At 33.6% G+C, this 72,089-nt stretch overlaps 2 protein-coding genes and 1 pseudogene across 2 annotated transcripts; 2 read left to right on the forward strand and 1 right to left on the reverse strand.

The window, feature by feature from the left end:
• The first annotated feature begins 12,181 nt into the window (after nt 1-12,181).
• Nucleotides 12,182-14,119, forward strand: LOC139871253 (putative ubiquitin-conjugating enzyme E2 38; annotated as a pseudogene).
• A 2,623-nt stretch (nt 14,120-16,742) lies between these two features.
• LOC139872283 (uncharacterized) lies at nt 16,743-20,509 on the forward strand. Its single transcript, XM_071860122.1, has 13 exons — nt 16,743-17,179; nt 17,395-17,507; nt 17,596-17,652; nt 17,843-17,938; nt 18,178-18,248; nt 18,336-18,378; nt 18,451-18,531; nt 18,611-18,670; nt 18,889-18,939; nt 19,064-19,161; nt 19,355-19,403; nt 19,603-19,647; nt 19,873-20,509. Exons 1-13 carry the CDS (start codon nt 16,816-16,818, stop codon nt 20,272-20,274), a joined length of 1,530 nt encoding a protein of 509 aa, XP_071716223.1. The 5' UTR covers nt 16,743-16,815; the 3' UTR covers nt 20,275-20,509.
• Nucleotides 20,510-21,621: 1,112 nt separating this feature from the next.
• On the reverse strand, nt 21,622-26,318 carry LOC139871787 (MLO-like protein 14). The gene is made up of 15 exons (XM_071859515.1): nt 25,649-26,318; nt 25,174-25,231; nt 24,850-25,070; nt 24,639-24,755; nt 24,453-24,513; nt 24,288-24,382; nt 23,916-23,990; nt 23,655-23,740; nt 23,506-23,555; nt 23,378-23,418; nt 23,106-23,276; nt 22,986-23,021; nt 22,826-22,893; nt 22,539-22,599; nt 21,622-22,235 (listed from the first exon to the last, which is right to left on the reverse strand). The coding sequence occupies exons 1-15, from the start codon at nt 25,778-25,780 to the stop codon at nt 21,822-21,824; spliced, it is 1,686 nt and encodes a 561-aa protein (XP_071715616.1). The 5' UTR covers nt 25,781-26,318; the 3' UTR covers nt 21,622-21,821.
• Nucleotides 26,319-72,089: the final 45,771 nt, after the last annotated feature.

The following is a 72,089-nucleotide window of genomic DNA, read 5'->3' on the forward strand; positions in this document are numbered from 1 at the left end:
TCAACCAATCATAGAGCCGATTATTAAAGAAGAAGAAGAAATGGCTGATACAAATCAAACGATGGAAGCATTAATGAAGGCCACAAGAAAAGGTCAAGGCCACGCAATCATCCAACCCACGATGAGTGATGGCTTTGAAATAAAAGGTCAATTTTTACACATGGTAACTAATACATGTCAATTCGGTGGAGCCCCAAATGAGGATGCTAACGAGCATCTTCGTAAGTTTGTAAGCATTTGCAAGCTTTTCAAAATCAAAGATGTCACCGATGAAGTTGCATGTTTAAAAATCTTTCCATGGTCATTAAAAGATGAAGCTAGAGATTGGCTAGACTCATTACCCGAAGGCTATATTGAAGACTGGAATGATATGATGGACAAATTTTTGTCAGAATTCTTTCCTGCTTCAAAAGCAGCAAAATTACAAAGTGATATAAATCACTTTAAACAAAAACCTAATGAAACTCTTTATGAAGCTTGGACTCGATTCAATAAAATGCTTCGAATATGTCCTCAACACGGGTTGAGTACATTCCAAAAAGTCTGTGTGTTTTATAAAGGAGTCAATGTTGCAACTCGAAAAGATATAGATGTTGCAGCCGGAGGTTCGGTTATGAAGAAAACACCTGAAGATGCTCATACAATCATTGCTGATTTAGCGTCCCATTCTCATAACTGGCATCAAGAAATAGAATTTTCTAGATCATCAAATGTTGCTAGTATTGAAAGCAATGATGAAATTGCTTCTTTAAAAGTTCAAATAGCAAATCAAGCAAGGCAAATCGAGAAAGTAACCAAGGAAATGCATGCTATCAGAATAGGATGTGAACTGTGCCAAGGTCCCCATCTTACTAGAGATTGTGATCAAAGTACAATGGAAGAGCAAGCAAATTTCTTAGGATACTTACGAAAAGGTGAAATGAACTTCAGTGATTTTCCAGCTATAGAAGCAAACAACCGAAAATATCCTCCTATAAACAGCTATCAAGTAGGAGGACCTTCAGGATCTAATAATAATAACTATCAGAATAATAACTATCAAGGAGGAAATCCAGGTTACCAAAATAACCGGAATTTCCCAAATCAAAACCAAAGAAATCTGCCACCAGGTTATAATAACCGAAATCAACCTCAACAAAATTACCAAAATAATTTCCAACAAAATCAACCACAACCACTAGTACTTATGCAACCACAACCATTAGCAATTATGCAACCTCAACCCGAGAGGAAATCTGGTTTAGAAGATCTCTTAAGAGATTTTATGGTTAAGCATGAGAAAAATGCAGAGCTCCAAACTCAGCAAATTCGAAATCAACAAGCCACGATTCAGATTTTAGAAAGAGATGTTGGAAGGATCTCACAGTTACTAGCAGAGAGACCACCAATTGCAAGTAATCCTCCGGTTATACTAAAGAAGAAGGATCCTCAAGCTCCAGCATATTCACAAGTGAATGCTATTTATAGTTTCTGTGAGGATGAAGCAAGTTTCAAAACACCGGAGCATAGTCCTATTTTTACTCTTGGGTGTGAAGATGATGATGAAGAGTGTGATGAGTTTATATTTTCTGATTTATCCAATATGGCAGATTACACTCCTTATCAAGAGATTGATGGTACCCGAGTTGAAAGTATGAAAAGTATAACATGTGAAAATGAAGAGATCCGAGTTGGTGACATAACTCCCGAGTATGCTGATTATTTGATGAGGCTGATGTCGGGAAATCATGCAGAAGTGCAGAAAATAGAAACCACCAAGCCTTCCGAATTTAGGGTTGATGATGATTTGAAGGTGATCAAGGAAGAAGCGGAAGATACGGTGAAGCAAGCACCTAAAGTGGAAGACTATAAAGAACCTATTCCATACCCACAAGCACTTGCATCCGAAAAACCAAAGGAGAATCATTGTAAGCCTTTAAATACGGATAATATCTGTGTAAATGTACCTTTGGTTGATGTTGTTGCAGGTATGCCAAACTATGGGAAATTATTGAATGATTTGATGGCAAAAGAAGGAGTGTGTGAGCAGGCATCATCTGCGTTTCTTAAAGCAGAATGTGCTGCTATTGTGAAAAAGAATGAATTGCCACCTAAGTTAGGTGATCCCGGACCATTCATAGTACCTTGTAAGCTTAATGATTCTAGAACTCTTAGATCATTAGCTGACTCGGGTGCAAGTATAAATCTCATGCCTTATTCCATTTACTCGCATTTGAACTTAGGCGAACTTAAACCGACCAATTCAGGCATTAGATTCATTGATCAGTCGGTTAATAAACCTATAGGGATTGCTGAAAACTTAGTAGTAAAAACAGGTGAACTTGAGTTTCTAGCTGACTTTGTAGTTGTAGACATGAAAGAAGATAAGTTTGTACCTATTATTTTAGGTAGACCATTCTTAGCAACTGCATGTGCTTTAACAGATTGGAAAACAGGAAAACTAGTTTTGAAGGATAGAGGCAAGAGTGCAACCTATCAAACTGAGTTTAGTATGAACCCACCACCCACACCGATAGTTTCAGTGAATATTGTTGACAATGTCAAACCCATTAGTCAACAAGCTAAGTGTGGGGAGGGTGATGAGGAGAAACTAGATAGTAAACCGCCCAATGATAGTGTTGTTGAGAAAACCATGAAGAAGTTATATGGTAGGATTAGAAATGCTATGTCAAAAAAAGATAAACATTTGAGAGAGAGATTGATTTCAAACCTATCAAAACTTGAGAAATATAAGTTGAAAAAACTGGTTGAAGAGTCAAGATTTTCGGACTCTTGGTTATTATCAAAAATTAGTGGTAAGAATGGTTGCAGTAATGGTTCTATTGGAGTAAAGAAGGGTGATGTTTATCACCCCGACGTTAGTTAAAATTGGGGTGGAGTCGCGTGAACGACTCGCTAATAAACTTCACACATTGTAAATAGTCCCATTCGTGTGTCTCGTTTTTATTTTAAATTCCTTTTTATTTGTATTTTTCATATACTTGTTTTAAAATTTAAAAATGTTAATCTTTTTAACACAAAAATAGAGTGTTTTTATTTTATTTTAAATTTGTTTTCGAAAAAAATTAAAAACTTTAACTTTTAATGGATTAAATTTTATAAATTGAATTTAAAAATTTATAAACGGATTAAGATCAGGTATAACAACCGAATTTCCGTTACAAATATAAATTTATAAAAGATATTTTAAATTTAATTGATTATAAGTTATATAAAAAAAATATAAAATGAAAAAAGTAAAAAATAAAAAATAAAAATAGTTTGTAATAACATAATTTTTTGGTGTGTATTGAAACTTATTATGTTTTTATTTTTTATATATTAGCAAGAAAATATAGTGTGGGGTAAAAATGTGTTGTACGATTGAAGTACAACCCCATATTTTGTGTGTTTTTAACATGGTTTTGACAGGTACAGAAGAAAATGCAATTAGAGGAAAAGAAATATCGAAATACATTGTGATACAAAAATTGGATACAATCATAGGTAAAACAATTTAAGAAAATCCAAATCGGTTAACAAAGGAAGTTTCAAATACTCTACACTTTTTGTCCTCTCAAATTTATACATTATTATCTGATTTTATGTAATGAGGGCATTACATAATCTTAAGTGTGGGGTGGGAATATATAAATTCTCGAGAACTAATAAGTTATTGGTTTTTATGAAAATTTGAAAATTTTTAAACAAATGTATCTAATCAATTTTTAAGGTAACTACGAGCAATTAAAGATCAGGTGTAAAAACCGAAATTGTTGTCTCCATACATTAAAAATACATTAGTTTATTTGTTTAAAACTTATAAAAGAAAACCATTTATAACAAGAATTTATAAATCCTTATATTGAAAACCATTTATCACATGTTTCTTTGAAGTTTATTGCAGATATCATTGCTACAGAATGTATAAACCTGAATATTCCATTATCACGAGTAATAGAGGATGAATCGGATCCATCCCGTAAGGAAGTAAAGTCTTCCGAAATGACACACTTGCTAACTTATGTTAGAAGATGTAGTCCAGAACAGCTGTAGGTTGACGAAAAATCTTGAAAAGTCATCTCTATCATCGGCTGGAAATCCACCTAACCTCAGCATCAAACAGGGTTTTTTTGTGGTCAGACTTATCCTAACCATGAGAAGGATATGTCCCGTACAATGGGGGGGCACAATGCAAATTAGCTTTTAAGACTAATGAATCTAATCCCCAGATGGATGATCTCCGTAAAGATCAACTGCATCTATGTTTGACCGCGGTCAACATACATATGCCATAACAAATTGAGGTGTGCAAACTCATGGTTCACCGATGATATTTGGACACGATATAATTTTGTTCTAAAACTTATGCTATTTTATGAATTATATTTGTGTAAAACCATTTTTTGGACATTCGGCTTCAAGTTCCATGATACTACAATCATGGGGGCGAATAGCTTGCTAATCGCCGACTGAGACTTCGGTTTTCAGTTACCCTCAACCGGAATTTGAGGTTAAAACCGGAAAACGTGTCTAGTGTAAAAATTAGCCTGACATTTTATAAAATCATAAAACGTTTTCACAAGGTCCAATTTTCCCTAAGGATCCAAATTTTTAAACCCTAATCACGAGTTTCATGTTTGTTTCTGTTGTCAGAATTTCGTTTCGTGTGCGTGTGATCCAATAAATACTGTGTTGTGTAATATATTTCATATAGTGTGTGTTTCATTTCGTGTAGTGTGTGTTGTGTGATCTAAATGTTCGATAAGAAAGATATATAATGTTCTAACTCTGTTAAAAGATGTAATTGCTTGAGGACAAGCAACGTTCTAGTGTGGGGTATTTTGATATTGCTCTAAACATACATATTATTCGACGCAATATCACTTATATTTCATAGGTTTTTATCATCTACAAAGACATTCAATTCGCATTTCACAAGAAAAACGACAAAAGTGGATAAGAGCTTGCTATTTGAAGAAACGACGATAAAACGATAGTTTTAACTAGATTTATATCAAGAAACGTTTATCCGAATGAAAGTACAAGATGAAAGAAGAAAAGAGTTCAAATGAGAAGTGCCAAATCAGTACACGTCAACACGGGATCAACAAAGAACAACTGAAGAAGAAAAATGAAGAAAACTGTTATTTGATCTTACACGAATCGTGTATGTCTACACGAAACGTGTAGAATATTTGTTCTCACACGAATCGTGTAGTGATACACGAATCGTGTAATGTTAGGCCGAATTTAATCATTCAGCAGATAAGGGGCGGCTGCTTTTGGAGTTAAAAATTACTTCTTTTTCTCTAGTGCTACAGCCATCAAGCCAGTTGAGTTCACCTACTACTACTTGGATCAGTTTAAATACAGAGTACTATCAAGAGTTGAAGACACATATTTTCATACAATTATTATACGCAAGTTATTATTCTGTAATTTTTATTACTCTATTAGTTCAAGGTTAAAAATAGTTGTAATATTAAGGGTGTATTGTTCGTGATAAAGGGTGTTATTGTACGCGTGAAAGGGGTGTTATTATTGTAATTTTTCTACCGTTTGAAGTTAATGCAAGTGAAGATATTTTAGTAAGTTTACTCTGTTAAAATTAGTGTTGTTATTATGTTTGCATATCTATATTTTTATGTCTACCTTAGTGTAATGAATAGCTAAATTTCCCTAGTGTTTGCTTAAATGTAGAGCCCCTAGTGAAATGGATTGTTACCATTAGTAAAAGTTAAAATGTAACTTTAGTATTTTTAATATTGAGCCTAGTTAAAAGAACCATTTTTATGTAATTAGGTATTTAACCCTTACCACTTAATTTATTAAATTTAAATAACGAAAGTTGTTTTTATTTACATAAATTGAGCTTCAACATTAAAAATGATCTAGACGAATTTATGGATAAGTTATTGACACCAATTTAGAAATAAACTTCGGTGGTTTGGGTGATATCAATAAGTTATATGAAGGTGAAATTATAAAAATGGAAACCGTTATAATTTAGGTTTTGGCGAAGGTCAAAACTAGGCTAGGTCTCAATTTAAATACTTAGGGAATAGTAGCTTTCTAAAAAGAATCCAATGAAAATTAGATTTTATTTAGTAAGTTGTAACTTTATATTTATTCGAGAGAAAAATGTAAAGTTTGATACTAGAACATTTTAAATAGGGCGTAAAACTTAAAACAATCCATGGACCTAGGGGTGACACAATTAAGTAAACACTCCCATTTATCTTATTTATATTTGTTGTAAAAGTATTATTATTATTATTTACGATTTACCATTTTAAAATATTAGAAAAATACATAAAAACAATTATTTTTCGTAACAGTAATCTGTCACATCTTTTTACTCATACACGAATCGTGTATTATCACACGAATCGTGTAAGGCTCTGACGCGGCTACAGTACAGCTAGGGTTAAATTTAGGGTTTTAATTATTTAATTATATTTATAATTAGGTTATTAGTTATTTTAATTATTATAATTAAGTTATTTAGTTTTAATTATTATAAAATACTTAAATACATGTTTTAATCCTAAAATTAGTGTTAATTATTATCACTTTATAAATTGTAACTAGTTTATAATTAGTAAATTAATTAATTTCCCTTTTAATTTATATTAGTTTTATTAAAAATGTCATTTAGTTAATTTAATTAAGTTTATATTATAATTGCTTAAAACAAAATTCTAAATATATAGTTTCATTAAAAAAATTACTATTTTACTAATTACCATTTAGTAACATAATTAATGCATCATAATTAGTTTATTTTCATTTAGTTCCTTTTTAAGTTAATTTTTGTAATCTTGTAATTTTATTTAGTAAATTAGTTTTAGTTATTTTCTTTTACTGTTATTTTACAATTGCCTAATCCAAAACCCCCTTTAATTAAGTTTGACATCAAAGACTATTAAAAACCATTAAACACTCCATCTCCCCGTGGAACGAATCGGATTTACCAACAAACTAAACTACACGGATAGGACTAGTTGCCTATATATATGTGTGAAATCAACCTAAAATCTATAAAATACCACATATACAATAAATCAATTCGTGTAACAAAACAACTCAAATCCGTTCATAAATAAAGGTCTCGATCGTACACATCAATAATTTACACCAACCTCCACTTGTGTCCAAAATATAAAATAAATTGCATGTATTCTCATCCCAAAAGATTTAAATAGAAAAATGGGACTATAACTCACCTTAATAGCAAACGAAGTAACCACACAAATAAGCGAACAGCAAATGAAGTAAAGTGATCAAGAATGATCACAACGCCGACCTAAAAATAAAGCAGGTCGATATAAATAACTAACTTAGGTCAAGTCTTAGTATGATAGCTATTGTACATGTTGCAAGTAGACATAGAACAACACTCAACATGTATCGGTTTGATCGGAACAACATACGTACACACACTTTTTATTTTTAGAAAGTTTTTATTTTTAGCAGGTTTCCATTTTTGAAAAATTTCTATTTTAGGAAAGTTTCTATTTTTGGAAAGTTTCTATTTTTGGAAAGTTTCTAAATTTAGAAAGAAAGTTGCTATTTTTAGAAAGTATATAAGTTAGGAAAGTTTCCTTAATTAGAAAGTCAACTGAAAGTCAAAGTCAACCAAAAGTCAACTCAAAAGTCAACCTTGGTCAAATATAGTCAACAATAATTTTAAAAGTATAAGTTATATTAATAATATAGGTTATAACGTTAATTAAATTCATATATGTATAATTATGTCATAACATAAGTTTTAATTAAATTAAATGAATTATTAAAGTTAACATAAGTTTAAATGATATAATTAATATAACATAAGTATTTAATTAATTAATTAAATATTAATCATAATATAAGTATTATTAATTAATAATAGATTTTAAATCATATCATAAGTATTATTAATTAATAATGAATTATTAATCATATCATAAGTTTCTAATTATAATTATTAAATCATAAGTATTTAATAATTAAATTATAATTAAATAATAACTAAGCCTTATAATAATTAAATGATTAATTAATCCTTATTATAAGTCTTATTATAATAATCTCATAACATAAGTTTAATACTTACCATAAGTATTTTCCATTAATAATAAAAGTATTATTAATTATAAGTTTAATTAAATGTTTGATTAAATCATAAGTAATTAATAAATGATATAATAAATATATATATCATAAGTCTTAAATTAAAATAATTGCTTTGTATATCATAAGTAATTTATTAATAATGAGAATCATTATTCATATCATAAGTCTTATTTTATAACCATAAGTTTTAATTAAAAGTTCGTCGGGTCATAACTTGAGCCCCGAGAATCAGTTTTCGGCGAGCCTTATATATATATATATATATATATATATATATATATATATATATATATATATATATATATATATATATGCCTAACCAACCCACCCGACATATTAGTGTGCTCAAGAACATCCCAAGAACAGCCACCAAGTAGTGACCTACAGCCATTATTCAACTTGGAGCTTTAATCCGTTCAAAAACATGTTTTAGTCATAACGGGTGATCCGTGGCACGGATTTCGATGACCCGAACATGAAAGTTCATCCAATCATCAATCTTAACACACCAGTACACCCTAAAGACTCTAAAAATGGTCACAAAGTCGGACCATACCTGTACCAATTCATTTTCACATTTTAATTTCAATTAAATACCATTTTGATCATAACTTATGTTCCGGAAATCGAAATAACATGAATCCGGAGTCTAAAATTAATGTCTTGATGAGAGGAACTCATCTAGATAATTTAATTTCACATTTACAACAGTCAAGTTTACAGAAATGGTTGAAAATGCTGCTGTCCCAAAACAATCAAACCGAAATCATGCTATAACAAGTGTTTCTATGCATACAATCAACAATACAACAATATACAATCATCATACTATCATAATAACATATAAAAATAGTAAAATTAAAGAAAAATCAAAAAGTTAGGGTTAGGGTTTATACCCTAATCAAGAATCAAGATATATCGTTGCGTAGAGATCGAAGAGTATAATCCGGAAATGATAAAAGCCCTATGATCCAAGCAATATTTGATGAAGAATGATGATGATGTTGGTGATGAAGGTGACAGCCACAAAAGAAAAAAAAAGGGAGAAAGCCTTGAGAGAAAACTAGGTTTAGAATTAGAAAGGTAAAAAAATGAAAATGATAAAAATGGATGTGGAAAAACAAATGAGCCAAACCTTCCCCCCTTTGATATTTTCGGCCAAAAACAAAAGGGTGGGCCCCTTTAGTGAGCCATCTTAATACAAGGACTAAAAGCTTTTAGCCCGAACGCCCGAACGAAGCCCGAAACGCGAAAACACGCCTACGCGATTGAAAATTCGGAGAGATAACAAACACGCGACGAAAAATATATATAAACCCTATATATAACCATATGACATTAAAATATCATATTTAAAATAATTAGGACTTAAAAATCCCAAAATCTTGACCGTTGGTTTGAAAACCGAAAATATTCGCTGGATAGAAATCCGCGACACGTAGAAACGTATAACTAGAAATATGAATACAAATATTCATATAACACATAATAATTAATATATTATTACTAAAATAATAATATAGATCATAGAAATGACGTGACACGAAAAACAATTAACGGTCGTTAAATAATTAACGGTAAAAGATAACGGAAAAAGTAGGGTCGTTACAGTATGTGATGGGGAGGAAGCAACGTTGTAAAAGACGCGAGTCGGGGACGCATCGGCCATGCCTAAAAAATGACGCGTCGAACGCAACGGTGACACAACGACGACGCAACGAGCGTTGACTAACGTTGACTTTTTAAGATAGTTTTATTAAATATTTATTTATATATAATATTATATAGATCAAATCTTTAAATATAAACTATATTTACAATAAACATGAACAATTAACAATTATTAACAATATTATAAAAAATAAAATTAAAAATTTGACCGACTCTGACTGACTTTGACCGACTCTGACCGACTCTGACTGACTTTGACCGACTTTTTTCGAATTAGACCGACTTTTTTTGACTTTGACCGACTTTTTACCTTTGATCGACTTTTTAGCAACGACGCGTCGGTCATGCCTAAAAAACGACGCGTCAGCCGACTGGCCGACTTTTGCAACACTGGGAGGAAGTATGTCATAGTTGGTAGTGGTGTGTGATGGGGAGGAAGTGAAAAATAAATGGAGAGAGAAAGCTGATGTGGCGGTGTGTCTTGGGGAGGAAGTGCGTCGGGAGTGATCTTAATAACCCATAACAAAAAATCACGAGGTGATCCGTTGTTTCTAAATCATCATCACAAAGGGGGCATCTACTACTATGTAGATAGATACCCCTTTTGTCCAATTCAATACGTACACGTACCGGTAGTCTTTTCTTCATGGAATCGGGTATAGCAATGGTGGGGTTTGGGTTCATTCACAAATTATAGTTTCGGTGAGATTTTAAGAGGCAACTTCGGGTCTCCAATGACATTGTTCGGGAAGAAGATTTGGCAAGCTATTGAATGGATAAGCGCATACTACATTTGGAAGAATCGAAACAACAAAACTTTCGTGGAATTTCATGGTGTGCTCCGGTTACTCTTAGTGAAATCCAAGTCAAGTCATTTGAATGGATTTGTCTTAGATCCAAGGGAAAAAAATTCGATTGACTTACTTGGTTGAGTAGCCCGCACATTTATCTTTCGAGTTAGATCTTATATATTTGCCTTCTTTGCAACTAATTCATGTACTTTTTCATTTTGTAACTATGTCGTGATTGTATGTATAAACATTGTAAATTATAATTCGTGATTAATAAAATCTTCTAGCTTTTCAAAAAAAAATTTTTTTTTTTTTTGATTTATCAGATTACATAAGCCCAATAATATCTAAAAATACAGCAATCCAAACACCCATATAAACAAATTCATTTTATTAAAATATATGCATACACACATGCATACAGTAAAACCATTCAACTAAAACCCTATCGTTAAGCCTTTTACAGTTGTTCTAATTCGCATTTCAAGTCGTATACGATAGCTACCGGAGTGCGTAAAAACCCTAGCAGTTAGGTTTTGTCGATATTTAATCATCGTAAATAGTTTTGATCGAATGGAATCATCACCATTTACAAGCGACACGTACCGCTCAGAATTCAAAGTAATGTTTACTGTTTCAATCGCTATTTATGACTATGTATGCGTGTTTAATTTGAATTCTTTTCTGTATCTATTTTGATTATTATTTATTTATTTAACATGTAGTAGGAAAAGAGTATTTTCGGGAAGTAGTATGATTGGTCCTCTATATTAATCATAATAATAATAAATTATGAATAGTAATAATTTTGATAATAATAATAATAATAATAATAATAATATTGTTTTTAATCATAAAAACAATACTGATAATAATGATATTATTTATTGATACGTAGTATATTGTTTAAAAAGGATATTAATAATAATAATATTAATATAACAAATTAATGCGTAATTATTTACAAGTAATTGTTCGTGAATCGTCGGAATCATATAAAAGTTAGGTTTAAATTTAGTCGGAAATTTTCGGGTTGTCACAATTTCCACCGTCATTCTTTTGAATTACAACATGTCCCTTATCGACATTAATTACAGGTTCATTATTCTTGTCACAATCAACATCATTGTTCTTTTATTTGTCTCCTGCAACTAGGTTTGAAACCACAAGATTTCAAGCAAATGAGTTGGATGGAGTCGGCCCTATTCTTTGCAAGCCCAGAAAATCCCCATAACTGCTATTAAGAAACAAAACCGGCCCTTACCTCTGCTACTTTAAGGCAAAATCCAATTTTGCAATAAAATTGTTAATCGTAGATTGTCTACCTAGATAACAAAATACCATGAAATCAAACCACCTCCATTATCAGTCGTGACCAATTAATCTAAAGTCGTGATTATGAATTTATCGATCATGACCGAAGTAGTTCACACGGTCACAAATCCTTGCAGCGAGGGCAATTCGATATATATATATATATATATATATATATATATATATATATATATATATATATATATATATATATATATATATATATATATATATATATATATATGTTGTGAATATTTTCACAAGTACCTTATAGTCAAAGTCAAAACATTCCTCATAATGAATTTATGGGAAATTCATCTGGCTTGGAAAGTCTTGATTGTGACGAGCTTCTGAAAAAGTATGAAAGTTTCAAGAATTTTGATACGGCTGTGGATTTTTCAGATCATCTTTATGCGAATCAGAATTCATCGATAACGCAGGCAAGTTTGCATATTCTTTGACTTATTTCTACTCTTCATCCCTTTATATATATACATTCGTCATTTCATAAACATAATATTCACATGTTTCAGCTGCCTAAAAATTGGGCTAAAAGGATACAGGAAGAGTGGAGGATTCTTGAGAAAGACTTGCCTGGTATGCCTCACGTACTATTGACCCATTCATGAAAAATACTAGTAAATAATTAATTTTGACTTTTTTTTGGTGTGTGTTTTTGGGTTAAAGAGACAATATTTGTGAGGGTGTACGAATCGAGGATGGATATATTACGAGCTGAATTATTGGAGCAGAGGGGACTCCGTATCACGATGGTCTCTTCTTTTTTGATGTGTGTTTCCCAAGTAACTACCCAAATAGCCCTCCTGTAAGTCTTAATCTTTTTTTATTTATCTATGTGATGTGATACACACGTTAACTTCATGAGATATTTATATTTTCAACTTTTTGCAGCGCGTGCTATATCACTCTCGTGGTCTTCATATAAATCCAAATCTGTATGAAGATGGCAAAGTTTGCCTCAGCCTTTTGAACACGTGGCATGGGAGTCAACAGGAGAACTGGATCCCTGGCACTTCGACAATGCTCCAAGTTTTGGTTTCTATATAGGGTTTGATTTTGAACACAAAGTCGTATTTTAACGAATCCGGATTAGCAAGTTCGATTGGCACTGTTAGTGGAGAACGAGAGTCCTTGCTATACAACGAGCATATCCTTCCTTTATCGCTCAAGACAATGATGTATACCATGAACAAACCACCCAAGGTAAGATTTGAAGGTGGCAAACTGGGTGGGTCAGGCAAGTTTGGTAATCGGTCAAACACGTAAATTTTGGTTACCGTTGTAATTCGAAACATGCAGGTCAGGTTAGGTTGAATTGAAACACTTCTGTTACAAATTTTTTAAATTGTTTCACGCGACCAGTTCGTCAATCTTTATAAAATCCTAATAGTTTTATTATTACCGAGGTAAAAGAGATAACCTGGGCTGAAATTGCTACTCCTAACTAGGGGCAAATATAGAGTAGGCCTGGGGGCGTCTACCGTGCCCCCAGTGGATCTGAAATTTTTAAGCTTAAAATTTTGGATTTTTTTATTTTGCCCCCAACCCAAAAGTCAATGACCCAAAAGCCCTCCGTCTTTTACATTGTTAGACTCTTTGAAGAAAAAAGGTTGTATTTTCCCAAACGCCTCCATATTTTGCCCCCAACCCAAAAGCCATGACCTAAAAAGATGTATTTTGCTCAAAAGTCTCCATATTTTGCCCCCAACCCAAAAGCCCATGACCCAAAAGGTTGTATTTTCATGGAAGAATGGAAGGACAAAATTTACACCGAATGTGAACGCTTTTAAAAAAAATTTCGCCCCCAGTGAAAAAAGTTCCTAGTTCCGTCACTGCTTCTAAGCATGTTTACATCTACACCCACAAAGTTATTTATCTCAAAGTTATTCCTGATGCAGAACTTTGAGGATTTGGTGGTTGGGCATTTCCGTAAGCGTGTTCGTGATATTCTAATGGCATGTAAAGCTTACACAGAAGGTGTGCAAGTTGGGTGTTTTGTGAGAGGAGGTGTACAACATGTTGATATGTGTAACAATATGGGTAAGAATATGGGTTACAATAGCTGCTCACAGAGTAGTCTCAAGATAGATGTGACATCATATCTAAACACCCTTATAAATGCATTTAAGAAAATTGGTGCTAAAGAAGCTGAAGAATTTCTTCCTGTATCTGAAGAGGTGATTCGTCCGTTACCTACATCTGGTTATAATCATTATTGGTAAAAAGTTGCCAATGTTGGTTGCAATGACGTTTTATCTTTTGAACCTCGTATGAGTATGATATGTAATTATGTATATATGGGTTAGAGGATATTTTGACTAACTCTTTTCTAATGTTTAGTTTGAACCTTTTTTTTTTTTTTTTTACTTTTTATATATCGCCTTCGGAACCATATGTACCCAAGTTATTTTACCTATGGTTACAAATGGCAATTGGTATTTTAGACTGTTTTAACAATTATGTAGCTAAAAAATGTGTTTGTGGCAATTGATGTTTTTTTTGCCATTTATGTAACAATGGACGACCATGATGTCCTTGTGAGTCACTAAAAATGTAAAGGTCCTGTGTGTAAGTTTGTTGGTAGACATGACGTACAATTTAGGGAACTTGATTTTAGTGATCCATCTTTAAACCACGTAGATCCTGTACATTCATGGAAAGTGATTATTACATTGTTCTTTATAGCATAAACTAAACAAAATTGTGAATTGACAACTTGTACCATGTGCATTTGTGGGCTGGAACTGTGACCTCGGCAATGTTGAAGACGCAAGACGAAAGCAAATCGATCAGGATTTTGAAGACGGAGAAGAAGGCGAATAGGCCAGGACCTTAAAAAGTCGAGTTGGTCGAGATGATGGTTAACCAACATTGACTTAAATATAATTATTATGTTAAATATAAATATTTTAAACATATATATTTTATAAATAAATTGTTACAAATAAGATGATATGATGTTAGTTTAAATGATATATAGGTTCTTTATAATTATAGTGTATTTATTAATTTATCTTTTAAAGTATAATATGTAAGTCCTGTTTTTTCCAACTACTTTTTAAATGGGTTTCAAAATTTCATTTACACTAGAACAAGACTAAACAAAAAGTCGACTTTGACCCGACTTATGACTGATGCCCGACTTATTGGACGTTTTTCTACTAATCGGAATGGGATAGTCACCAAATAGCCGCATCAACAGCCACAACAGTTGTCACAACTGTCGTTTGCCCCTATGCCCAAAAGAATGGGCGAGTTCAAGTTTAAGTGTTCACTGATCGGGTATCTTTTTGTCTCGTGAATGAGTAGTCCGTAAATGATATCAACGGCTACGTGTTTTCATTTTCTGTTGACTTATATAAAACTGTAAACTTAGGTTTTAAAATTACCAATTGAGTTGCGCGCCATTGGCCATTTCTCTTTTATTGTTATCCTAAATCCTAAAAACCCTCTAAATTAAAAATTAATAATCCTAAATAAAAGAATGTCTCTTTAGATAATTTAATCGTTACATTATTCAATAATCTAATCTATCATTTAAGAAATTGATTGATAAATTATTGCATCGTCAAATAGTAAAACTAACTTCAACACACTATTAATGTACAACATATTGTGATGCGGATAACATTTGATTTTAAATATTTTAAAACAAATAATTATCAACCATCTCCATTGAGCTGAGTGATTACCGTCATTTTGGGTGTCAATGAGGTCTCGAGTTCGAGTTTCACTCGGAGATTTTATAATGCAATTTGTTTTGCAGTTGGTTATGAAGTCCTCTAAAAGCATCGATGTATGTCATATGGTAGTTGTTCCGGGATGCTTCCCAATGGTGACTACACACATCCTTTTCTTGCAAACTTTCTGCAATTTTCGTGCACTTAGTTAAAGCGACTCTGAGTGCCAGAGTTCTTATGTCGATGTTCTCTCGGATGATTCCAGCGTTTGTAGCCTTTTTGTGTGGATATGGGTTGCTCGTTGGCTCCGAGGTGGTTTGTCAGTGTTGCCCCGCCGGATTCTGTTTTGTACGCCATAGCTCCTTTATTTTCAGGCCTCATTCCTTCTACTTTACCAGGCGGCAAATACTTTTCAAGTATTCTGGTTGTTGCAGCAGATTTTGTGGCTGGTTTTTTGAGCTTTTCGGCCATGTTCTTGTTCGAGAGGTGGCTAGGTGAGTGGTATGGTAGTTTCTCTCTTTCGGCCGTTTACTTTTTAGCCGGAGTTTCTGTTGGTTTTTCTTCATGGTTTGCTCCACGGGCAGTGTTCTCATTAGTGACGTTCTCTCGTTTGGGGTTTGGTCTTTGGTGGCTGTAAGATTTTCCGGCTATTCTTCAGCGACATCTCTGGTGGGTGACAACCTTTTTTTTTTTTGGTTGTATTGTGTTGGTGGTAGTTGGCGTTCTTCTGGATACCGCCGTTTGTTTGTTTGTTTTCATTTAACAGTGTGAGTATCTACTCTCCATATGTTATAATTTTAGCTTTGGTTTACATCCTAGTTAAACGGGTTTCACCATGTTGGTGAGACTGTAGGTTTGTTTTGTTAGGTTATGAGTTGTTTTAGTTTCTTTATATCGGTTATACTTGGTGATTTTCATATCCGTTCTAATATACGCTATTACGTTTTTCCGTAAAAAAGAAAAGAAAAAACCTAGTCAATTTGTTAACCTTGCAAGTCTCAAATAGTAATTTTCTTTTTCAAGGTAAAAATTACAAATGCCTTTCATCCATAAGTTTAGGGGGGTAAACTGCTAATTCTTAAATCTCATGAATGTATTCCCTCCTGGTCCTTTTTTGTCCATAAACCCTTGACCAACCGCTAACCCTATAATTCCTCCCATACACAATACATATACCTAACCTCCGCCGTACTATATCGCCGGAAAACTTTTAAACCGTGTTTCACATCCTCGGCGTCATGGAAATTCACGGTTTCCAATACGAAACCTTATGCCCATTATCAATTACCGAGGTCTCCACCCCGCCGGCCACACCACCGCCGGAGCTAGATTCTTCCGGAGATACCGAACCTTATCTCGTGCTACGTAATCATATACCTATAACTTCGAATTCAACGCCGTTACCGGAAACTTCTGCGCCTGAGTTTTTCTCGCTCGATGTCGATGCCGACGGCGACGGTTGGAGAACGCCGACACCGCCGTTAAAACGTTCTCGGTTGGCCACTCCGTTACCTGACGAAGAAGAACCGAAGAGAAGCCTTGAAGCTGGTTGGTTTCGTGCTAATTGTAGATTTAATAGCCCTATGCTTCAGCTCCATAAAGGTAACTTAATTAGGGTTACGTTTTTTAATACTTTTATTCTATTGTTAATGCAGCTGAGTTGTTTTAATTGTTTGTTACAAAAGAATAAATATAATTGCTAGGAATTAATACTCCGTAGTTTGTTAGAAAATTAACTGAGATATGCATTCCTTTGATATTACTTCGTATTATTTTATTATGAATAGTTATAAAATTAAAATTATTCATGTTTGTAGAAATACTGGACTTTTGTGATTTTTTATCGCCAACTGCTGAAGAGCAGGTATCACGTAGCACAGCGGTCGAAAGTGTATCGGATGTTATAAAGTACATCTGGCCTAGGTGCAAGGTACTTTTTTTTTCGATTTATGATGTGAAAGTCACGGAGATAGATGCTGGAGAGAGATATATTCTGATGGTGTTTATTTGCATTGTAGGTAGAAGTTTTTGGTTCATTCAAGACAGGTTTGTTCCTTCCAAGCAGCGATGTCGATGTAAGATCATTTTATTATGCTTTACTGTAGCTAATTGGAATGTGATTAATGCTATGCATGCCACTTCTGCTATTCTGTTGCTTTTAGATCTGTAGCAATTTTTATGAAAATATTCCGAATTTGCTCGTAGTGGTTATAAAATGTTACTGTATTAGTTTCTTGGAGCTTATAAGTGCTTTCTTAACTGTAGATGGTGATACTAGATTCGAATATTCGAACTCCTCAAATGGGTTTACACGCTCTCTCTAGAGCTTTATCTCAGAAAGGCGTTGCAAAAAAGATTCAGGTGCTTTTTAATATTTGGTTAGATAATCAATGTACCACTATATATTTGTATATATATATTTGTTATAGGTTTTCCCTGTTCGGGTTACCCCCGTTTGGACGAGTTATTTTAACTTTGATGTACGCGGCTTATCCGGCCGAACCTTCCTCGGACACCTCAAGATTTGAACTTGCGACCTCTCGCAAGGAGTTCAGGTTGGGATGGTTATATATATACATACTTATTGTTAAATATATCAGGTGATTGCCAAGGCTCGTGTGCCGATCATTAAATTTGTGGAGAAAAGAAGCGGCATTTCATTTGATGTAAGGTTAGACAATCTAAATGTTTCTTTATAATTAAGTTTTTAACATGAGAGCTCTACTACTTTACTGAATACGTGTATTATCTACGACAGCTTTGATATGGATAATGGACCAAAAGCTGCTGAATATATACAGGTTTGTTTCTCGTATGTAAGAAATATGTAACTTATAAGGAATTGTCTATAAGCATACCCACCATTTTTCCAGGATGCTATATCTAAGTGGCCCCCTTTGAGGCCGTTGTGTCTGATCTTGAAAGTTTTTTTGCAACAAAGGGAGTTAAACGAAGTACGTGATACGTTTCTCTCCCATCTTATGTTACGTTATTTTTTTCAAAGTCATCATTAATGAGATCCAATTGGTGCAGGTGTATTCTGGTGGCATTGGGTCCTATGCGCTTCTAGCTATGTTAATCGCCATGTTGCGGGTACTTGTTTCAATTCTGATTATAAGACATTGAACACTTAATTTTCCTCGATTCATGCGATTTGTAATCCTTCATTAACGCGTTAATCTATTGATGTTTGTGTAATGGGTTTAATTTCTTTGATTATAGACCATCTTCATATTATTAGCTTTTTTGCATTTTGACAATTTTAGTTGTATTCTGCTGTATTGATTCCTGAGTTTTAAATGGTTGTACAGAATTCACTTGATACACATGTTTCCGCAGAACATAATCTTGGAGTCCTCCTGGTAGGATTTTTTTCTCCACGTCATGATTTTGTATGTTTTGAGCATTTTTGTTTTGAAAAATATGCATATTATATGGTAGGGACATTATTTTGTAACATTCTAGGAACTCTATTTTTGGGAGTAGGTAACGTTCTTTGATATGTATGGGCGTAAGTTAAACACGTCTGACGTCGGAGTATCTTGCAATGAGGGAGGTACTTTTTACTCAAAGAAGAGCAAAGGGTCAGAAACTTCTCTTATTTAGATGTTTTTAAAGAATGTGCCTTACCTTATCATATTACTATATTTTTTGAAATTTTCTTGTAATTTTTACAATAAAAACACGGATATGTAATAACATGAGTTTTGCTTCGAAGATACTTTGTTTCTTGTAGACTTATTAATTTTTAATTTCTATATGTTTTTCTACATACAGGTTCCTGAATGCAAACAGACGGTCACTGATATCTATCCAGGATCCACAGGTAATAATATATCTTTCGTTTCTTTGTTATTACTAAGTTTTTATGTTTTTTTTTCCTTCAAGAAAACGGATATCGAAGGTTACTCCATTTGAAACTATCTAGAATTTAATTTGATTGCCAGCTTTACTTCCACGTAGTGATAATCAATTTACTTTTAACCGAATTATAATTAGTTTTCTTTTCATATTCAATGATACAGGCGCCGGATAATGATATAGGCAAAAATTCCTTCAACTATTTCCAGGTTAGTGAGTGTTCGAACTTTGAGTTTTGCAGTAAACTGTAACATACTTTATGTCCGATTCTTGATCTGGGAAAAGTGTATATCAACGTTATCAATTATGGAACTCTTCATCTGAAGATGTATTTTAACATTTAACATTTGTCTAATGTATATTTTATTTGGTACATAGTCTATGTATGACAACTAGTAAACTGTCTAAAAGTAATTACGGTTTATCTGCTTCAGATTAAATCTGCATTTGGAATGGCCTGCTCGACGCTTACAAACGCGAAACTCATTATGAGTTTAGGCCCTAACTGTAGCATCCTCGGTACCATTATACGACCCGACAAGGTGTTGTTGGAGCGGAAAGGTGGTTTAAACGGTGACGTAACATTCACCAAACTCCTTCCTGGAGCTGGAGACGTGTTGCAAAACAATTTCGGTGAACAAGGAGGACTTTTTTGTAATTGGAACCTGGACGATGAAGAACCGTTGCCCCGGGGAAAGGATATTGTTGGAGATGATGATGTCACTAAAGGGAAAAAGTCAAAGAAGGTGGTCAAGGTGAAGAAGACGGTTAAAATCCAAAGGACCAAGAAAGTTATTAGCAATAAAAGAAAGAGAGTGACAGAAAAGGAGAGCTGAATAATATATGGAGATCTATTTTTATTCATTTATGTGAAAAGAAAAGTTACCTGACCTTAAATTGGGTTCGTTCGTATACATGGTTATCTGGGATAGTGTGCTCGTAGGAGTATCAGAGAAATCATGGTCAGATTTTGTTGTTAAATTTATTTTAATTTTACTGTTGATTCTTGTGTACACTACTAGATTTATTGGTAGTTGTTATGTTCTGGTTAGATATAAAGTTATTTCATTATTTGTTCTGCAACCATAAAGATGTTATTGATAAAATGATAAGTAATGAATTTAATAGAAGTTGGAGGTATCATAAGAGTGCTCCCAAACATGTCTTCCAGGACTAACCAACCATTTAGCGCCACATCAGCACCTCCATCTCACTTCCTTCCTAGTACTAAACTCAGGACTAAACACTTCCAACAAAGACACTCATTCCTCACAATATTGGGACTCACATTTATTATTTTAACTAAATTAAAATACTTTTGTTATTATTAATATTATAATTATAATTATAATTATAATTATAATTTGCTGAGAATGGACGAGTGGAAAATGTTTACAAAATCCCGTCCACAAATATGCTGAGAATGGACGAGTGGAGAGACGGAGGGGTGTGGGCTGGACCTGGGCGGGCCCTGGGCGGAGGTGGTGCCATCGGCGCCCAGCCTGGGCGGAGCTGGGCGGCTTTCCTGGACGCACCGTTGGGAGCACTCTAAGAGATACCTCCAACATTATATATGCATTGACAAGCATCTTAAAACTACGGACTTTAGAGGAATAATACGTCATAGTTTATCATAGTTTTCAAAACGAACTACACTCGATTCTAAATCATTGACAATGTAAAGGATAATACCGGACATTTGGTAGTTACAGATTTTATCATCTCAAATCATCGGTTATTATCAATCAACGATACTATAATTGTCCAATTCAAATTGCGTTAATATATAATTTCAACATAAATGACGATGTAAATGGGATCAAGTATTGTTGTACTGATTCATAAATTTCCAGTAATGCAATGTGGTAGGTACATTGTTTGGTTGATGGTAGTCAAATAGTAAGCTGATCACGTGCAGATTAATCTTTTAATACGAAAAAATAGGTATTCAATAGATCTTTAGGTAATTTGAATTGTCATTGCAAAATTGAAGATTTATTAAAGTGATATGATACGTCTGATCTCGTTTTTATCTTTAGTTTTGGCACAATAATTAAAAATAACCAAAACTTCAGTTATCCTATTTTTTAAAATAAAAAATTTTATGAAATAAAGTAGAAGAAATAGGTACTTGAGTCACAGAAAAAAATAAGGATAATAGTTGAATAAAGTCAAGAGCCAAATAGTCAAAAGTTATGTGGTTGTAGTGTGTGCAACGCATAATTTTTATTTTACTTTCAGTATAAATATCATCACCTTTGCTATTCTTCTTTTCATACTATATAGGATAGGATAGGATAAATCACGTTCCTATAAGTTATAACAAATCGCCTACCTGAACATATTAACAGAGACAATAAAGACTTCAACAAACTGTTAATCTTTACTTTAATTCTCGCTGAGGTGGCAACGACGATGATCTGGTAATAATTTCCGGCACAAAGCTTGGAGAAGCTGCAGACGAGACAGATGCACAAGGTCGAAGGAGAGGTGTACCAACTCGACTCGAGGTTTCGTTAGCACCAAACGGAGAATCCAAAATACCTGTCATTATGACACGATGTTGTGGTAACTCGATTTCAAGACCCTCGCCAGGTGGCGTTCCGTTTCGTGGACTATCTAGCTCATGATGGTCAAATTCTTCTACAGATATCACAGTGCTTGTATCTGTGTGAACCGTTGAATCGTCACCGTATATGCCTAGCCGCCTTCTTCTTCGTCTAGCTTCCTTACCCCATCCATGGATCGTATCTCGTATTCTTTGTGGAATCAATGCAGCTTTGTAATTAGTACCCATCTGCAAAACCAATAGAGTTCAGAAATATAAAAGACCCATAATGCCCTTATAAGATTTGCCATGAATACTTCTTAACCTTTTAAATATGGATTTTGCTAACTTCTCTTATGGACGGTTATGGTTGTCGTTAACATGCATTGTATTATTGTACGTAGCGGTTATCAATCATTTTCTAACCGACGGTTATGAAATTGTACAATATTAAAAAACGTGTTAATGACAGCCCAAAATCCAATAAATACATATAATCGTCCTCTCGATTTATAATTATCGGTTTTTTAAGGTAGATAATCATAATCATACCTGGGTAACGAGTGCGTAGAGTGGTAGGGTACTATAGCTGCATAAGAATTGGCCGAGAAACCTAGACGGCCGGAAACAAGACACGAGAATAGTTATAATAATTCACTTTATACTAAAAACAAATGGAATAGTTTTTTATTATAATTATAAGTTTTGCAAATTTAAAAAATGGAAAAGAAATAAATAATGAAGTGGTTGTAGGAAGATCAAACCCAACCCGCCAGGTCCGCCCGTTTTACCACCCCTACTCAACATGTATGAAGTGCAGAATGGAAAGATATGCGTACCCCAAAATTAACCGTATATACACCACCGTGTGGTTCTTGATAAAACAAGAATTGTATCCAAATTGCCACTGGAAAGTGAAAAGGGCAAGTATAAAGCGCAGTTCATATATAGCAAGTTTCAAAATCAAATGTAGTTGTAAATTCAAGATAAAGTAATTACCCAAAACCAAAAGAACGAAGCCAGCTCAAATGCGTTCTGCATAGAAATTTGTCAGAAGTTAGTCAGAGAAACCGATCCTAATTAAAAAAAATTACAGTATAAAATAAATACGATGCTGACCTGGAAAAGAATGAAATGTATTAATTTGAGCAATAGTTCGGGCTTTTTAAACCAAAAAAGTTCATCTCGAGGTTTTAACCTTGCTTCTGTATGATACCCAGTAATTCCAGCACTCTCGAGTGCCAACGTAGCTATAACATGTTGTAATTTTGTCCCCACAAGTAACACAAGCTGAACATAAAACACACAAATCCGAGTTTTTCAATCTGAGTTGCAACTATATAACAAACTACACTCTTATTACTTGATAGGATCGAAATACATGTGCTTACGGTAATTGGAATAATAGCAATCCAGAAATAAAGATTTGATCCTGCAAGACAGATATAATGACGTTATATATTTGTATGTTACAACAAGAAATATGTGAAAAACGTATGTAATTTGTTAATGTATCGACCTTTCACATTAAAGAGCATAAAAGCAACAACAAATCCCCAAAGTGGGCCACTGCAAAGAATCAACAAACGTAAGTGTTTTGCAATGTTGTGATGGTAGTACGGTACCAAATTTTATGTTTACCGTGTTGAATAAAGAAAATTTCGTTACCTTACACCAACAATTCTTTGAAATTCTTCTTCCATAGAACGAATCATATAACTGTGAAAATCATATTTTGATGTGAGGTTGTGATTCTGCCAGAAAATAAGACAACCAAACAAACAAAGGTGAAGAATGAACAAAAATTTGAACCTACAATATGCAAGACAAATGTGAAATTATTCAACCACTACATATAAACAAAAGCAAATATAATTTACTACACAATTTAATGACGTAAAGTACATGCTTAAGCTCAAGTTTTCATACCAGGATAAAGGCTTTACGCAGCGTAAGGTAATCAGCACGAACAACCGAACGCCCAAATTGGCGAAATAAGCATATCTGTACAACAACACAAAAAAGTATATCACCAAATAGTACTTGGGGCCTTGGGCACACATTTCAATATATATAGTTTCACAACAAACTATCATCTATAGGGAAAAAAAATGATTTTTCTAACGATAGTCTTATGGCTATCATTAATATGCAAACAACGCTTGTACACTTTAATAACTGCCAATTAAAAGTCAAAATTAACAGATATGTACACGTTTTTTTTGCACGTTAACGACAGCCCTAAAGGTTGTCCTCATAATTTTGTTTAAAAAAAATAGGAACCGAAAGAGTTGTACGCACCATCCAAGTATACAAACGATTTCTAACCAAAGGATTTGATGTGTGAAATTTTCCAAATGTCGACTGTCTCCGCAATGTCTCATTTCTTGATATATCTGCATGAGAAAATAAGTTACTTGGATATTTTAATAATTAAATAAATAAATAAAAGCAAGTATATGATACCAGTTAGCACGTCATGCCGATCGACTTGTGCTTCATCCTCCCATCTCCTCCAACTGTGAATCTGGCAAAAGATTAATTGATACATGAATTTACCAAAACAAAACAATCAACATGACATGTTCACAATTTTTCATATTATGTTATCTTCTAACAACCGTTTATTTATGAATAAAGTGAATATGTAACCTTCACTACAGCAAGAAGCATAGTTAAGCAGCTGTAAGATACATGAGTAATCGCCATGACAAAAATAAACCGATGTAACTGTTCAAGGCCTTCATATGATACAAAAGGTTCATAATCCTGTAATTTTATAATGTAAAACAACTTAATCATAAATAATACAAAAAGGATACACAAACTCATGAAATAGAGATTGCAAATTAACATGACTCACATTTTTACACGTGTTCAGATTCATTACATTCAATACTCTCCTATGAGGATAACCAAAATTAGTCAAAAGTTTCCGCTTATTACCCTCCACTTGTTCATCAACCTCCGATTTGGTACACGGAGCAAATACACTATCATAAAACTTCGAGGGGACACAAATGTTTGATATAACGCTAGACGTGGCTGTAAGAAGAAGAGATATAAAACCAAGAAGCATCAACTCTGCACATAAGCAACAAAACATGATTCTCGGAACGGTTTATTTCACTTATCAATTATAAATTTCTTAAAATAAATCATGTATAGCAGCAAATTACCAACATACCTTCTTTCATTTTCTCCACAGCAGCAAGCAATGGTTTCCGATTTGTTTTCTTCAACCACTGGCATAACGAAACAAATTTTCAGGAACAAATATTATATATAAATTCAAACCTAAATGTTAGAACTATACAAGTTCCAAGCAATTATATTTAGGTGTCAAGAAATAGTCATTATATATCTTGTGTAAATATTAATATTAATATACTGCACATAGTTGGAATATATGTTGTTAATTAGCACAAATAATGAACATAAGTTGATGTTGGTGCTTAAAATAGGATGGCTTAAAGAGTCTAAATAAAGACAGACATAAACTTCCTCATAATTCATATTCCATCCATAAAGTATTCATACCACCAATAATCTCGGATTTGCATATATGTTCACAGGGGTATTATATTCTTATAGAACTAACATCTCAAATTTATCAAAATAGGTAATTTAGGGTACTTTGTATTAGGATGATGAACACTTACATTACTTAAACGATGAATTGATCTTTCCACAAGCAAAGAAACGACAACAAAAATAGTCAAAACTGTAGCTACAGACCATGTTGGAGTCAAAGCCAAAGATCTTGATTCTTGTTTGTCAACCTCAGATGACATTTTTTCACAAATTATTACCACTTTACACCACACTAATACACTATAATAAACACCATCTAAAAGTATTATAATTTCTGTAACCCAGAATAAAAACTCATGATTACTAAACACCTCATAACCCAAGTCTCACAATGCAAGATTTGTGCTAATTCTTTAATGTGATCTCTCACAGACCTTTCGTCGAACAGGTTCAACAGTTAATACAGTGCACTCTTGAGCAAAGTAAGATTTGCACTTTCAAAATCTAACTAATTTGTATTTGTATCAAGATTTGAAAGATTCAAAGACAATCGAGAAAAGGTTAAAACTTTGAAAAGAATCTTTACTGGTTTCTAAGATACCCAACTCTTTCTTTTTCACTCTGTAACAAAAATAATACTACTATTATATAAAATTGAATAGTTTGATTTAATTTTGAAATAAAGAAATATGTGAAGTACAGTTAAAAGGGGTTTCTTAGCAACTTCGGTTTGGTAGATTTACTGATGAAGCACCAGCTATGGCGTCCCTTCTCTCTCTCTCTGATATATACAGAGAGGATTTTAGGGGCGGTCTAAATTTGAGCGTAATTAACGGAAACGACGTCGGTTGGTCATACACGGAGTGTAGTTTTAGACTATTGTGATTTCATTGTTTTTCGACAAAATTGTCCGTTTCGTTCCTATGTTTTTCACTTTTTACTCGTTTCATTCCTGTGTTTTTTCTTTCTGCATTTTTCATCCTTAAAAGCATTAAAGTCCCAATTTCATCCCTCACTCTAACGAAGGTTAACTGAGTCCGTTAAAACTATTCACAAGAACTATCTACGTAATTTTCAACTAATTAAATTAAAAAATTAATTCATTCTTACTCTCACGAATAACTATGTAATCCCATCTGATGATAAAAAGTCATTTCCTAGTGAAGTTGTTGGTATTGGTAGTGCAACAATAAAGTATGGCTTGGATAGCATAACTCAAAGTCTAAGTCAAACATATAATAAGAATGAAACTTGAACTTACAGGAGCCCGAATTTGAGAAGATTGTTGACAAATGGAAATATTTTACGAAACCGTCCGTCAAGTAATGTGTCTGTAGCGTGGGGTCAAGATGTTAAAACAAGTCAGATGGATAACGATAATGGGAGTACGAGGTCAAGTTGTTCGAATGATAAGAGACGTGAAGAGAGGTTATTAGACTATTGTAACATCTGTTTAAGTCAGGCACTAGAAGCCAAGCTCCAATCGCATATGTGGCAGGTAACATTACTTGTGGTTCTATAACTATATCTATCTAAATATCGTGTAGTAATTCTCGCTTAGTGAAGTGAATGGAAAAAAAAAAAAAAAAAAAAAAAACAACTCATGCTTTCAGCAAATGTGGCATTCAATAGCTTTACTGATTTGAAGCTTTATAAGTTAAAGCCATAAGCCAAATCCATGTTCGCTTTAGAATTATGTTATCAAAAATTATGTTATAATTCTTCTATTGATTAAATTGAAGTACGGACCTTATTCTTTTTAGGTTGCAGTATTCGTTGCAAGTGACCCGAAATCCAATTCGATTTTTGTAATCCAATTTGATTTTCCTTTAAATGTCACACATCATGAGAGGAAGAATGAATTGATTTTTGTAGTTTGGTTAGTTGAAGATTACTTGGATAGTCCCTGTGAATAGTTTTAACGGACTCAGTTAACCCTCGTCAGGGTGAGGGATGAAATTAGGACTTTAAAATGCTTTTAAGAATGAAAAATGCAAAAAATAAAACACATGGATGAAACGGACAAAAAGTGAAAAACACATGGACGAAATGGACAATTTTGTCTTGTTTTTCTATGCCCCTTGAAAATTTTACACCCTAAAAAGAATTCATTTTTCATTAAGTTATGTTTTCATAATATAATTTTTATTTTAATAGTGAAAAGATAAAAAGAAGTGTAAATAAAGAAAGAGAGGTAATTCTCACACACCATTTTTTGATCTATCTACACTTTTATTTCATAAAATCACAGTTATGCCTCTAAAGAGTTGAAATTATATTATTATTTTAAATATAATTAAGGGTAAAATGGATATTAATTATACATGGATTAAAAGTGGTGTATGAGGATCACCTCTTAAAAGAAAGTAGTATTCAAGTACATTTTTAAAATAAAATATAAAGAAAACTTTCATTACATTAGAAAAAGTTGTCGTTTGCACGAATTAAACTACATACTCACATGACAAACTCACTAAAATTAAGTTTAAGCCTTAGAACCTTAGTTAAAAATCATTTTATCTTGTTATTGATGGGTCAAGCTCTGAAAAAATCTTTCATATCATGGATAATTAGATTAGAGGTGTCAAATTGCACATGTGAAGCACATTACTAGCCAAAAATATTTGGCTAAGTTACTTGGTGTGATAACTTTTTTACTTGTACAGTTTTAATTTAATACGGAGTATATTTTACAAAAATTTTAAATATATTTAGTGATGTTTTATTAAAAATTATTGTTAATGATCACCTTTTTATCGATCAAAACATGAAACTAGACATGTCTCCATCAAAGCCAAGAGTCTTTTCAAATTATGCTTAGGGTTAAAGTCAAAAATAGGTTACAAACTTACACAAATGTACCGATGTTGTTCACAAACTCATTTTCGTCCTACTGTCGCCTACAAACTTATAAAAAATGTGCTGATGTTAACATTTCGTTACCGGTTACCTGCTGAACCGGTAAAGTTAATTATTTAACATTTTTTTTATTCTCTTTGTATGTCCCGATGTCACCCATATACTTTCAGTTGTGTCCCGATGTCGTCCATATATTTTAAGTTCTGTTTCGATGTAGCACCGACGTGTCATGACTACTTAGTAGCCACGTAATCAACCATTTTGGTTGACGGTTAAAAAAAGTATTTTGTTTATATTAGCACATTTTTTATAAGTTTGTAGGCGACAGTAGGACGGAAATGAGTTTGTGGGCGACATCGGTACATTTGTGTAAGTTTATAGCCTATTTTTGGTTTTAACCCTTATGCTTAACGGGTCAATGGAACAAATTTTGTTATTTTTGGAAAGAAATAAAAAAATCGATAATACTATTAAAATTATAAAAATTTATACTTTTCTTTGTTGTGGATGTATATGTATTATAGTTATGTTTTACATGTTGCATTATGTTTTAGATTTTATTTTTCAAATGTCCATGGTGTATGATAGTTACTATTACAAATAATTGAAAGTTTCATACATATATACATGCATACAGTACATTATAAGAGCACTTTTTAGGGGAGTGTTTTTCATATGTCAATCCCTTGCCAATTTCAAGCAACCATTAACAGTGGTGAGCCTAGTGTGTAATTTGTGTAGTCACATAATACTACTAGTTTAAAATTTTTATATAGAAAATAATCTTTAAATTGTAAAGGACACCACTAAATGTACTGCATGACCCCATATATTTTTCAGATGTATAGTTTTTTTCTTTGAGTTGTATAGTACACCACTAAATTTAACTAATCGGACAACATATATTTTTCGAATTTATAGTTTTTTGAAGGTAAAAATTACTGAAATAACATTAAAATATAATTAGTACTCGAAAAAAATTTCGAGACCCCATTGAGCCTGATCCTGGAATCGCCACTACCCATTGAGAGTGTGTTGTTAATCATTTGCCAAATCCCTTTCGCCATTCATTTCGTGAAATTGAAGCATAAACTAGCACAAATGATTTATCTACTTGTACATTTTACTTTTACATTGGTGCTATTATTTAATTAATTATTTTTTGATGGTTAAGGAATGCTGTAATCGTTGGAAGTGATATGTGATGGGCTAGATCACTTCCTATGGTTACTTTACCGTTGTTACCCGCTAGTTACCCGTTATTATCCGCAACTAACCATAGACACGGTTTAATTACCCGTGTTAGTTACAGGCATCCAACATGGATTTGGCGAGAGTTCTATATGCATGTGGGACCCTCAATGCTTTAAATTGTTTATACTATGTGTTATATTTTTTGTACATTGTTAGTTATGATAAGCAAGGTTGAAGAAATCAGAACTCGGGGAGTTGTCGGTGGGACTATTTCTTGGAGTTCTCGGTGGTTGACTTTCGTTGACTTTTGGGATAATTTTTATGATACCTGAGAGTTGATCGATTTTTGGACGAGAAACTCAATTTATCGGTCGTTGACCGTTTAAACTGGTCGTTGACCGATTTTTTTGCCGATTCCAAAACGAGAACTCGGCAGCAACTTCAAAACGATTTCTCGGCGAGAACTCGGCCGATTTTTTCGATTTTTGCAACCTTGATGATAAGGAGTGTTTAGTTTTATGATTTAATGGGTTAGTTAAAGAATATGATTGTTGATTTAACGCTGATGTGATAGTTAAAAGGATGAATAATGTTAGTCACGATAGGAAGTTTCCATAGTGATAGGAAGGAAATGAGATGAAAATAGTGATGTGTAGCTGATGTGACAGTGTGTTAATATGAAGAAATATATCATGATCGAGAATGCTCGAATGCGTAGAAATATAAAAATAATACTCCCATATTTTATAAAGCTTCATACACACAATATAAAAAATTACAAATAGGCTATATATTTTCTCAAATGTTCTAATATATGCCATTTACCCATTTTCGTCTCATTGTCGGCTTTGTACTTTCAAAAAGTGTTTAAATGTCAACAAGTGGTTACCAGTTACCGATACAACCGGTTAAAAGAATATTTTTTTCCCGAAAAGCAAGAATATATTAACGCAAACCCACTAAGGGGGGAAACCCGTACAACTAGAAATAAGACCGACATAAAAACGAACAAGGAAACACACGAAACACAAAACTCGATTACAACAAAGTTGCGGAGAAAGCAACTTCAAAATTCTACGCTATACAAGACAAGACCATGGATTCAAGATCCAACCTAGCCAATCTAATCTTCGATTCTTCATACGATTAAAAAAGTTACATGTAAATTTTTATTTTTATTTAAATGTGACGTGGACTAAATATAGTATAACAACCCTCACTTTTCCATACTTGATTTGACTAATTTGCCCGTAGGGTTGTTATTCGTACATAATATATGATTAAAAGTGACGTTGACCAAATATTTATTTTTAGTCGACACGTTTTGTTAACTAAAGTTTGTACTAATTATATAAAATAACTTTAGTTAATATTAACATTAATGTGTATTATATATAAAACTATATGTAACATAATTATTAATTAAATGATAAGTTATTTTAATCATTATTTATATTTTTAGCTTATAAAAAAAAGAAAAAAGATTTTTTTTATATAAATTAAATAATGAGCTCATGAATTTTGACTAAATATTTTCAAAGACAAAAACTTATTAAAAACATTTTTAACATGTTTTTTTTTGGTCAAAATTGGCACCTTTATTTTATTTTATTTTTTTCTTTTCACCAACCATTTTTACCTATATATACATGGCTCCTCATTCATTTTTTCTTGCCAAAAATAAAAACTTAAGTTATTCTCTCAAAACCTTGAAGAAAATTTGAGGTACTTTATATTTTTATTATTTTTTTTAACATTGTCGATTATATTTATATTTATTGTATATTCTTTATAAAATTTGAAATTAATTATGTTTATATGCTATAATTAGTATTATAAGTATTATGATGTATAATTTTTTTTTATAATTTATGGAATATTATTTATAATTAAATACGAATTATGTAGTATTTAAACGTAAAAATAATGTAAAATTCGTAATAAATATTTTTAACCAAAAATAAAATATATATAATTTTTTTATAAGTTTATAAAACTTATATAGATCAGCAAAAATTATAAAAATAATTACTTGGGTTGAATTGGTAATTATTATATAATTAAACTCTATTATTATGTAATTCGAAGGTAAATTAAGAATAAATATAAAATATTAAAAAATATTTTTTTAAATATTTTTCTATAGGTTATTAGACTGATAGAAACTTATAAAAATTATAAAAATAATTGTTTGGATTTATTTAGTAATTATGTAGAATTAAAATTGTTTTGTGAATAAATTAAGGGTAAAAACAAAAATAAATACAAAAATATAACAAAAATGTTTTCTTAAATTTTTCTACTGATTTATATGATTAACTAAGACTATAAAAATTATGTATATAATTTTTAGATATTTAATTAATTATTTAGACATTTATGGATAATGTTTGATTAATAAAACACTATTATTTTTGAAGTAATTTATGTATTTATTTAAAGGTAATTATATTATATATATAATACATACTAAGGTATAATAACTAAATATTAAATAATACTTAGGTTATATTACCACATATATAATTATTAAGTATATTAATAATTCGTTGTGTGTATACACCTATAACGTGAAGGTTATAATTAAAAGATAATGTGCACTTTATACGAACCTCACCGCTACTTACGGCCTAGGGTGGTCTTTGTTGCCGTATGTGAACCGCTTGTGGATCTCGAATGCCAAGACTTAGATTCTGGTCAAGAGTCCTGGGCGCCCGGTAACAACAGATCATCAGAGTGACTTACTTGATAGCAACGAGGTTTGGATAAAGTTGTACAACTCTTTGTGAAGGATTATAACCCGAACTTCCTAAACTATAAATATACTATAAGTGAAAGCTTTCCATAAATAGTAGGTTTCTGAAATTAGAAACTTTTGAGAAATAGGAACTTTTCTCGAAAACCGTCACTATTAATATAGTTGCTATATTAATAAACATACTTTTTGTCTGTTAGAACATAACTGACTAAACGTTATATCTCTAGGTTGAGATCTTCGTTACTTACTTCCGTCATTTCATTTCTTTGTGGATTATCTTCAACTGCTATTTAAGGTGAACTTTATAGCCCCGTTTTTACTATTTCATAACTGTTTACAACTTGGGGTGAGACATATGCTTGCTTTTAAACTATTTTACGCTTAGACACTAGGCATGAGAAAATTTTTGGTAATACCGAAACCGGACCGGTACCGTACCGATACCGGTACCGAAATACCGTACCGACGGTATTCGGTACCGGTATCGGTTCTTGGTTTTGGGAAAATTCGGTATCGGGAAATTCGGTATCGGTACCGGTTCGGTATAGGGAAACCGAATTTGAATACCGATTTATGAAAACTACAAGATTTTGTGAGTTTTAGTTGATGAAACATGTGAAGATAAAAAAACTTATTAGGCGACTGTTAATAACACAAATAGTACTTGTTAAACTGCTCACATTGAACATACATTTTGTTTAAATACATGGCCAATAGTACCATGTATAAATATAAATTCATGCTTAATTTGTGCGAGACATATGAGCCCAAGCTTTCCTATTGCCCATGACCATCAAAGTGTCAGATTTGTGATATATAAATTTCAAAATTCGAGTATGTTAGTGTTATTAATTATTTAGTTAAAGATCAAGAAATTATCACCCTTTTCCAGCATGGTATATGATTCTGGGAATTTTCATAGATTGTCACAATGTTTTTTTTTTTTTGAAAGGCCAAGCATAATATATTATATATTATACAAATGAAAATAAAGGTACAAAGAGGACTCATACTTGAGAATAGTATGAGTCGAAATAAACACAAAGGTTACAAAGTACATGGGAACATTTAGCCTATACAACAACTAGATCACGTGTGACTGTCGCAATGTATATTCAGTAACCTTGGAGTCTATATATTTTATATTCTTCAAGATTAGGAACATCATATATTTGTTGTATTCTTTATTTCATATCATGTTATCCGTATAGTTGAACAATTTTTTTTCTACATCCAATAGTGCATATTCAGTTGGCTTCCCTTCATGTGAGCTTTTAGCTCTTAACAGAAAATATAATTGTGTAGTGAACCGAACTCAAAGAACTTGATATCTTCAAGTGGATCATTTTTGTATTCTTATACTACCATTTATTAAGCGAGCATAAGTACCTATTAGTGTGCATTTTTTGGACTACCTTAAAATTGAAATGAATAAACTGATGACGAATTATTCGAGCTGAATTCGGTTTCAATCGGTATAATACCGAAAATACCAGTACCGGTACCGAATCGGTACCGTATCTTTATTTCGGTTCCGATTTCGGTTCTTAATTTTGAACAATTTCGGTTTCAGTACTTTCAGTTTCGGTACGGTTCGGTACGGTACTCGTACCGATCTCATCCCTATTAGACACAAGTATTCAACTGTTAACTATGATGTCTTGCTTTGATTCATGCTAAATACCTACCGTAATATCGTTAATTGCTACATATAAATGCAAACTTAATTATTATGAGTAGACCTATTGAGAGTAACGTCTCTAACCATTTGACCGCTGGTCTTTGGTTACATAATAATGATTCCACGACACTGACAGTACAAGGTGTCATAGGGTAAACTTGTTTAGTAGCGATATTACAAACTGTAGCAACACTTTTAGATTGATATATCTATATTGATCAACTTTAAACTAAATCTTGTGGTCTAAAACTTTGGATATTATTTATAAACCTATGAATTTCACTCAACTTTTTTGGTTGCTACTTTAAGCATGTTTTGTATCAGGTGATGATTGAGCTAGCTGCTACTTGCTACTAGATGATTTATGTATGCTTTGCTGCTTGCATGGAATCCATCATTCATATTTATCATTTTGTTTAGACATTTCCCATTTACTGTACTCTTATGATGTAAAACTTTGAATAATGCTTCCGCTATTTATTTAATAAATAAAAAGTCTCATTTAGAGTCGTTCTCGCTTATACACTTGTGTTATGATATTAATTAGTCACAGTTACCCCCGGTCCCATTTTGGAGGTGTGACATATAGTTTCTCTTTTGTTCTAATGTAGGTTATATAGTTTTTTTTTTTGTTCCAATGTAAACTATAAATATGATGACATGTCATCAACTTTTTTGGTTAAAGGTTAAAAAAGTATAATAATTTATATTAGAACACTTTTTGAAAGTATATAGCCGACAGTGAGACAAAAATAAGTATATAGTTTACATCGAGACATTTGAGAAAGTATATAATCTATTTATATAACTTTGAATCTATTTTAATTTTTAATTCAAATAATAATAACATTATGTTCTGTTTTTCCTAAATTGACTAGTAGTAGGATTTAAAATAGATAGTTGTCTTATTTGATATTGCATGCATACATATGTGCTTACTACTTGTACAAGTCAAAACTTAAATTTTAAAGTTTATGCTATTCAATAATTATATATTTTTTCATTTGTTTCAATATAAGTTATATATATACTTCAAAAATACAAATGTATGTTACATAATTTCAAAAAATGTATTGATGTATACAAAAAGTAATCTGCTTCTATAGAAAAATCTGGTCATCTTCATCTCCATCTATGGCGGCTTATGGTGGTGCAAATCGAAAACACCTCAAAACTTGACCAAAATTCATCAAAATTTGCAGTTAGTTGCGGTAGATCATTCTAAACATAAACCTATTGATGAATTTCACAAACATATAACCAAATTACTGAAATCAGTCAATTTCAGTAACAATTTTTCGAAACAAAAAATGCTCATAACTTGATGAAAACTCTGGGTTAGCATCTAAGATTTTAAAGAAACATTCACTAGATGATAACAAGTTTTCCTTATTTTACTTTTCTCAAATTCATGCAAACTGAAAAAAAATAAAAATTGACTGAGAGAATCAAATACGGAGTAAGAAATAAAATTCAAATACGGAGTAAGAATTACTTTGGATCTGAAACAATTGGGTTGATCTTATTAATAATTAGAGATTTTTCGTTGTCGTAATTTGATCGGAGAAGATGACCGAAAAACTAATGTGACAATGAAAATTTTTCGAAACAAGTTAACAAGTTATGTTGGTTTATATTAACACTCTTTGTGACGATCGCTCCAAATCCATATGGACGAACACGTCATTCATTGATTTCATTGCGAGGTATTTGACCTCTATATGATACGTTTTGTAAACATTGCATTCTTTTAAAAAGGCACACCATATATGAATATTTAAATTAAAGGTTTTCTACATCTGATAATTTCTACATATAAACAATCACCGTAAATAATAGTTTACAATAGTACTTCTGTTGACAATGCAGTCAAAATAAGATAGATGGTGATGATTTTGTGAATGCAACGTTTTCTTGAATAAATCATGTATGACTCCATGCACATGGCTTGTATAACATATAAGCAAACAGCGGAAGACATCTAGGGAACCTGAGAATAAACATGCTAACAAGTGTCAACACAAAGGTTGGTGAGTTCATAGTTTTAGTGTTATGCATAATCTGTTTATAAAGGTGGATCACAAGATTTCAGTTGTTTCATCCAGAAACGTTTATCAAAATATTCTACAAGATTGAGCACTCTGGTAACTAAACTTTAACGTATATATAATAAGTACCCCTATTTTAACATACATGTAACCAACATGTACAATACACGCAAACTAATGTGTATTAAACTCAAATAGCATACGTCTGTTTTATAGTTTAGGCTAGGGTTTCTATACCTAGAACAGACGGGAATGTCAAGCCCTATGGATCCATATACTACTACTCGTGCCCACCAGTTCTTATAACTGGCAGTTACTAGTTACCAAAGCTAAGGAATTTTCGGTTCAAACTCGGTGTAGAATTTAGTATGTACTTGTATCCATTGCGTTTAAAATAAAGTGCATGTATTCTCAGCCTAAAAATATAGATTGCAGAAGCAATTAAAAATGGAGCAATGAAACTCACCTTAGCAGCATATAAAGTTGTTCATCGTAATGTGACCGAAACTCGGATTATCAAATAATCGTAGATCTCAACCTAGAGAACATATATTGATCAATAAATGTCTATCAAGCTAGGTCTGGTCATAGTGTATCACAACCCTAATGCTCGAGATCGACATACAAAAGTTTATCAAAAGTCATTTCAAAAAGTCATTTCAAAAAGTCATTCAGACTTTAGTTCAACAAAACGAGACATGCCTTATATAAGGATTCATTTACTCGGTTGGTAATATTTAAAAATCCATTTTATCAATCTCGTAAACAAGTTGTTTAAATCTTAATTGTAGATTCAAAAGCAATTTCAATTAACGTCAATCATAATTCAGTTGCTTATATCTTTTAATCCGTTCATCGAAACTATTCGATATCTAAATGAAAAGTTATTGATTTTTCGCTAGCTTTCCAAAAACATGTATATCATATACCTTTTACCAGTAATATATGTATTTAATTCGTAATTCATTATAAACTGTTTAGCAACGAAATTTAGCATACAAGCATGTATAAATATATATATACTCGAGCACTAGACATGGATACACAATTATTATATAAAAGATAAAATATAAGTACTTACATATCAATATTGAGATTCAATATTGTAGGAAAGTACGTAGACGTAACAGAGATGATAAATACTAGGTTTGATTCATAAATATATCCCCGAATATTACCCATAACCTCCTTGGCAATAACCCATAGTTTTCCTTAGTTATAATCGGTTTGTAACCCGAATTAAAATACCCGTGTATCACTTGTTACAGTACCATACTACTAATTTAAAATTTAAGCTAGAAAATATACAGAGTGATTTATTTATGTGAGTGTGTGCGTATTTTTAAGTTCCTAATCACAAGTATTTCGTTCATATATATATATATGTAAAATAATAATATAATAATATAATATATAATATAATAATAATAAACTGTGCCTAATTTAAGAAAAAGGTAAGCCGCCATCACTTTTTATGTCGACAAACTTTTTATGTCGACAAACATTACGCGTTTCGCGTAGATAGGTACGCGGTCCCGTATGGTGTCTTCACGAAAGTTGTAGATTTTTGAGTTACGGACGTCTGGACACCGGAATCACCCTTTTTCAAGTCAGTATGATTTAGTTATTATTTTTCTCGTGCAAGTGCGCAGGTTTAGTGATTTCCATCATTTTAACTTGAAATCTTGAGATGAAATGTTGTAGTCTTTTAGTGCTCATTAGAAACCTTTATTTTATCTTTATTTTCATTTTCATATCATTGAAAATCCATAAAAACATTTTAACAATCAAATTCTATTATATCGAAAAACGTGTCCATACTAAATTGAATAACTATAGTTCTCTAAAACTAATTACATTCACATCTTTTTATCGAAACGTTATAATAATTAAAAATCTATTATTTCGAAGAACGCTTTCATATATTTGAACTAAATCGAATAAATATAATTTAGTTTTCCAGAATTAGTTATATTCAAAATCATTCTTTAAAAGGTTTCATCTATGTCGTAAAACGTTTTCAATATTAAGAAAACTAAATAATTAACTTTATCAAGAGACACGAGACAATCATTGTGTTGAAAGTTAAGCTCTATTAACCTTTGTCCAGTAATCGTTAATTGACATATTTGTTCTTACTTGTAGGTTACTTTACCATTTATTCCGAATATCGTTAAAAAGGAAAGGTTTCCTAAATCAAAGTGGACCTCTCAATAGAGACTCACGATCATACAATGTATCTGATAAATCAATTATTTGATATTATCTTTTAATTTCGTTGATAATTATATTAAACCTATATCGAAACAAATACGTTCGTGTAAAGTATTATACTTCTAATACTTTGTTAACGTTTTCAAGTTATAATATATACACATATACATATATAATCATGTCCGTTCATATAATGGTTCGTGAATCATTGGAATTTGGTCGAGGTTAAATGAATGTATGAACATAGTTTAAAATTCTCGAGATTCAACTTAACAAACTTTGCTTATCGTGTTGAAATAATATAAAGATTAAAGTTTAAATTTGTTCGAAAATTTCCGGGTCATCACAGTACCTACTCGTTAAAGAAATTTCGTCCTGAAATTTGAGTGAGGTCGTCATGGCTTACAATAAAAATGTTTTTATGATGAATATGAGTCGATAAATAAAGTTTTATCACCGTTGAATAATATGGATAAAACAATCCAATTACTCGAAGCGTATGAGGGAAGTTATTGTAATAAAGTGAAATAGAGAATAGAGATGCGTCTTATCTCTTGACGTAGTAACGATTGATTTCCGAAATTTATGGAATAGAAAGTCTTCATAATCTAAATAAGATTTGATTCTTCAGAATTTAAAGAAATTATGATTTTTAATTAAATGAGGTCACCTGCCTCGATTGCTCTGTCTGTTATTTCGCTTATAAATTAACCCCTTTCGTCTCATTATTTTCACCACTTCTACATTTTCTTCCTCATTTCATACTTCTAAAAGATTGTGAAATGCTTCATCCAGTTCTGATTTTTGATATACTCCTAACTTTCATATCTTTCATTCTTCTTTTTCATATACCTCCAGAGGAAGTTACTTTCTTCTACCATTACCTTGGGGTTATAGTGTTTTTCATTCTCTCGTGTCTTTATATTGCTATACGCATTGATATACACGGTTTGTAAATTTCGGGGTTGTTATCGGGCCTATATTCTCCTTTATATTTCGGAGCTCCATGCTTTCGATTTCTCTTCCCGACCTTAAGTCAAGCGGATAATGGTCCAGAATTTGTAGGTATGAATTTCGGATGAACATAATTAATGTTCTAAGAAAGAAATTGTAATGGCACGATCTTGATTTGTCAAATTACCAGAATATCTGGAAAAGACCGAATCATCAAGAAATATATTTTCTTGATATATTTAGAGATTATATAGAATGAAAGAGTTATGTAACATGGTTCATGATGAGGGTGTGATCTGTGAACCTTTATCACGTTCCATTAGAAACTCAGCATGAATTACTGTAATATAATCATGTTGATCTAGTGTCATTATATTATACTAACTCATGCTTCAATTCCCAACATTACTTCAAACATCTATTTTCCGAATTTTTTTTAGAATTTTAGAAACTAAAATAGTTTCTTTTATGTTATAACACAGATAGCGCGAAGAGATGAATGATTTCAAATAAGAATAGTTATGAAAATATCTTCAGAAATATCGAGGATATTTATAATGAAAGATATGATAATATCTTAGAATATTTAAGATAATGATGATGATGAAGAATATCGTCCGCAAAGGTTTTAGAGTAAGGAGCAAGGTATTTACTAAGGATTTCAGCAGACACTGAATCATTTGGATTCTTTGAAGGCAGGTTCAGTCTTTGTGATTTATCCACAGCCTCCTTCATATTTTGCTCAATCCGTTTTCCAGTTCCAAACCTTCTCTTTTTCTGAGCTTTGCCACCATACCATTCTTTATCATCAAACTTTTGACTGTTAAAGTTGTTTACAGTTTTTGCTGCTTCATTAGCATTTCGAGAACTAGTTCGCAGTTCAGGGTGTTTTTCAGAAACTTCACATTCGAAGTATGTAAGTCCAGGAGGTAGACGTTATATGTACACATATAACTGTTGGCGTAGACGTGCTGCAAGATTTCAAAATACTGATTGCTAATTTCTGGTAGTTGGTATGGCAATTGCCGTTACAAGATGTGGATGAGTACATGATACGGTTTCAATGAGTATAAGAATTTTTCGAAAGGTCAAAGATCAATGGAGTTGTTGGTAAATCTACTGCTAATGTGGTGGAACATAAAAGGTTCCCCGATAACAAAAACGAATATACCAAAGTTTCAAGTCTGAAAGGTTGTCATTGACTGGTTGATAATACTGGATACTTTGAAAAGGATAGCAAGATTATTTTCAATAATAACAACGCTAAAGGATCTTGCACCGTTTTGAAGTCAAAGTATAGCTTTGAAAGATGTAGAGATCTAAGAATGATGTTACTGGTTCAGAGTTATGACTTGGATTCTGATCCGTCAATATCAGAATATGTAATCGAATTTGTATGAAAACGATTGTATATCGTTGTGAGCATTGTTAATAATTTTTGAATCAAAGTTGAAGAATGTACAGTATAACATATTAATTGTGAACTTATATATTTCTCGAGTATTACCTACCCGTTAAAGATTTCACAATTAATACTTTGTACAAAAGAATTTTTATTACCGTTTTTATGAAAATATATGTATGTATATTTTCTTCAGATGTAATACAGATTTAATGAGTTAATATCATATTAAGCTCATTTGATTTTTGGCTGGAATTAGAAATGAATAATCTCTAAAATATTAAAGATTACTTAATCTTTGCGGAGTATTTCGCTAATAAAATCAATACTTCATTATTTATTCTTATTGATATTCCTTGGTGAAGGATGTTGATGCTCGTGAAATTTTTGTGAACCTTACAAGGCACAGATGATGTTTTCTGGATAGTTTCGAGTACATCGAAAATGAAAATGTAAAATCAATTATGTAATTGAATAATACACTTGGTTTATTATGAAATGAAATTCATTGGATTGAAACAGAGATTGTAGTTAACGATGGTTAAGTTGTTAAGGAAGGATGTACATCATTGCATATTAGTAATATGAACTAACCGGGTAGTACCTACCAGTTAAGATTCACACGTAATAGCTTAGTACGAAAAGATTTATTTTGATTTCAAAATTCATATATATTAAATATACATAAAATTTCTTCAGGGAAAATGAGTTAATACTTCATCGGTTATTGTTGCTGGTATTTCTTGGTAACTACGGTGCGTATGACATTGATGCTCGTGGAACAGATTGTGAAGTTGAGGTTTGCGATGCGGATGTTGTTGGTGGTGGTAATGGTACTGTTGGTGTTGTTGTCGGTGGTAATGTTGATGCCGGTGATGTTGCTGGTGCTTGTAACCTTTGCACCATATTCTCCAAAGCCACTACCCGAGAGCGAAGCTCGTTGACTTCTTCTACTACACCGGGATGATTGGCGGTTCAGACGAGCGGATGAATAAGATCCAGAATTTGAGATAGTATATTATCGTGACGAGATACTCTGGAAATGAGAGAGAAAATGGTGTCTCGAATAGGTTCGCCGGTAAGTGCTTCAGGTTCTTCGCTAAGAGGGCAATGTGGTGGATGGAAGGAATCACCTTCTTCTTGTCTTCAATGATTAAGTAGACTACAAACCCATCCCCAATTCATCCAGAATAGATGATGGCTAATTGGTTGATCCATTCCGGTTACACTATCTTCGGAATTCAGGTGATATCCATATCGGAATAGCTGTCGGAGTTTAAGGAATTTGAACTAGATACGGGATCCATCTTGTATAATTAGGGAGATGATTTTTGATATGAATTAGATTATGAAATTTAGTTTGGTATTCTTCAATACATAATTTACATATGTATATATAATACCAAATTCCATAAATTACGGAGAAATTTTTGGAAGATATCAGTAAAAGTTTACAGTAACAGATACGCTAAGATATGAATTTTTGTCTATACACTATTTATGCAATAAATGCAGGAAAACGTGTCTAGACTTAAGAATGATAAGCATGTAATTTCCGACAAAAAATAATAAGCAACACTTTTAACATGCAGACACGGTCGAAGTCCAGACTTACTAATGCATCTTAACAACTATCAGTTAGACACATTCATGCAAGACCTGGTTCGCTAGGACCAACGCTCTGATACCAACTGTGATGATCGCTCCAAATCCATATGGACGAACACGTCATTCATTGATTTCATTGCCAGGTATTTGACCTCTATATGATACGTTTTGTAAACATTGCATTCTTTTGAAAAGGCACACCATATATGAATATTTAAATTAAAGGTTTTATACATCTGATGATTTCTACATATAAACAATCACCGTAAATAATAGTTTACAATAGTACTTCCGTTGACAATGCAGTCAAAATAAGATAGATGGTGATGATTTTGTGAATGCAACGTTTTCTTGAATAAATCATGTATGACTCCATGCACATGGCTTGTATAACATATAAGCAAACAGCGAAAGACTTCGAGGGAACATGAGAATAAACATGCTAACAAGTGTCAACACAAATGTTGGTGAGTTCATAGTTTTAGTGTTATGCATAATCTGTTTATAAAGGTGGATCACAAGATTTAAGTTGTTTCATCCAGAAATGTTTATCAAAATATTCTACAAGATTGAGCACCCTGGTAACTAAACTTTAACGTATATATAATAAGTACCCCTGTTTTAACATACATGCAACCAACATGTACAATACACGCAAACCAACGTGTATTAAACTCAAATAGCATACGTCTGTTTTATAGTTCAGGCTAGGGTTTCTATACCTGGAACAGACGGGAATGTCAAGCCCTATGGATCCATATACTACTACTCGCGCCCACCAGTTCTTATAACTGGCAGCTACTAGTTACCAAAGCTAAGGGATTTTCGGTTCAAACTCGGTGTAGAATTTAGTATGTACTTGTATCCATTACGTTTAAAATAAAGTGCATGTATTCTCAGCCCAAAAATATAGATTGCAGAAGCAATTAAAAAGGGAGCAATGAAACTCACCTTAGCAGCATATAAAGTTGTTCATCGTAATGTGACCGAAACTCGGATTATCAAATAATCGTAGATCTCAACCTAGAGAACATATGTTGGTCAATAAATGTCTATCAAGCTAGGTCTGGTCATAGTGTATCACAACCCTAATGCTCGAGATCGACATACAAAAGTTTATCATAAGTCATTTCAAAAAGTCATTCTGACTTTAGTTCAACAAAACGAGACATGCCTTATATTAGGATTCATTTACTCGGTTGGTAATATTTAAAAATCCATTTTATCAATCTCGTAAACAAGTTGTTTAAATCTTAATTGTAGATTCAAAAGCAATTTCAATTAACGTCAATCATAATTCAGTTGCTTATATCTTTTAATCCGTTCATCGAAACTATTCGATATCTAAATGAAAAGTTACTGATTTTTCGATAGCTTTCCAAAAACATGTATATCATATACCTTTTACCAGTAATATATGTATTTAATTCGTGATTCATTATAAACTGTTTAGCAACAAAATTTAGCATACAAGCATGTATAAATATATATATACTCGAGCACTAGACATGGATACACAATTATTATATAAAAGATAAAATATAAGTACTTACATATCAATATTGAGATTCAATATTGTAGGAAAGTACGTAGACGTAACGGAGATGATAAACACTAGGTTTGATTCATAAATATATCCCCGAATATTACCCATAACCTCCTTGGCAATAACCCATAGTTTTCCTTAGTTATAATCGGTTTATAACCCGAATTAAAATACCCGTGTATCACTTGTTACAGTACCATACTACTAATTTAAAATTTAAGCTAGGAAATATACAGAGTGATTTATTTATGTGAGTGTGTGCGTGTTTTTAAGTTCCTAATCACAAGTACTTCGTTCATATATATATATATATATATATATATATATATATATATATATATATATATGTAAAATAATAATATAATAATATAATATATAATATAATAATAATAAATTGTGCCTAATTTAAGAAAAAGGTAAGCCGCCATCACTTTTTATGTCGACAAACATTACGCGTTTCGCGTAGATAGGTACGCGGTCCGCGTATGATGTCTTCACGAAAGTTGTAGATTTTTGTGTTACGGACGTCTGGACACTGGAATCACTCTTTTTCGAGTCAGTATGATTTAGTTATGATTTTTCTCGTGCAAGTGCGCAGTATAGTGATTTTCATCATTTTAACTTGAAATCTTGAGATGAAATGTTATAGTCTTTTAGTGCTCATTAGAAACCTTTATTTTATCTTTATTTTTATTTTCATATCATTGAAAATCCATATAAACCTTTTAACAATCAAATTCTATTATATCGAAAAGCGTGTCCATACTAAATCGAATAACTATAGTTCTCTAAAACTAATTACATTCACATCTTTTTATCGAAACGTTATAATAATTAAAAATTTATTATTTCGAAGAACGCTTTCATATATTTGAACTAAATCGAATAAATATAATTTAGTTTTCCAGAATTAGTTATATTCAAAATCATTCTTTAAAAGGTTTCATCTATGTCGTAAAATATTTTCAATATTAAGAAAACTAAATAATTAACTTTATCAAGAGACACGATGTGATGTCCCGTACAAAACCATCGTGTACGAATCATGAACAACAGGATCATTACAAGGTTACGTACTATATGCGTTTTCAAAAAGAGTTTGCATTCATAAATAAAGTGATGTCTAAACCAACATCGAATGTTTTACAATCCAAAAGTATGCTTCACTAAGTAGAAGCAAATAATAAGTGTATGTGACCACAATGGTCGTTACAAGTCATAGTTCAAAAGTACTAAAGTTTGAATGCAAGGTAAAGTAGTTCATGCGATGACAACTCTAAGCAGCGGGTGTCTACAGCACGACTAGTACACAGCGGAAGCTAACCTCAAACACCTGAGAAAAACATGCTTAAAAATGTCAACAAAAGGTTGGTGAGCTATAGTTTAAGTATAACAATATGTAAGGTAGGCCACGAGATTTCAGTGCTACAAAGAGCATATCAAAACAGTATGATAAAGTATATGTTAACCGTGGGCACTTGGTAACTAACTTAACGTTTATACCCCCTGAAAGTACACTTGGCAAGTGCGTATGTCTACGAAGTATTAAACACTCGTTAAATGCTAGCGCGACTAGCCCGAGTGGGGATGTCAAACCTTAAGGATCCATATCTAAGATTCGCGTTCACGATTCAAAAACCAATGATTAAACGTTACCGAGCTAAAGGGAATGTTTATGCCGTTGTATAACCCACACATATATAAGTTTAAGTACTCGTGCCTAGTATGTAAAACATAAAATCCGCATGTATTCTCAGTTCCCAAAATAAGTTAAAGTAAAAAGGGAATGCTATAACTCACAATGATAAAGTAGCGGTAAAGTATGACTCGGAAAGTAAGCAAGTAATGAAGGTCGTCCAAACGGGTCCTCAACCTAAGTCAAATAGTACTAAGTCAGTAAATCGTCTGAATAGGTTTAAAAGTATGTAAATAAGGTCTTAAGGGTCAACATCATTCATCATTTAACAAAAGGTGTAAAGTGAGTTTCGTTTATGAAAGTAGTTTAAAACAAAGGCTGAGTTTGGTCAGTCACCACGGCCTCTACCCTTACTGAATTAAGGTGAGACTAGTGGCCATGGCTCCGTATATGGGTTGTTTAAGTGTGGTAAAGTTTACAGAAGCAAACTCGTCTTTGTTTGACCGTGGCGACGGTCTAAGTGCGAGTAGGTCAGAAATTTCTGCACAACGTTAAAAGGACATAGTGACGATCGGAGGGCCATAAATCCTAAACCGTAACTCGGATTAAGACGAGTCCTATATGAAAAGTTATCTACTCGAACAGAGCTATTTTAAAATCATAACCACAACAGCCCAGGTCTACTGGTATGTTACAGAAATGGAAGAACAGTAGGCTGTAAACAGAAACAGAAAGATAAATGGGTTCCGGTGGGTTTTGGTGCTTGATGTTCATCATGGTTCTCATCCTTGATGCCTATAGCTTCAAGTGTACAACTCTTTGATGTGTTTAAATCATCTTTACCATGGTTTGACCATCATAACCCAAGTGCAAGTCTAATACATGAAGCACAACTCACTTAAGTGTTGCAAGTGTTTTGATGAACCAAAGTTTCATCAAAGTCTTAGATTTAGCACATACATGAAATGTAAAAGTAATAACAAGTTACAAACTTGAAGTAAACTTATGAAATCAAGATCTTAAGTAGTAGAACATAGTTCTTAGTTAGATCTTGAAGATCCAAGAATTAAAAGTGTAGATCTAATATAAGTGTACAAAGTTATAATTAAAAAGTTTCATTTACATGTTCTTGAAACTTTAAAGTTACTTTTAGTTCAAGATTAATGAGATCCAAGTTAACTAGTAATATTTGACCAATCACAACCAACAAACAAGAAATTAAAGTGCATAAAATGAAGTGATAAACTAAGTAAACAAGTAAAAGGTTCATGGTTTGTTCATACTTTTAAAGATTCAACCAAGGTTTGATCTTTAAGTAAAGTAAACTTTAAGTTTACTTCAAGAACTACAAGTATGAGTTACAACACAAGAACTTTCTTTCTTTAACAAGTATTGGAGATCATAAACTAAGAAGTTTATGTCTTGTGTGTTCTTGTTAGAACAAGATAGATGAAGAATCAAACTAATAAGTTTGCTTCTTAGAAGATCATAAGTAAATAACAAAAACAACTAGTAATTACAAGTATTTAAACATTAAGCAAGAACAAGTAAACAACACAACAATTGATGATGATGTTTTAAGGTGTGTAAGGTGGGGTTTTTTACAAGAAATGAAGAAGAGAAAAAGAGTCCAAGTTACTTACAACAACTAGAGAAAAGAGAGAAAGAATGAGAGAAAGTTTGAGAGGTATGTTTGAAGTGGAGTGTGAGAATGAGATTGCAAGTGTACCAAGTAGTAAAAAAAAAAAAGTTTTGAACTCCCCATATGGCCTAATGGCCTACGGTTTTCTGCAGCCAAAAGGGGGAGGGATGAAGTCCAAAATGTAATTGCATGTTAAAGCTTGAAAAGGTGGATAAAAGATGGCTATGCATGGGGATAAGGTGCTAACTATATTCCAAGTCTTTTAACTAGCTAGTTCCTTTCACTAAAAGATACTTACAAGTTCTTAGTGGGCTAACTAAGTCCAATAATAATGTAGGGTGGGCTTATAAGCCCAAAGTCATAAGTCCATAACACTAATAAAGCCCAAGTTCTCTTAATTAACAAATAAACCCAATTAAAGCCCAAGTAATTAACTAATAGTCTTAGTTAATTAAAATGATTAATAAACTTAATCATGAATGTAAATAATATTCAAAAATATTATTCGTGCAAGTTTCGTGTGTCACAAAGACGTTTCGGGCACTTAAAAGTCAAGTACAGGCAATCATGGCAACATGTAAATGTAATAACATACATCCGTTTAATCACAAGTATTAATAATAACAATTATTAATAAATAAACGTTGGAAAATCTAGGGTTGTTACATTACCCACCTGTTAAAGAAAATTTTGTCCCGAAATTTTAAGCTGAGGTAGATGGAGGAGTCGGGAAATGGTGAGGATACTTCCGCATCATTTGATCCTCTCGTTCCCAAGTATACTCAGGTCCTCGTTTGGCATTCCATCGTACTCGGACGATCGGAATCTTGTTGCGTTTCAAAGTTTTGATCTCACGATCCATAATCTCAACAGGTTCTTCCACGAAGTGAAGTTTGTCGTCAATCGTAAGTTCCTCAAGTGGTATGATAAGTTCAGGTGCAGCAAGACACTTCTTCAAGTTTGACACATGGAAGGTAGGATGAACTGAGCTCAATTGTGCTGGTAGATCCAAACGGTATGCAACGGGTCCAACACGTTCCAATATTTCAAAAGGACCAATGTATCGTGGGTTTAACTTTCCACGTTTTCCAAAACGGATCACATCTTTCCAAGGTGCAACCTTCAACATTACACGGTCACCAACGTTGAATTCAAAGTCTTTACGTTTAAGATCGGCGTAACTCTTTTGACGATCGCGGGCAGTCTTAAGTCTAGCTTGAATCTGAGCAATCTTCTCCGTAGTTTCGTGGACTACCTCGGGTTCGGTGATTTGCTTTTCGCCTACGTCAGCCCAACAAATAGGAGATCGGCACTTACGGCCATACAATGCTTCAAAAGGTGCAGTATTAATTCTCGAGTGATAACTGTTGTTGTACGAGAATTCGGCTAGTGGCAAATGCCTTTCCCAGGCTTTTCCGAAATCGATGACACATGCACGCAACATGTCTTCCAAGGTCTGAATATGATAATGCTAAAAACGAACATATATTTCATAGCATTATTCCTCAAGAAAGACAAGCTTTTAGTTGCAATTGTTCTATTTACAAGTGATATTCGTTTAAATAATAAAAGGTGAAGACAAAAGACAGATTCGACGAATTGAAGACGCAAACGACTAAAAAGCTCAAAAGTACAAAAGACAATCAAAGAGGTTCCAATTATTGATAAGAAACGTCTCGAAATTACAAGAGTACAAGATTTAAAACGCAAAGTACAAGATATTAAATTGTACGCAAGGACGTTCGAAAATCCAGAACCGGGACCAGAGTCAACTCTCAACGCTCGACGCAACGGACTAAAAATTACAAGTTAACTATGTATATAAATATAATATAATATATAATTAATTATATATATTATATATATATTATATTTATATAATAAACCGTCGGTAAACAAAGAGCCAAAATGGAGTGAGCTGTAATTACAAACTTCGCGACTCGGGGAGTTTGAAGAAGGAATGGGCCGCGAGTCGCGGAGCCCCAAAAACTGAAACTCCCTATAAAGCCCAACGAATTCTGATCAATTTTTCATCCAATATCCATCAATCTCTCTATCTATATACGTAATATTTATATTTATAATTTATATTTTAATTTTAATTTTAATCCTAATAATAAGGGTATGTTAGCGAATGTTGTAAGGGTGTAAGTCGAAATTCTGTCCGTGTAACGCTACGCTATTTTTAATCATTGTAAGTTATGTTCAACCTTTTTAATTTAATGTCTCGTAGCTAAGTTATTATTATGCTTATTTAATACCGAAGTAATCATGATGTTGGGCTAATTACTAAAATTGGGTAATTGGGCTTTGTACCATAATTGGGGTTTGGATAAAAGAACGACACTTATGGAAATTAGACTATGGGCTATTAATGGGTTTTATATTAACTAAACAATACCTTGTTAATTTAATATACAAACTTATAATTCGACGTATTTATATATAACCACATACGCTTGACTGGGTAAGGTGGGCGGGATATCTATAAATACCAATAATTATTCATTTTACCGGATACGGAACTGGATTAATAGTTAATAGACTTGTTGAAACAGGGGTGAATTACATTCAAGGGTAATTGGTGTAATTGTTAACAAAGTAGTAAAACCTTGGTTTACACGCAGTCGATAACCTGGTGTATTCATTAAACAAAGTATTAAAACCTTGTTACAATTCGAATCCCCAATTAGTTGGAATATTTGACTTCGGGAATAAGAATAATTTGACGAAGGCTTTCGCTCTTTATATTTATGACTGATGGACTATTATGGACAAAATCCGTATGGACATATTAAATAATCCAGGACAAAGGACAATTAACTCATGGGCATAAAACTAAAATCAACACGTCAAACATCATGATTACGGAAGTTTAAATAAGCATAATTCTTTTATTTCATATTTAATTTCCTTTATTTTATATTTAATTACACTTCTAATTATAGCACTTTTATTTATTATTATTATATTTAATTGCACTTTTAATTATCGTACTTTTTAATTATCGCAAGTTTATTTTATCGCACTTTTATTATTCGCAATTTCATTATCGTTATTTACTTTACGCTTTAAATTAAGTCTTGTATTTATTTATTATTTTACATTTGGTTTTAACTGCAACTAAAGTTTTAAAATCGACAAACCGGTCATTAAACGGTAAAAAACCCCCCTTTATAATAATAATATTACTTATATATATATATATATATATATATATATATATATATATATATATATATATATATATATATATATATATATATATATATTTGTATTTTTATAAATTTAAACTAATATAGCGTTAAGCTTTGTGAAAAAGATTCCCTGTTGAACGAACCGGACTTACTAAAAACTACACTACTGTACGATTAGGTACACTGCCTATAAGTGTTGTAGCAAGGTTTAAGTATATCCATTCTATAAATAAATAAATATCTTGTATAAAATTGTATCGTATTTAATAGTATTTCCTGCTAAAATTTAAAAGCTATTTTATATACACCTCGCATAATATCAAGTATTTTTGGCGCCGCTGCTGGGGATTCGCTTAAAAGCCGGAAGCGCAACGCTAATATAAAAAAAAAAATTTAATATATATATATAAATCTATTTTTAAGATATTTTTAAAATTATAAAGTAGTTCGATTTTTATTTTAGTTTTTAAATATAAGTTTTTATTATATAAATATTTTGATTTAAACAGAAAATATAAAAAAAAAAAAACGCGTCGAATTTTAAACTGTACCTGAGTTGAAAATTGGAACCCCGCGACTCGCGGAGTTTGCAGCCTCGAATACCGCGACTCGCGGAGCCTCCCTGACACACGTGACAGAACCCTAATTTCGCATTAATTACGGATTTTATTATTATTATTATTAATAAACCCTAATTACTTAATTATTATTATAATTAGTTTAAGTTTTTAAATTAAATTGTGTTTTAAATTTTAATTAGTTTTATTATATATAAAATTAATAGTTTTATAAAATAAATAATATAAAAATAGTATTTTTATAAAAATTGTACTTTTTATAACTTTTAGTATATTTTTATATTTTGTCCCTTTTTAATTGTTTTAGCGTAATATTTGTATTCTTCGCTAGTATTTAGTTTTAAACTTAGTTTTTGCCATAGTTATTTTTACTTCTAGATTTTTAGGCTTTGCCGTAAAATCTCTTAAGTGCTTTTTCTTTAGACTAAGATTTAGGTACTTTAGAATTTTGCGACGCCTTTTTAAGTTTTAGTTTCTTTTTAAGTTATTGCCATTTGGGATTTAGTTTTTCCTGTAAGTTTTAATATTTTTAGACGACTTTTACCTATGTATCAATTATCATTCCAATTAATAATCTCAATTTGAGATTATAATTTTAAGTTAGTTGTGGTAATAAGGTTAGGTTAGTCGAGTGTTTTTAAGTTTTATAAGTCATTTTTTTTTCTTTTTCTTATTTTTCGACGCCTTTTATTTTTCACCCCTTCTCTTTTTCGATCTTTTTCGACGCGCTCTTTTTCTTTCTTATTTCTCGCTATTCTAGTTTTTAGGACATAGATTTTTATTCTACTTCTTATCTAAATTTCTTAAAATTATGAAAATTTATTTTAAGTGGTTAAATTGATAGACATCAAAATTTTCTGGTTAGTAGTAATAGTTGGATTTGTACGTGGACCGGGTTATTGGAGCCAAACAGTCCTCAACTATATTGAGACCAAACGAATCCTGCCCCTCTGCTGCATCTTTTGGCTATTCGAAACGTGGGTAAAATCAGAAAAGTCTATTAATTGGATAACTTATATAATTTTTCTTTCCTTTTAAAAAAAACTAATAGGATATTCAGTGAATGCACCGAGCAAGACGTTCACCACCTTTTGTACGTTCACCACCTGTAACTAGATCAAGACATTTAGCAAATATTACCGCCATTGATTTTTCTTTAGAATAGTCATCCAGTCGACCAAGTACTCCAGTTCAAATTTCCGATAATCCATTTTTTGAACCCGACCTCACAATTGAGAATCCGGAGAATATTCAGGGACGATTCGTAGATCCTGAACCATTAAATTTTCCTCCGGAACCACCAATCATTCAAACAGAGATTGTTGAGGAACGAACCATTAAATCAGAATCCTCTAGTGATTCCGATTCAACAAATTCAATTATGGAGAATCTGGAACCTTTAAGTATGGAAGACCGAATGAGAGCTAAACGCACTGGCCAAGGTCATGCAATTACTCATCCAGACATTAATGCGCCAGATTATGAAATTAAAGGACAAATTCTACACATGGTGACTAATCAATGCCAATTTAGTGGTGCGCCGAAGGAAGATCCAAATGAACATCTTCGTACCTTTAATAGGATCTGCACACTATTTAAAATCCGAGAAGTGGAGGATGAACAGATATATCTCATGTTATTTCCCTGGACTTTAAAGGGAGAAGCCAAAGATTGGTTGGAATCGTTACCTGAAGGGGCGATTGATACATGGGATGTTTTAGTTGAAAAATTTCTTAAACAATTCTTTCCGGCATCTAAAGCCGTAAGACTTCAAGCAGAAATTGTTACGTTTACACAGAAGCCAAATGAAACTCTATATGAGGCGTGGACAAAATTTGGAAAGTTATTAAGAGGATGTCCGCAACATGGTTTAGACACCTGTCAAATAGTACAAATATTCTACCAAGGATGCGACATCACTACAAGGAAAGACATAGATATAGCAGCTGGTGGTTCTATTATGAAGAAAACCGAAACTGATGCTTACAAAATTATTGATAACACTGCTTCCCACTCACATGAGTGGCACCAAGAAAAAGATATCGTTAGATCATCTAAAGCAGCTAGAGCCGATTCTAGCCATGACTTAGATTCCATTTCCGCAAAGATAGATGCTGTTGAGAGACGAATGGAAAAGATGACTAAAGATATTCACTCAATACGAATTAGTTGTGAGCAGTGTGGAGGACCACATTTGACAAAAGATTGTCACAGTATTGAACTAACAATGGAACAAAGAGAGAACATTTCATACATAAACCAAAGGCCTGGAAATAATTATCAGAATAATTATCAACCGCCAAGACCTATTTACAATCAAAACCAGAACTATAACAGAAATATTCCATACAACAACCAACAAAGTCCTAGCAATCAACAAGTATCCAATAATAATTACAATCAGCAAAGACCTAATTTTCAAAACAAACCACCACAACAAACCGATGATAAAAAGCCGAATTTAGAAGATATGATGACGAAGCTAGTTGAAACTCAAACGCAGTTTTTCACATCTCAGAAACAAACTAATGAACAAAATGCTCAAGCATTTAGAAATCAACAAGCTTCTATTCAAAATCTGGAACAAGAAGTAAGTAACCTAGCAAGGTTAATAGGTGAAAGAAAACCGGAAAGTCTACCTAGTGATACAAATGCTAATCCCCGGAATGAAACAGCTAAAGCCATTACCACAAGAAGTGGTACAACACTTAAACCACCTGAAATACCTGTAACTTCTGATTAAGCTATTCCTACTCCACAAGAACCACAACCTAATCAAGATAAGGAAAAAGAACCGGTAGTTGAAAAGGTTAATGAAGATAACACAGTTAAGGCTAAACCTTATGTTAAACCATACCAACCACCACTTCCTTACCCGAGTAAAATGAAAAAAGAGAAACTTGAAGCCGAGCAATTCAAATTCTTGGATATATTTAAACAGATAAATGTAAATCTTCCTTTCATTGATGTGATTTCAGGAATGCCTAGATATGCTAAATTCTTGAAAGATCTAATCTCAAATAGAAAGAAAATGGAAGAACTCTCGGCTGTTACCATGAATGCTAATTGTTCAGCAGTGCTGTTGAATAAGATACCAGAAAAACTATCTGATTCAGGAAGTTTCACAATTCCATGTTTTCTGGGTAGTGTTAGTTCAATAGAAGCATTGGCAGACTTAGGTGCTAGTATAAATCTAATGCCATATTCACTATACGCTAAACTAGACCTTGGAGAATTGAAACCAACTAGAATAAGCATACAACTAGCCGATAGATCAATAAAATATCCTAGAGGGATAATGGAGAACATGCTAGTTAAAGTTGGTACTTTAGTATTTCCAGTAGATTTTGTTGTTCTGGACATGGAGGAAGATTCTCAAGTTCCTCTCATATTAGGAAGACCATTCTTAAACACGGCTAAAGCAATGATAGACGTGTTCGGTAAGAAATTGACCCTAAGTATAGAGGATGAGAGTGTTACCTTTTCAGTTGATAGAGCAATGCAACAACCACAATCTGCAGATGATACATGTTATTATATTCAAACTATAGATGCACATGCAGAATTATTAGAAGAATTTCCAGAATTACAAGGAACAGGAGAATGTTCTTTAGGAGAAGGAACAGAACAAATTGATGAAGCTGAAATGTTAGCTACACTTATAGCTAATGGATATGAACCAACAACAGAAGAAATTCAAATGCTAAAAGAAGAAGACAAATATCGATATAAATCATCGATAGAAGAACCACCGAAATTAGAGTTAAAGCCACTTCCAAACTATTTGGAATACGCTTATTTACATGGTGAATCTGAATTACCTGTAATAATATCGTCTTCTCTTACTGAAAATGAGAAATCACAACTCATTTCTGTGTTGAAAGCTCATAAACCAGCCATTGCATGGAAGATTCATGATATTAAAGGAATAAGTCCTTCGTATTGCACACATAAAATCCTTATGGAAGAAGGTCATAAAACGTATGTGCAACGCCAACGAAGACTAAATCCTAATTTGCAAGATGTAGTTAAAAAAGAAATTATTAAACTGCTAGACGCAGGTCTAATTTATCCAATTTCTGATAGTCCATGGGTAAGCCCAGTTCAATGCGTGCCTAAGAAGGGTGGCATGACTGTCATTACAAATGAGAAAAATGAGCTTATTCCTACTAGGACTGTAACAGGATGGCGTGTATGTATTGATTATAGAAAATTAAATGACGCCACCAGAAAAGATCACTTTCCCTTACCTTTCATTGATCAAATGTTGGAAAGATTAGCCGAAAATAGTTACTATTATTTTCTAGATGGATTTTCCGGATATTTTCAAATTCCAATAGCACCCGAGGACCAAGAGAAAACCACATTTACGTGCCCTTATGGTACTTTTGCTTTCAAACGCATGCCATTTGGACTTTGCAACGCCCCTACAACCTTTCAAAGGTGTATGATGGCGATTTTTCATGACATGATAGAAGAATGCATGGAAGTTTTCATGGATGACTTTTCAGTCTTCGGTGATACATTTGAAACATGTCTAGCTAATCTTGAACGGATGCTTATTAGATGCGAACAATCAAATCTAGTACTTAATTGGAAGAAATGCCATTTCATGGTTAAAGAGGGCATCGTTCTTGGACATAAAATTTCAAAAGAAGGAATTGAAGTGGATAGAGCTAAAGTAGATGTAATTGCTAAACTTCCACATCCCACCAATGTTAGAGGAGTTAGGAGTTTTCTAGGGCATGCCGGTTTTTACCGACATTTCATAAAAGATTTTTCTAAAATTGCCACTCCTATGAATAAACTCCTAGAAAAGGATGCTCCATTCATCTTTTCAGATGAGTGTATCAAATCTTTTAATATTCTTAAAGAGAAACTCACTAATGCGCCGATCATGATAACACCAAATTGGAATCTACCATTTGAACTAATGTGCGATGCAAGTGATTTTGCAATGGGAGCCGTTTTAGGACAAAGGATTGAAAAACGATTTCAACCTATATATTATGCTAGTAAGACGTTACAAGGAGCACAAACGAACTATACAACTACTGAAAAAGAACTCCTTGCTATTGTCTTTGCTTTTGAAAAATTTCGATCATATCTCGTTCTAGCAAAAACGGTGGTCTATACCGACCATTCTGCTCTTAGATACCTATTTTCAAAACAAGATGCTAAACCAAGATTAATCCGTTGGATCTTACTCTTACAAGAGTTTGATATTGAAATCCGAGATAAAAGAGGAGCAGAAAATCTCGCCGCTGATCATCTTTCTCGTCTTGAAAATCCCGAATTAGAAGTTCTAAATGAATCGGCCATACAAGACAACTTTCCTGATGAATATCTATTGAAGATAGATTATAAAGAAATTCCATGGTTTGCAGACTATGCAAACTACTTAGTTTGTGGATTCCTTGAAAAAGGATTATCGTACCAAAAACGAAAGAAATTCTTCAGTGATATAAAACACTATTTTTGGGAAGATCCACATCTGTTTAAAAGTTGTCCCGATGGAATAATACGCCGATGTGTATTTGGAGATGAAGCTAGTAAAATTTTAAACCATTGTCACACAGGACCAACAGGAGGGCATTATGGGCCTCAACTAACAGCAAGAAAAGTTTATGATGCTGGATTCTATTGGCCTACAATTTACAAAGACGCACACCTTCTTTGCAAATCCTGTGATGCTTGTCAAAGGGCCGGAAAAATAAGTCAACGTGATGAAATGCCACAAAATGTCATCCAAGTATGTGAAGTATTTGACATTTGGGTTATTGACTTTATGGGTCAATTTCCAAAATCTCATAATAATCTATATATACTCGTAGCCATTGATTATGTATCTAAATGGGCGGAAGCACAAGCTCTCCAAACTAACGATGCACGAGTTGTAGTCAACTTTTTAAAACGTCTTTTTGCAAGGTTTGGAACACCGAAAGCTTTAATAAGTGATCGGGGTACTCATTTCTGTAATAATCAACTTGAGAAAGTTCTTAAAAGATATGGAGTAACTCATAAAATCTCCACCGCATATCATCCACAAACAAGTGGACAAGTTGAAAATACCAACCGAGCTTTAAAACGTATTCTAGAGAAAACCGTAGGATCAAATCCGAAGGAATGGTCCATTAAATTGGAGGATGCACTGTGGGCTTTTAGAACAGCCTACAAAACTCCAATTAGAACCACACCTTTTAGACTTGTTTATGGAAAAGCATGTCATCTTCCAGTAGAAATTGAACACAAAGCATTTTGGGCTTTGAAGACATGTAATCTTGATTTACATGAAGCCGGACGTCTACGATTAAGTCAACTAAACGAATTAGAAGAATTAAGACATGAAGCATACGAAAATTCGTTAATCTATAAAGAAAGAACGAAGAAATGGCATGATAAAAGAATCAGAAGTTCAAAAGAATTTAAAGAAGGAGACGGAGTTCTTCTTTTCAATTTACGATTCAAGCTATTTCCTGGAAAATTGAAATCAAGATGGTCTGGACCATTCATAGTCAAAAGAGTTTTCCCATACGGAACGATAGAATTAATAAATTCAAATGGGATTGAATTTAAAGTTAATGGTCACAGAATTAAACATTACATACATGGTCCGATGGAAGAAGACAATGAAGTTAATCACAATTTCGATACCACAGCTAACTAAGTATAGGGGGTTTATGTATTTCTGTTAGAGTTAGATTGTCTGTTTTCGTGTAGTTCTCGAAAATGGAACCCGAACGGTCTTTTCCTAGCAGACCCTAAAGAACTAGTCTTCTCCCCCCATTCTGAATTTTTATTTTTTTAGGAAATGAAGACAGCCTGTGAACTAAACCATGGTCTAATGCTACACGCTTTGATCACTAAACGTAATAATGACACACTTCTAAGTGAAATAGTATCAGTAATCAGAGAAAGATTGGACGGAGTTAGAAAAGAATCCAGATGCGAAGATAATAAGTTACAATTTGGTAAAGGAAAATCAAAATCCGCAGCGAAAAGAAGAGCACGACACCTAGAAAGATGTCACAAATGCGGAAAATTGTCACATGGAGGTAAATGTTCAAATAATCAAACCTATTCAAACACCGAATTTGTTACTTTATGCAGAGACGGACCGTTCATATGTTTAGAAGAAAAAACACTGAATGCTCGAGGTTACGCCTATGTAACCATGGAAAACCAATTAAACTGACTATCTTATGAATGGGATAGATCATATAACTAAGAAATCTATTTCACAGGTATGTTTGTACATTTTTTATTTTTTTATTTTTATTTTTAACCTTTTGATAATAAACGCTAATTTGTTCGCTATAAAGTATTAAATTGGTATTGAATAAAATTAGGTTTGGCGACCGAAATTATTGATATCATTCAAAAATTTATTACATCACTGCGAAATTTAACGTTTATTCTTAAGGTATAAATATCTTTAATCAATCAACCCAAAATATTTCAAAAATTCGTCATGAGTTAAATTAGGTCATGGAACCGAAATTACTTTACCGAAAAGAGGGACGCATATTTTTGATAATATTTGATTGATTAAAGTGGGATAAAAAGCCAAAAAGATTTTTAATTTTATTTTTACCATGTTTTTAAAATTAATATATAAATCTTAAATTAATATTGTAAACTTTGTAAAATCAATATATTTAAAATTGTAAATATTTGAAAAATTAATATAAGTTTGGTGTGAATTTATAATATGAATTTTTAAATTAAGTTTGGTGTGAATTTTTAATTTTTAAAATATGAATTTTTAATTTTATGCATTTCAAATTTTAAGTTTGGTGTGAATTTTTAATATTAATTTTGAATTTTATATTTAAGTTGTGTGAATTTAAAAACAAAAATTTACTTTATCTCATTAAGTTAAAAATATGATTTTTAAAATTCGTCGTAAGTTGAAGACTAGGTCGTTGAACCGAAATTGCTTTACCCGAGGGAGGGACGAGAACTTTTATTATCATTATTTTTAATCTTATTGAATTAAAGTATGCCAAAAACATTAAAAAAACTAAAAAAAAAATCTAAGCTTTTAAAACAATCGCTTGAAAAAGACAAATTTTAAAATTTTGTCGAAGGACGGACTAGGACATCGATCCGAAACGACCTCGTCCTAAAACAAAGGAAAACCAAATTTTAAATTTATTTTATATTAGTTTTACAAGTTAAGGTTTGTGTAAAAAAAAAAAAAAAAATACAAACTCCGCGACTCGCGGAGTTTGAAAGGGAAAAACACCGCGACTCGCGGAGTTCCAAAAAATACCGAAAAAAAATAAAAGGGGCAGAACTGATCAGTCCACAACCCACACCCACGAAAACACTGCGATAAAACCCGCAAAAACCCGAAAAAACACCCCCAAATTCACAATTTTTGACCGTTAATCATCAAATCTTTTACTAAAATCATGTTGAGAAGGATGCTATCAAGGAATTACTCAAGAAAAACGGTAAATTTCTACACCTAAACACCATTTAATCCGAAAATTAGTGTTCTTGAGCAATTTTTTCCCCAATTTGATTTTGATGCTTTTTAGTGTAATTATGCTTAAATTGTTTTTGTATTATGCTTGTATAACCTAGATTGATGCTATTTAACATGATTAGAAGCCTTAAACTTCAAATTTTGAGTAATCTAGGGTTTGTGTTCTTGAGCAATTTGGGGCTTTTTGATATAAACAGGTTATGGCCGATTTTTGTCATGAATTGTTGCTAAATTAAGTAGTGTAACATGTTTAGGTAGTTAAATGATCCAAACTTTGAGCCTAAACATGATTTTGAGAATTAAAGTGGACTTTTTCAAGTCTAAAATTCATGAACTTGATTTTTGAGAGATAATGCCATTTGAAACTTGTTTAATTGCCAGTAATGATTATTTTGACATGTTATTTGAGTTGAATGCTTATGAACTTGGCGAACATTTTCGTATATGCTTATTTGAAAAAGTGTAGATTTGATGAAAATATGAAAATGAGCTTAAGTTTGATATAAATTGATCATGTCATTGTAATTATTTTGATTGATGATTTTGCTGACACTAATGCATATTTGGATGCACAAAAATTGTGTTTGATGTGTTTTGCAGGCTGAAAGGGGTGAATCTTCATCTCAAGCTCGCAATGCTCCTGCTGAGAATGCGGAACAACAGGAGGTGGATAACTACTACAAACAAGATATACCTCATCCAGTCATGACATTTTCTGATATGCACTTAGAAGATTTGCACCCGAACTTGAGATTTGACAGACTTTGGATAGATTATCCAAAATACCAAAGGGGTTTGCATACTCTTCATTCTAAAGTTGTTGAGGTACCTAGGGTCATAGAATGGGGACCATTAGAAGCTGTAGAATTGGCCGGGCCAATTAGGGAATTACTTGCACAGAGGTATGGTAATTCTACTTTTAACGACTGGGTACGTTTATTCACTATGCGTAGACCTGTATATAAAGTATGGTGTGAAGAATTGTTGTGTAGTATAGAATTAAATGATCGGGTAGCTAGTTTAACCGATCGATCTTTTATTAGATTTTTGTTAGGAGGTTCGATGCGCCACATGTCTTTACTAGACATGGCTCAGGCTTTATATATATATACGCCTGAGGAGTTAGCATCTGCCGATTGTAGAGGGTTGATACTAAATGGTAGAAAGATAGATGAAAATTTTGATACACATGGTGTATGGAGTCAAATGACAAGCCATCACCGATTCAAAGGGGGAAATTACTCTTATTTGGATATAGATAGAGCTGAATTAAGAGTAATTCATAGGTTTTTAGCTAATTCGATTACACAAAGAGGTAAGAACAAGGAAAAGGTAAATGAACAGGATTTGTTTTACCATATGTGTATTCAAGACCCACAAAGCGCTGTAAGTATACCTTATTGTGTGGGTTATTATTTATCAGCTATGGTTAGGGGGATGAGACCGCATAGCATAATAGGAGGTGGTATATTTATTACTTTGATTGCTGAATATCTCGGTGTGGATATAAATCGGGGGGAATTATTAGTCGAAGAACCAGAACCCCGCGATACAATAGGTTTAAATGTATACCATGGTGCGAAAGTTTTGAAGAGGCGAAATAACGCCGCAGTACAATACCATGGTAGACATCCACAGGTTGAGAGAAACCAACAGCAAGGTAATGTAGGAGGGGGAAATGAAATGCAAGAAATGCAAAGGTTTATAGCTTCACAGGAGTACGAAAATGCTAGACATAGAGCATTTGAAGATTGGCAAGTTCATCAAAACCAAATCATAGCTTATTGCCAACATATAGGTAGAAACTCTATTCCTACTCCATCGCCCATATTCCCTCCCTGGTCTATAGAGATTCAACCACCGTATCCTACGTATAACCCAGCCGAAGCATTTTATAGCACCTATGGTTATGCATGGAACCCCTACTGGTATCAGTATCATCCCTAGTCTACTTAGTTTTATTTATTTTGTAATTTGTAATGTTGATACGTTTAATACTTATTTAATATTGTAATAGTTTTTATAATTTTCTAACTTTTATTCTTAGATTTTAATAATTTTTGAATGTGAGGTAATATACCAAACTTCAAAAATATGTATATATGTATGCAGTTTATCTTATGTACACAACAGGGTAAAACAACGCATTTTCAAAGACTGGCATTAAGTTCAGCAAAAGCAACTAATTTTGACGACAAGATGCAAAATATATGTGAAATAACAACAAGACGGAATGAACAAATGATGTGCACCATTTATCATTCAGCAAACAAACACAAATATGTTTGGAAACTTTGGTAAAATTTAATCATTTTCACACAAATCACCCTCAATAATTTAAATTGTTACTGATTTCTTGCAAATGAGGGCATTGCAAGATCTTAAGTGTGGGAAGGGGTTAAATTCTTTCGGATTTTAAAATTTTTACTTTATACACTTGGTTACCATTAGAAATACTAGTAAAGTAGTAGTTGTATTAGAATCTAGTGCTCTCTGATAATAAAGAACAGTCCTAGTCTTATATACTGACTACTCAATTCTAGTAAAAATTTTCAAAATTTTTAATTAAATGAACTCAAAATCATGTTTATACATATTTATGAATGATAAAACTAGGTTTTAACACCGAAATTATTGTTACCTCGGAAAGGACATAAATTGATAAACAAACCAAAATGTTAAAAATCATTTAAAATGGAATAGAGGACAATAAAAAGGAAAATAAAAGCCAAGTGTGGGAAAATTCTCCAAGTTATTCAAAACATATGTCACATATTTTTGTACAAATAATTGAAAATACTTTTGCTTTGGACTAAACTAAACTGTTTTACCCGATGAAAGAAAAGAAGAGATGGATCTACACGATGAATCAATTCCATCATTAAAAGGAAGTAAAGTCTTCCGAAAAAGAAACGCGCTTCTTGATCTAGGTCAGGAAGTTGTCGTCCAGACCAACTGTAGGTTGACGAAAAACCTAGAAAAGTCATCACTAAAATCAGCAGGAAATCCACGGACCTCAGCATTAAACAGGGTCGCCAAGTGGTCAGATTTATCCTAACCATGAGAAGGATTTATCTCGTACAATGGGGGGCACCATGCAAATTAGTTGGATAAGACTAATGAATCAGATCTCCAGAAAGGATAATCTCCTTAAAAGATCAAAAATTAGCTTTTAAGCCTGATATTACTCAATCCTTGAGATTGACCTTAAAGATTGAGAATTACAAACTCATGGAATTCAATGATATCTAAACTCGAGCCTGAACGAGAAAATATTTTGATCAAAATTACAAACCGATTTGTTTTCTAAAAACCCATTTTCAATGCGTTCATTACCATTGAACGTAAAATCCTAGGAATTCACCTGGAATTCATTAGGTCACCTGAACCAAATCGGGTGTCAACCGTAAGAACGGTGGTTGCATAGTGGTCAAAGACAGGACCTTGTGCCAAACCTACAAATTATAAGGGTGAGCTTTACTATTGCTCCTACCAAGGATAGTAATTGCGTCTGACACATTATAGACCATAATTAAAAGCATGACAGGGGACATTGCCTTCACAGTTGCTTGTTCAACGCTTTCCTTTACAACCGGATGGTAGTTTACCGAAAGGTAATATACGGGACAAGTAAACTGGACGTGTTGTTTTCCAAATACAAGGTTAGCAAGTGGGTGACACAAAACCATAAGTTTTGAGCTAAAATTTTCAAATCTGAAACCCACCAAACCCACAAAAATATTTTGCAAACACCGGTGAAGGGTTATTCCAGAAAACTTATCTAGGGTAAAAACTAGATTTAATTTTCAAAAGATCAAATGTTTTCATAAAGATCCAATTTTCTTAATGGATCTAAATTTTTATAGTCATGTGGGACTGTAAACCATATCGTTACTACCATTATTTATACCACCGTATAGAAATCACTGATGTACAAAGTGTGAAGAATAAAGAAGTGATTCTAGTATTTCAAGACGATATTGCTTGAGGACAAGCAACGCTCAAGTGTGGGAATATTTGATAATGCTAAAAACGAACATATATTTCATAGCATTATTCCTCAAGAAAGACAAGCTTTTAGTTGCAATTGTTCTATATACAAGTGATATTCGTTTAAATAATAAAAGGTGAAGACAAAAGACAGATTCGACGAATTGAAGACGCAAACGACCAAAAAGCTCAAAAGTACAAAAGACAATCAAAGAGGTTCCAATTATTGATAAGAAACGTCTCGAAATTACAAGAGTACAAGATTCAAAACGTAAAGTACAAGATATTAAATTGTACGCAAGGACGTTCGAAAATCCGGAACTGGGACCAGAGTCAACTCTCAACGCTCGACGCAACGGACTAAAAATTACAAGTTAACTATGTATATAAATATAATATAATATATAATTAATTATATAAATTATATATATATTATATTTATATAATAAACCGTCGGTAAAGAAAGAGCCAAAATGGAGTGAGCTGTAATTACAAACTCCGCGACTCGCGGAGTTTGAAGAAGGAATGGGCCGCGAGTCGCGGAGCCCCAAAAACTGAAACTCCCTATAAAGCCCAACGAATTCTGATCAATTTTTCATCCAATATCCATCAATCTCTCTATCTATATACGTAATATTTATATTTATAATTTATATTTTAATTTTAATTTTAATTTTATTCCTAATAATAAGGGTATGTTAGCGAATATTGTAAGAGTGTAAGTCGAAATTCTGTCCGTGTAATGCTACGCTATTTTTAATCATTGTAAGTTATGTTCAACCTTTTTAATTTAATGTCTCGTAGCTAAGTTATTATTATGCTTATTTAATACCGAAGTAATCATGATGTTGGGCTAATTACTAAAATTGGGTAATTGGGCTTTGTACCATAATTGGGGTTTGGATAAAAGAACGACACTTATGGAAATTAGACTATGGGCTATTAATGGGTTTTATATTAACTAAACAATACCTTGTTAATTTAATATACAAACTTATAATTCGACGTATTTATATATAACCACATACGCTTGACTGGGTACGGTGGGCGGGATATCTATAAATACCAATAATTATTCATTTTACCGGATACAGAACTGGATTAATAGTTAATAGACTTGTTGAAACAGGGGTGAATTACATTCAAGGGTAATTGGTGTAATTGTTAACAAAGTAGTAAAACCTTGGTTTACACGCAGTCGATAACCTGGTGTATTCATTAAACAAAGTATTAAAACCTTGTTACAATTCGAATCCCCAATTAGTTGGAATATTTGACTTCGGGAATAAGAATAATTTGACGAAGGCTTTCGCTCTTTATATTTATGACTGATGGACTATTATGGACAAAATCCGTATGGACATATTAAACAATCCAGGACAAAGGACAATTAACCCATGGGCATAAAACTAAAATCAACACGTCAAACATCATGATTACGGAAGTTTAAATAAGCATAATTCTTTTATTTCATATTTAATTTCCTTTATTTTATATTTAATTGCACTTCTAATTATAGCACTTTTATTTATTGTTATTATATTTAATTGCACTTTTAATTATCGTACTTTTTAATTATCGCAAGTTTATTTTATCGCACTTTTATTATTCGCAATTTCATTATCGTTATTTACTTTACGCTTTAAATTAAGTCTTGTATTTATTTATTATTTTACATTTGGTTTTAACTGCAACCAAATTTTTAAAATCGACAAACCGGTCATTAAACGGTAAAAACCCCCCTTTATAATAATAATATTACTTATATATATATTTGTATTTTTATAAATTTAAACTAATATAGCGTTAAGCTTTGTGAAAAAAATTCCCTGTGGAACGAACCGGACTTACTAAAAACTACACTACTGTACGATTAGGTACACTGCCTATAAGTGTTGTAGCAAGGTTTAAGTATATCCATTCTATAAATAAATAAATATCTTGTATAAAATTGTATCGTATTTAATAGTATTTCCTGCTAAAATTTAAAAGCTATTTTATATACACCTCGCATAATATCAGAATCATTCGTTCACTTTGCCCGTCGGTCTGTGGATGATAAGCAGTACTCATATCGAGACGGGTTCCCATGGCTTCTTGCAAAGAACGCCAAAATCTAGAAGCAAAACGGGGATCGCGATCGGAGATGATCGATAAGGGTACACCATGACGAGATACAACCTCCTTGATGTATAATTGAGCAAGTCTCTCCATTGTATCCGTTTCCTTCATCGCTAGAAAGTGTGCAGATTTGGTAAGGCGGTCAACAATAACCCAAATAGTATCATATCCGCCCACCGTCTTTGGTAGCTTGGTGATGAAATCCATTGTTATCCGTTCCCACTTCCATTGTGGGATTTCTGGCTGTTGAAGTAAACCAGAAGGTCTCTGATGCTAGGCTTTAACCTTCGAGCAAGTCAAACACTTACCAACATAAGTCGCAACGTCCTTCTTAAGATTCGGCCACCAATGCTATTCTTTAAGATCGTGGTACATCTTGCCCGCTCCGGGGTGAATCGAATATCTTGATTTGTGTGCTTCATCAAGTATAAGGTTCCGTAGATCTCCATAAAGAGGTACCCAAATTCTTCCGGCATAACATCGGAGTCCAGTCTCCCTAACCTCGAATCGAGAGACAAGTATGTTCAAATGTTTGTGAGATATGTTCTCCTCCTTGAGAGCCTCTTCTTGGGCTACTCTGATTTGACTGTTGAGGTTCGAATGGATGGTGATGTTCAGAGCCCTAACACGAAGAGGTGCCATCCTCTCCTTTCGGCTTAAAGTGTCAGCTACAACATTGGCCTTGCCAGGGTGATAACGGAGTTCACAATCGCAGTCGTTGAGTGTCTCGATCCATCGACGCTGTCTCATATTCAGTTGCTTCTGATCGAAGATGTGCTGGAGACTCTTGTGATCGGTGAAGATAGTGCTCTTAGTTCCATACAAATAGTGTCTCCACAATTTGAGCACAAAGACAACGGCTCCAAGTTCGAGATCATGAGTAGTGTAGTTCCGCTCGTGAATCTTCAATTGGCGGGAGGCATAGGCAATAACTTTTGATCGTTGCATCAGTACACAACCAAAACCACTCTTCGATGCATCACAATAAACAACAAAGTCATCACTGCCCTCAGGAAGTGATAAGATAGGTGCGGAGGTTAACTTCTTCATCAAAGTTTGAAATGCTGATTCGTGTGCGGGTTCCCAAATGAACTTCTTGCCCTAGTGAGTCAGTGCGGTCAAAGGACGCGCAATCAGAGAGAAACCTTCGATAAACCTTCGGTAATAACCGACGAGACCTAGGAATTGGCGAATATGCGTTGGAGTAGTGGGGGTCTCCCACTTGCTGATGGCTTTAATCTTGGCGGGATCAACTTTGATGCCCTGGTCGCTCACTACATGACCCAGAAACTGAACTTCCTTCAACCAAAATTCACACTTGGAGAATTTGGCGTAAAGTTGCTCTTGTCTCAAGAGTTCAAGCACTAGTCGGAGGTGTTGCTCATGTTCTTCTTCACTCTTAGAGTAGATGAGGATATCATCTATGAAGACGATAACAAACTTATCCAAGTACGGCTTGCAGACACGATTCATAAGGTCCATGAACACGGCAGGTGCATTTGTCAAACCGAATGGCATCACGAGAAACTCATAATGACCATAACGAGTTCTAAATGTAGTCTTCATTACATCACTTTCCTTCACCCTCAACTGGTGATAACCGGATCACAAATCGATCTTAGAGTAAACACTCGATCCTTGTAGTTGATCAAAGAGATCATCAATTTGAGGAAGAGGATACCGATTCTTGATAGTCAATTTGTTGAGTTCACAGTAGTCGATACACATACGGAAGGATCCATCCTTCTTCTTCACAAACAACACAGGTGCGCCCCAAGGCGAGAAACTTGGTTGGATAAATCCACGGTCTAACAGCTCTTGTAGTTGACTCTGTAATTCTTGCATCTCGGAAGGTGCGAGTCTATAAGGTGCGCGAGCTACAGGTGCAGCTCCTGGCACTAAGTCAATTTGAAACTCTACTGCTCTTTGCGGCGGTAATCCCGGCAATTCCTCAGGGAAGACATCGGAAAATTCGTTCACGATTCGGACATCGTTCAAGCTCTTCACCTCAGTTTCTACCGCTTTTACATGCGCTAGGACAGCAAGACGTCCCTTCTTCATAATCTTTTGCGCTTTCACGCAACTAATGAGGTTCAACTTCGAGGTACATCTCTCTCCATAGATAACCAGTGGTTCGCCATCTCCCTGTGGTATGCGAAGTGCTTTATCTCCACAGATAATATCAGCCTTTATCTTGCTCAACCAATCCATACCAACGATCACGTCAAAACTTCCCAGTTTGATAGGTATCAAATCAATTTCGAAATCTGCACCAGCTATGTTGATAATAGTTCCTCGACTAATGTGGTCAACTTTTTCAAGTTTACCGCTGGCGACCTCGACAAGCATACTCTCTTTTAACGGGACTAATGACCAATTAATCTTATCGCAAAAAGGTCTACATACATAACTTCTATCCGCACCGGTATCAAACAAGACAGAAGCTAAAAGATTGTTGATTTTGAATATACCTGTCACCAAGTCGAAATTCTCGCGTGCATCCCTTGCATTAACATTGAAAGCTCTAGTGCACGGTGGTCCGCCATCTTTTCGCTTATTTGGGCACGCATTTCTGAAATGGCCCGTCTGTCCGCATTTGTAACACTTCCTTGGCCCTGTGGGGTTCGGATTCCCATTCAAAGTGGTGACCTTGCAGTCTTTGCCAACATGCCCAGACCGTTGGCACTTCTCACAGACAACATTGCAATACCCAGTGTGGTGTTTGTAACACCGTTTGCATTGAGGTAGGGTTCCCTTGTAGTTCGGGTCGGAGTTGGTGTTGTTGTTGGGGTTGGGGTTTCCACCGTTGTTGTTTCCTCTGAAACCCTCATGTCGTTTCGCCGGGTTCTGTTCATAGTTTCTTCCCCTGTTGTTGTTGTTGTGGTTATCCCATTTGCGCTTCTCACTAGTACCTGCTTCAGACTTAGTTTTCTCCAGTTCATCGATGGTTATTTGATTCATCAAAGTATGCGCGATGCGCATCGCCTCCGGGACATTTGGTGGTTTGGATGAGGTGACGTTTCCCTTGATGCTCTTAGGGAGTCCCCAGAAGTACCTTTCCATTCGTTTGAATTCCGGGGTGACCATTGTCGGACACATCAGGGCTAATTCCAAAAATCTCCTGTTGTAACCATCAAGGTCGTTCCCAACGGCCTTTAACTGCATGAATTCCATCTCCATCTTTTGTATTTCGGTTCTCGGACAATACTCATCAATCATTGCCGCTTTGAATTCCTCCCATGGCGTAGCATACACCTCATCGATGCCTTTCGCTTGAGCTAACGTGTTCCACCACGTTAGTGTGCCGTCAGATAGCGTGCACGAAGCAAACTTGGTTTTGTTGTCCTCTGAACAGTTGCTAACTTGGAATACTTATTCAAGTTTCTCGAACCATCTGGTGAGACCAACCGGTCCCTCGGTTCCACTGAAGTTGTGTGGTTTACAACTCTGGAATTCCTTGTAAGTACACCCATTTTGAACGGGTTGAATAACCGGTGGTGGTGGCGGTGGCGGTGGAGCTTGGGGTTGCATTTCCGCAATGGCTGTGGCTACACGTTCTTGGATCATCTCTTCAATTTCAGCAGTAGTAGGTGTGGATTGACCGTTAACCATGATGTTCTAAACAAAATTTTTGACTCAAGTCAAAATCAAGTATGCAAGTAGTAATAATACATTATATAGTAACCAACATGGAATCAAAACATCACATGTTATTAAATAACGCATCTAGGTTCAAATACCACAGAATCATCATACAGTAATGTAAATAGAACATCGTGCAAGAATTTAAATAACGCAAAGTTCCATTAATAATAATAAGTTTCATACATCTGAATGAGTTCGTGCAATACATGAGTAATACAATAAACTACAACTAGATTACATAACGAAATCTAAATACAAAAGTCCTACGGTGAGGGTGGGTGTAGGATGTCCAAAACCTGAGCCATCTGCTCCTCGAGCTTAGTAACCCGAGCTCGGAGAATCTCCACCTCCCTTGTCAATTCCTCGACAGTGGGAGCTGGTGAGGCGGGCGGTGCTGGTGGTGCAGGTGGGGCCGGTGGAGCGGATGGTACTGGTGGAGCGGGTGGTGCAGATCGCACGAAACGGGGTGTAGATGTCCCAGCTTCAGAAATAGTCAGCACGTAACGAGGTGCCTTACGTATGAGTGGGTCGGCAGGGTACGGCACAAGCCGCTTACGGGCAGTAACCCTCCGACGCCGACCAAAAGCGTCAGTGAAAGCACGACCTCCATTCACCCCTGGAATGACGGTGCCATCAGGACGGTACCGTTTCTTCGGTGGGGTGGAGGGTGCCTGTATAGGAACGTCATCAAGGTTCTCTTCGTCGGAGTCACTGGAGTCATCTATAGAGGAGTCATCGGATGAAGGATCATCAGAATCATGTGGTGGTGACACGGGTGGCTGAACTGGCAGTCCGAAGGCGGCCAACATCTCTCTGTGTCTGCCTGGCTAAATCGGCACTAAACGTCCATTAGGAGCACGTCGGCACGGCATGCGCATATGGTTACAGAATGGCCCTTCCCCGAACTCCGCTGGAATCACAACACCACCGATACGGGGCTGTGGCTCCGAGGGTCCGGGAGCAGACGGAGCTGGAATCTCCGTAGGGTCCACGTATCCGTCAATAGTAGTCACTGGTGCAGGCGGCTGGCTGCTAGTCCCGGAAGATGAAGCGCCGGGGTCACTCGTGCGTATCGGGATCGGTGGATCGACAACGGTGGTAGGTGGGGTGGCAGAGTCTGAGTCTGAACTGTCCAAAACGCTAGCAGGTGGTACATCCGACATCTGAACAAGGAAAATAAATTTTTCATGTCAGTAAGTCATAAAGCAAGCACACGTATTAGGCCAACAGTTTAAATCATGTATAACAATAAGTAGCATGGCAATAACAGCAAATCGTACGAAGGTAGCATGCAATCGAAAGCAAGTAATAGCATGCAGTAGTGAAATCATGTAGTAGCATACGACATATAGCAGTAACAGTAAGCAGCAGCATACAGTAAGTTCAGCGGAAACAAGTAAACTAGCAAGTTGTAGATTAGTCCTATTAGTGAATCCTACTCGGGTCGGTCTTAGACTCACTAATGCAACCTAATTCCCTACAACCAACACTCTGATACCAAATGTGATGCCCTGTATAAAACCATCGTGTATGAATCATCAACAACAGGATCATTACAAGGTTAAGTACTATATGCGTTTTCAAAAAGAGTTTGCATTCATAAATAAAGTGATGTCTAAACCAACATCGAATGTTTTACAATCCAAAAGCATGCTTCACTAAGTAGAAGCAAATAATAAGTGTATGTGACCACAATGGTCTTTACAAGTCATAGTTCAAAAGTACTAAAGTTTGAATGCAAGGTAAAGTAGTTCATGCGATGACAACTCTAAGCAGCGGGTGTCTACAGCACGACTAGTACACAGCGAAAGCTAATCTCAAGCACCTGAGAAAAACATGCTTAAAAATGTCAACACAAAGGTTGGTGAGCTATAGTTTAAGTATAACAGTATGTAAGGTAGGCCACGAGATTTCAGTGCTACAAAGAGCGTTTCAAAACAGTATGATAAAGTATATGTTAACCGTGGGCACTTGGTAACTAACTTAACGTTTATACCCCCTGAAAGTACACTTGGAAAGTGCGTATGTCTACGAAGTATTAAAGACTCGTTAAATGCTAGCGCGACTAGCCCGAGTGGGGATGTCAAACCCTAAGGATCCATATCTAAGATTCGCGTTCACGGTTCAAAAACCAATGATTAAACGTTACCGAGCTAAAGGGAATGTTTATGCCGTTGTATAACCCACACATATATAAGTTTAAGTACTCGTGCCTAGTATGTAAAACATAAAATCCGCATGTATTCTCAGTTCCCAAAATAAGTTAAAGTAAAAAGGGAATGTTATAACTCACAATGATAAAGTAGCGGTAAAGTATGACTCGGAAAGTAAGCAAGTAATGAAGGTCGTCCAAACGGGTCCTCAACCTAAGTCAAATAGTACTAAGTTAGTAAATCATCTGAATAGGTTTAAAAGTATGTAAATAAGGTCTTAAGGGTCATCATCATTCATCATTTAACAAAAGGTGTAAAGTGAGTTTCGTTTATGAAAGTAGTTTAAAACAAAGGCTGAGTTTGGTCAGTCACCACGGCCTCTACCCTTACTGAATTAAGGTGATACTAGTGGCCATGGCTCCGTATATGGGTCCTTTAAGTGTGGTAAAATTTACAGAAGCAAACTCGTCTTCCTTTGACCGTGGCGACGGTCTAAGTGCGAGTAGGTCAGAAATTTCTGCACAACGTTAAAAGGACATAGTGGCGATCGGAGGGCCATAAATCCTAAACCGTAACTCGGATTAAGACGAGTCCTATATGAAAAGTTATCTAATCGAACAGAGATATTTGAAAATCATAACCACAACAGTCGAGGTCTACTTTTCTGTTACAGAAACGGCAGAAGAGTAGGCTGTAAACAGAAACACAAAGATAAATGGGTTCCGGTGGGTTTTGGTGCTTGATGTTCATCATGGTTCTCATCCTTGATGCCTATAGCTTCAAGTTTACAACTCTTTGATGTGTTTACATCATATTTACCATGGTTTGACCATCATAACCCAAGTGCAA

Source organism: Rutidosis leptorrhynchoides, chromosome 10 (assembly GCF_046630445.1).
Source record: "Rutidosis leptorrhynchoides isolate AG116_Rl617_1_P2 chromosome 10, CSIRO_AGI_Rlap_v1, whole genome shotgun sequence".
In the NCBI taxonomy this organism is placed as follows: domain Eukaryota; kingdom Viridiplantae; phylum Streptophyta; class Magnoliopsida; order Asterales; family Asteraceae; genus Rutidosis; species Rutidosis leptorrhynchoides.

Bases quoted from the DNA above. Each gene is read 5' to 3' on its own strand.
- LOC139872283 (XM_071860122.1), top strand. From the start codon at position 16,816: ATGGAAATTCACGGTTTCCAATACGAAACCTTATGCCCATTATCAATT. The intron at 18,379-18,450 runs GTTTGTTTCTCG...CCATTTTTCCAG, and splicing joins AAGCTGCTGAATATATACAG to GATGCTATATCTAAGTGGCC. The intron at 19,648-19,872 runs GTTAGTGAGTGT...TATCTGCTTCAG, and splicing joins ATTCCTTCAACTATTTCCAG to ATTAAATCTGCATTTGGAAT.
- LOC139871787 (XM_071859515.1), bottom strand. From the start codon at position 25,780: ATGTCATCTGAGGTTGACAAACAAGAATCAAGATCTTTGGCTTTGACT. The intron at 25,071-25,173 runs GTATGTTGGTAA...GCTTATGTGCAG, and splicing joins TGTGGAGAAAATGAAAGAAG to AGTTGATGCTTCTTGGTTTT. The intron at 23,277-23,377 runs GTAAGCACATGT...TTTTATGTTCAG, and splicing joins TTGCTATTATTCCAATTACC to CTTGTGTTACTTGTGGGGAC.